The 69,320-nt window shown below is 54.5% G+C and overlaps 3 protein-coding genes and 1 pseudogene across 4 annotated transcripts; all 4 read left to right on the top strand.

Moving 5' to 3' along the window:
* The first annotated feature begins 10,564 nt into the window (after window positions 1-10,564).
* LOC144370805 (cell adhesion molecule CEACAM4-like) lies at window positions 10,565-20,626 on the top strand. The gene is made up of 7 exons (XM_078032002.1): window positions 10,565-10,714; window positions 11,708-12,067; window positions 17,939-18,059; window positions 19,007-19,059; window positions 19,392-19,423; window positions 19,937-19,978; window positions 20,246-20,626. The coding sequence occupies exons 1-7, from the start codon at window positions 10,651-10,653 to the stop codon at window positions 20,309-20,311; spliced, it is 738 nt and encodes a 245-aa protein (XP_077888128.1). The 5' UTR covers window positions 10,565-10,650; the 3' UTR covers window positions 20,312-20,626.
* LOC144371073 (cell adhesion molecule CEACAM1-like) lies at window positions 15,267-17,366 on the top strand (annotated as a pseudogene). The gene is made up of 5 exons (XR_013431233.1): window positions 15,267-15,299; window positions 15,635-15,698; window positions 15,745-16,047; window positions 16,550-16,804; window positions 17,179-17,366. The product of XR_013431233.1 is annotated as a cell adhesion molecule CEACAM1-like (transcript).
* A 13,229-nt stretch (window positions 20,627-33,855) lies between the features above and the next one.
* Window positions 33,856-46,823, top strand: LOC144371128 (cell adhesion molecule CEACAM6-like). Its single transcript, XM_078033343.1, has 10 exons — window positions 33,856-34,001; window positions 34,837-35,193; window positions 38,953-39,231; window positions 39,733-39,987; window positions 41,308-41,583; window positions 44,494-44,614; window positions 45,547-45,599; window positions 45,940-45,971; window positions 46,463-46,504; window positions 46,758-46,823. The coding sequence occupies exons 1-10, from the start codon at window positions 33,938-33,940 to the stop codon at window positions 46,821-46,823; spliced, it is 1,545 nt and encodes a 514-aa protein (XP_077889469.1). The 5' UTR covers window positions 33,856-33,937.
* Window positions 46,824-53,505: 6,682 nt separating this feature from the next.
* On the top strand, window positions 53,506-66,288 carry LOC144371127 (cell adhesion molecule CEACAM21-like). The gene is made up of 8 exons (XM_078033342.1): window positions 53,506-53,569; window positions 54,528-54,773; window positions 62,850-63,116; window positions 63,756-63,876; window positions 64,822-64,874; window positions 65,207-65,238; window positions 65,752-65,793; window positions 66,060-66,288. Exons 1-8 carry the CDS (start codon window positions 53,506-53,508, stop codon window positions 66,123-66,125), a joined length of 891 nt encoding a protein of 296 aa, XP_077889468.1. The 3' UTR covers window positions 66,126-66,288.
* The last annotated feature ends 3,032 nt before the right edge of the window (window positions 66,289-69,320 follow it).

The following is a 69,320-nucleotide window of genomic DNA, read 5'->3' as shown; positions in this document are numbered from 1 at the left end:
ACACCTGTGAGAGGGACAGACACCTACAACACACCTGGCCTCACCATCCAGCATGAAGGCCACTCCCAGGCTACTTACCACCCCAGGCCAGCTGCAGCCTGAAGAGCGACCTCCTTGCTGCTCTCTCCCTGTGACAGCAGGTGCTGCTTTTGCCTGGGGTGCCCTCCACCCCCGTTAGGGGACCCAAACCTGCTTGTGCCCCACCTCAGCCAAAATCCCCAGCCACTTGGTCCCTCCATCTTTGCTGAATCTCACAGAGAGGGACAGCCCTCCTAGCTCTCTCCCTGCTCACTGCCAGCCTTAGGTGCTCATTATGGGGTCTGCAGAGGTCACCTGTGCTCAGGTTGGTCACATGTGGGACCAGGCACACAGGAAGAGCCTCCCACATGCCTTTGACTCTCAGAAGGGAAAATAAACAGAAAATCACTCTATCCAAATGTCAGAAGGCAAGGGCGTCCCAGGGATTCCTAACAGTGCACCCTCTGGGTCATGATCTTCAGGAGACACCACCCTTTGAAACCTTGAGACAGATGGACCCTCCTGAGGCTGCCCATCCCCAGGTGCAAAGTTCTCCCGACTCTGAGCAGGAGTCCTCAGAACAGCTCCTCACCTCTCCCTGACTCACCATGCACCGGTGTCAGGCACCCTGGGGACCCGCACTGAACAGGACCCACCCTGCAGCCTGTAGGTCAGAGCCACCTGTGCCCAGGGTCAGGGCCAGCTCTCACCATTGGGACCCTGGGCAGCATCACTGCTACAGTCCCTGACACTGGCCACAAGTCTCCTCATGACCTCCAGGGGGCGACAAGGGACTCACTGCCAACACTCAGAGTGGTGATTCTTGGTGACAAGAGCATGGCATTGGCTGGAGGTGGAGGTGGAGATGCTGCCTGATTGCCACCTGGGCACCAATGGCCCCGTGGGCTCCCTCCCACAAGCTTCTGTTCCCACCGCTCCTTCCTGATCCTGGGAGAACCCTGCTAGGCCAGGCGTCCCTGTGTAGTCCCCTCCTTCCTGGCGTCACCCATGGGGAAAGGCAGGTGACCACATGAGAACAATGCAGGCAGAGGACAGAGGCCCCCACAGGGACACGGGAAGGCCTGAGCTAGGGCTCCAACAAATGGAGAGAAGAGCTCCCCTCAGACCTTTCCCCAGGGGCAGAGAGCCCATGGTCACTGGCCTCCCCCTGCCCCATCCTCCCTTCCCAGGAAATAGGTCCCATGCCCCTACACCACGGGCCCTGGAGCTCTCCCTGAGACACTAGGGTCTGGGTCCCTGAGGCTTGGGGGGTGACACTAGAGATAGAGGGTGGGTCCCTGTACCTGTCATACTTCAGTGGGACCCATTCCAGTTTCCAGAGTCACGCTGTCACCGTCCTGCTGGGAGGAAATCTACCTCCCAGAGCACTTGAGAACATGGGGAAGATTTGGCACCAAACTGGGCTCTGGATCATAGAAGGAAATCATCTCACAGGTATGGGGACCCCCAGGGTTGCCTGTGGGGTGCTGAAAGCCCTAATCTAGGACACAGCTGAGGCACATGCTGGGCTGAGCCAGTTCTCTCAGGGGACAGGGTCCCCATCAGCCTGGCTCTCCAGGTGTGGCGTGGGGCACTGAAAGGGAACTGGGAGGGGCTGAGCTGGGAGAGGAGCTGGGCAGCAGCACTGACTGGCCTGGCCCCGCTGTTTCCCAGCAGGTCTGAAGCTGAAGCCCCTTCCACAGAGGAGGACAGAGCAGAGACCAGGGAACCCTCCAGCCAAGCCGCCACCACCACCCCGCTCTCTGTGATCACGACCTGCCTCTCGGATGACGCTGGAATCTCCATCAGGTGGATCTTAAATACCAGACTCTGCAGTTCACAGAGATTGCAGCTGTCCCAGGACCACAGCACCCTCAGCATAGACCCCAGCAGACAGGAGGATGGCGGGGAGTAAAATGGGAGGTCCTCAACATGGTCAGTTCCAGCAAGAGTGACACCCTCAGTTGGCAGCGAATTATAACCCCCTTTTGGCCTCACCTATTTATTATTCATCTCTGTTGAATATTTTTTGCTGTAATGCGGCAGTTATCAGGGACTTATGTTTATACAGTTGCTAAAGGTGGAATTTCCTGAGAACTTGAATTGAGTCAGTAAATGCTCAGAACCATGACCTGACACACCTTATTCTTGACTTAAATACCTGTGCAACCCCAGATCCCACCCTTTGCAGGTCTCACAGGTGTCCTCTCCACTGTGGATTGAGATGGTGTTCTGCAGGGACAGGGGCACCTGGGCTGAGACCCAGTGAGAGACGGGGCTGAGAGGACAAGATCTCTCTCCCAATGTGGCTTCACCATCCCCCTGGAAGATGCTCCCTGGCACACCTGCTAGGGGACTCAAGCCCAGGCTGAGTCCTGCTAAGGATGAACCCCAAAGCCCCGAGCACCCACCACCAGGCCTGCACCAGCCCCTACAGGCCTCACCCTCCTGGGCCAGCAAACACCAGCCCCTACCCAGGGAGTAGCCTTCATCCACCACATCACAGGCCTGGCCTCTGTCCTCCCAAGGCCCAGGCCTCTCTCTATGGGTTCTCTCTCTCCCTAAGAGTTTTGGGAACTGTGTACCTCTGAGGCCAGTTTGGAGTAAGCTGCTCTAATGTGCCAGTGACCCTGTGGGGGACAGCTGGGGACAGATGGGCACCATCATGGACAACTGCAGAGGTCCCCCATGCCCTGGAGCTATAGAGGGTCCCTGGAGGAGCTGGCTGGTGGGTTGACCCTCTCCTCACTGTAGGCTTCAGATCCTCAAGCACAGAGCTGATATGGTGACCTACATCCACACCTGTTCCCAGGGAACAAATGGCCCCTCAGGTCCCTGTCCTGAGCACAGTGCTGGGTACTGCCCCATAGAGCCTGCTAAGGGGGAGTTTTTCCAGAGAAGTTACAGGACTGGGGTTGGGGATTTAGCTCAGTGGAAAAGCACTTACCTAACATGTGCAGTGCCCTGAGTTTGGTGCTTGGCTCTGAATTAAAAGAAAAAGTAAAAAGCAAGAAGTAACAGGACAAGGGACACTCAGGACAGAGGCATCCCAGTGTTCCCACTCAGGTGGGTGACTAGTGAATGAGCAGGCAGCCCCTCCAGCTGAGCTCTCACTGTGTCCCTTAGGCTCCCCCTCCCCCAGCACCCAGGACTGACCACATCACCAGAGAAGGCCTGAGACAGAGAGCTCAGAGAGAAGTGGACACACGGAAGCCCTGGGCCCTGCTGCTTGCCTTCCAAGGACAAGTCCCTAGGTCACTGTCCAAGAGCAGGTGCCTCTGCCCAGCCTGGCTCTGTGGACAGTGCCTGGGCCCTCCTGCCCTGCCCAGCCCACTCCCTGGGTCCTTCTCCAGGTGCCTCTAGACAAACCTGGTGTGGCTGTGTCCCTGTGAGGTGTGTGGAGGGGCTGAGTCTCTGGGGCATGTGTCTCAGAGCCACGTCACAAACATCTCTGGTGTCCAGGACTGGAGAGGAGGGACGGGGCTCCAACTCCTCCAGGTGAGACAGGAAGTGCCAATCCTGGGTTCCTATAAGTGCTGCATGGGTCCTTCTGCAGATACAGGCCTGGTCACCCTGCAGCAAGACCTGGGCCAGGCCCTCCTGTGTCAGTGCATCCTGGAGTCTGTGTCTGGGGAGGCCGATGCTCAGTTCCTGGGACACCAGCCCCGATGGGACACTTCCTGCCTGACCTTCAGGATGCAGGCCACTCAGACCTCGGTTCTGCATGCACAGAATAAAGTGTTCTGCCCATAAATAAAGTGTGTCTTTGCCCTGCTATGACCCCTCCTCCTCCCAGTCTCAATCACTAGATGGATGTCACTAACCACAGACATCCCAGAGGAAAGGAGGCCCCATCTCCCCCTCCTCCTGTCTCAGAGCCCTTCCAAAGCCTTCTTTGACAGACTCACAAGGTACTTTGGGGAGCTCTAGACTGGGTGCTCTTCTGTAATCCCCATGGCTCATGAGGCTGAGGCATTAGGATCAAGTTCAAGGCCAGCCTCAGCAACTTAGCAAGACTGTAAGCAATCTAATGAGACCCTGTCTCAAAATAAAAAGAGCTGGAGATGTTGCTCAGTGGTTAAGCACCCACGGATTCAACACCTGGTACCAAAAACAAAACAAAACAAACAAACCTCTTAAATAAAACCTTCTGGAAGCCATTGTATAGGACTTGGCTCCCATAATGAGCCCAAAAGAACAAACACAGATGGAGTCATTTGTACTCACTGAAACTGATCAACAAAGCGGTCTACTCGTGTAACAATGCCCGAGTGACTGTTGGTTACAGCCACGGAGCTTCAGTGGGTCACAGTGTCAATCAGTCTGTCCTGGGCAGCCAACTGATTCAAACACAGCAAACCAGCCAGGCTCTGAACCTCTCTGCGGTATCCACACCTCACTTCCATTTTCCACTATAAACCACGCTGGGCCACGTGGCAGCCCTGGGGTTCTTTGAAGCTGCTGGTTCTGAGCACGGCCTGATTCCAGAAACAGGTTCAGAAGCCAGTTACTCTCTCTAACCAAATTTGTTGTAATTGTGTCTTTGGACAAACCTTAGAGCCAGCACCAGACTCACTGATCACCATGAAGACTGGGCCTCAGTGCAGAGGTCAAGGACAGGGGCAGAGCCACCCGTCAGAGAAGGACAGCAGAGGACAAGGCCAGAGTCACAGGAGGACTGGTGAGGGGCAACAGGGCGGGTGGCAGAACTTCCTGAGGAGACCTGGGCCTCGGAGAGGGCAGCTCCAGGGACCCGGAGAGCCAGGCTCACATCCCTGACCACAGCCCACACAGGGGAAGCCAGTGCTGTGGGCCTTTTCTGGGGTGACTCTGAGGTGACCTCAGGAATGTGGCACTCAGCAGGTTCCCTGCATACACTGTAGACAGAGGGGCCTCCAGAGGACACTCTTCTTGTGGCAGATCTGGACACAATAGGACAACATGCTGAGCCCTCTCTGGTGAGGCAGAGCTAACTCAGGTCACTCCCTTGCAGTCCACCCCCTGCTCCTGTCTAGTGGGTGGAACTCCAAGGTCAGTGGCCAAGAGCGTGGATGTGCCATCTAACATGGACAGTGTTCCCAACAGGAAATGAACATCGAACAAGAGTGGACCAATCCACAACAGGAAACACCATTTACTACAAGTCCTGCTCTTTCTATTCTTGCTTTAAGTAGACATCTATTTAATGATGTTTAATCATAGCATTGAGGTTGACAGGGACATTCAAGGGGAACCTGTAGCTCCAAACCCCAAAATCTCAAAATCCCTTATTAGCCTGAGGCTGCACATGTATGCAGGTGTGCTTGCTCTCTCTGTCACGCTCTCTCTCTTTCTCCCCCCCCCCCAGGATACCTGGAGAATCAGCACCAGGAGACATCAGGAGCACACACAGCCAATGACAGGCACGATGCCCCTGGGCAGTCAGCTCACGGACTTCTGTGAGGACTGAGATGGGGGGTGAGTGATTGGTCTGCCAGGAGGCTGGGGCATCAGGGAGCTGGGATCAGGAGGACCAGGGAGGAAGGAGCACTACTCCCAACAAAGAGCACAGCTGTCTGCAGCAGCTGCACATGCAGAGGGTCCCCTGGGCCAGGCTGATGGTGCTCCCAGTACCAACCTGCATCAGAGTGTGGAACCTGAAGTCTTGCCATGCATGGATAGCACTGAGGTTGACAGGGACATTCAGGGGAACCTGTAGCTCCAAACCCCAAAATCTAAGAAATAAGAAAAACCTCACATTTCCCATTAAATTCCTGTTCCCACAGCACAAGCCACCTGCCATCTGCACTAGCAAGTTTAATCATTCCTGGGTCCCACCCACCCAGTCCCTGGCTCCCCAGCTCTGCTCCGCTGCTGCCACCTCCTGGGAACTCCTAATAATCAGGACTCAGGGGCCTCCATTGCTGGTCCCTCAGTCCACCAGGAAGGACTCTGCCTTCAGCTGGCCTTTTACCCTGGAGTGGACAGGGGTGTAAGGCAGCCACTCAGAAGACCTGGGGTAGGAGAGAGGTGGGCAGCCACACAGAGCTGCTCAGTGAGATGGGGACAAAGTGCTGGTGTAGGACCCAGGGCCTCAGCTGTGAGGGTGGCTGTGGCTAGGAGCTCAGGAAGGGAACTGAGGAGCACAGAGGTGGGGAGTTCATGAACATTTGCAGGGACAAGGCTGGATTCCCAGAGGACCACTCTGACCACTGTCGGCTGCAGCACTCAGAGCCTGGGTGCCTCCTGGCTGCCCATCAACCAAGAGCTCCCACCTCCATCTCCTAACTCACCTGCTTCCTCCCCTGTCTGACTCTAGGGGAAGGTTCCAGACCCTCCTCTGCCCTGCAAGGGGGTGGTGGGAAGCCCAGTCCCCTACAGACAACCAGCAATGGCCCCTGCTGAGGTGAGTGGGCAGGGCCACCACGCCCAACTTCCTGGTCCCCACTCAGGGGTGACAGTGAGGCCCAGGTACCTCCTGCTCCCTCAGGCCCTGATATGCATCTGTGCCTGATGACTGTCACATCCCTCCTGATTCTTCCAGTGAGGATTCCTGGGAGGACCCGTATCCCATTGTAGAAGGTCCACTCTGGATTGTTCCACAGCAGCCCTGCTGACACCTATTTACAAAAAGCCCAGGTGACACAGTCTTTAGGGACACATGCTTGCAGACATTTCCCCCAGTGGTCACATGGGCAGAGGCATCAGGGTCCTGAGTGTCCAGCCACTGAGTCTAGGTCATTCCCCCTCCAAATGACCTAGGCTCTGACGTTGGTTCTGGGTTACCAGTCCAGGTGCACAAACCTCCTACCTGAGGTTCTTCCCTGGGTCCCAGGTGCCTGTCACAGGAGCTCCCTCTAGAGCAAATCTGCAGCTCCACCCAGGACCAGGACTGGGACAGTAAAGCTCACCTAGGCTCAGGGAAGAGCGAGTAGGCCCTCTAGTTGACATTTCCTGCCAGGTGCCAACATAGGCCCCCCATAGAGGGCAGGTGAGGGCTGACCTTAGGCAAAGGGCACCTTCAAAGAATGAAACTGAAGATGCAATGGGAGAAAGCGGTGGTGGGGGAGGGGTGGTGAGGGATGGGAAGAAGCAGGGGGAGGGGAGGCACTGGGCAGGTTGGGGAAGGGCACACAGCAGGGCTCCCATCTCCTCTCCACTGACCCTGGGGCTGGTCATCCTGTGGGGCTGTGTGCTGTGGGGTGTCGAGCACCATCTGGGATTCTTTTACTAAGTCCAGTGGGACCCCCTCCCCCAGCTGTGACAATCAGCAGTGTCTACACCAACCTCCAGTAACAACTCGGCATTTGAAATCCTCCCCCTCTTGGCAGAAGAACTGAGTGTAAGAGGGCAGAGACTTGCACTGGGGATGTGGCTCAAGTGGTAGCGCGCTTGCCTGGCACACGTGCGGCCTGGGTTCGATCCTCAGCACCACATACCAACAAAGATGTTGTGTCTGCCGAGAACTAAAAAATAAATATTAAAGATTCTCTCTCTCTCTCTCTCTCTCTCTCTCTCTCTCTCTCTCTCTCCCCCCCTCCTCTCTCTCTCTCTTTAAAAAAAAAAAAAAAAAGAGGGCAGAGACTGATGTTTGTCACTACCAATCACTTGAAGTCCCTGGAGAAGATATGTGTCAAGGTATAACCACACGGCTGCCTGAACCTCTACAGCACTGAGGGCTTCCCGGGTCTGTAGCTACACATCAGTGACACCTGCTGGGTCCATGACATCATGGACGTGGGGACCTCTGTGCACACTGGGAAGAGGAAGCCTGTGATCTGATCCTAGGCAGTACCTTCCAACAAGCAGGATGCAGGAGAATGAATCCTTCCTTGTAAAGACGTTCAAATGTGAAAATGAATTTTTTCATTTATTTTCTAAAAACTGAAAAGAATTTACCATAAAAGACTGAACTTGTTTTTCTAAATGAGTATCGACCCTTATGTTTTTATCAAAATTACTTATAAGCAAATAAGCGGCATGAGTTTAAGAGCAAGTGAAATGCCAGAAGAAAATATTTGCAAATATACTTGTGATATGGATTTCATGTCTAGATTATATAACAAATGGGTATAAACCTGCAACCAAAGAATAACCTAAACTTAGAATAGGTCAAGGACCCTGGCACAGTCCTGGGCATCTGTAATCACAGGAGTCAGATGCAAGATTCCCAAGTTTGCAGCCAGCCTGGGCAACTGTCCCAAAACAAAAATAAATCAATACATGTAGGCTGGGGGTGTAGCTCAGAGGTACAGCGCCCCTCAGATCAATCCCCAGGGGTGAAAGAGAAAAGGGAGGGCAAAGGGCTTGCAAGGCCTGTCTCCAGAGATGTTCCAGTGGCCAATAAGCAAATGACAAGATGCTCAGTGTCATTAGTCACTAAGAAACCAAATCAAAATCACAATGACACCTCACCCCACACCTTCCTACATTCCCCAGGGACTCTGAAGAGCTGCAGTCACAGTGGAGAACTCCCGGGCACTTCCTGCCAGAGCCAGGCAGAAGCCCATCTACTCAGCACGTGCCCACAGGATGAGAAACAGGGACTCCAATAGCTCCCGAGGCTAAGGCTTGCCACACCATTCTTCACAACAGGCAGGTGTGGAAACAACCCGTGTCCATCAACAGAGGAACACATAAAAAACGTGGCTTATAAATATGTTGGATTATTGATTGGCCATAAAAAATAAAGTTCTGATGCACATTACAACCTAGGTCAACCTGAAAACATGATTAAATAAGAAGCAAATTGTATGTGGTTGTATAATTTCATTTATATGAAGTATCTAGAATAGGCAAATTCATAGAAACAGAAAATAGATTCAAGGTTATCCAAGGCTAGAGAGTCCTGAGATGTGATAGCTTAATGGTTAGAGTTTTAGTGCAGGTGATGAAGAAAATCCTGGAAATAATAGTGGTCGTTGTACATTTGAATGGAATCCTGGCATGTATTTGCACATTTACAAGGGTTAATATAGCACATTTTTGTTATAAGTATTGCACAATTAAAAGTTTTTAAGAAAGATGTATAAAATACACCCACTCTGCTTAGATAGTGTGTGTGTGTGGGGGGGTGAGGGACCAGGGATTGGCCCCAGGGGCACTCTATCACCAATATACATTTCATTTTTTATTTTGAGACAAGATCTCACTAAGTTGCCTGGGCTGGCCTCAAACTAGCAATACTCCTGTCTCAGCCTCCTGAACAGCTGGGATGAGAGGCTGTGTCATGTGTCTGGCCAGATAATCTTTATAATACTCACATGATGCTCCAATAGGCCCTTTGAGACGAAGATCCAAGGATTTAAAGACAAGAAACAAGCAGCCAACTGCAGACCCAGCTCACAAAGCTAGTGCTTCCACCATAAAGCCTCAAGAGACACCCCCTGAGGTCCTTCCTTTGAACCTTCAGACACAGATGGCCCCTCCTGAGGCTGCCCATCCTCTGGGTGCACCCCAGGACAGCTCCCGTTCTCTCACTTCACTGGACAGAATCAGGAGACCTGGGGACCCTTAGTAAGCAGGACCGATTCTGCAGCCTGTAAGTCAGGGCCACCTGTGTCCAAGGTCAGGACCAGCCTTCATCATTTGGACACTGGGCCGCATCCCTGCTACAGACCCTGACACTGGCCACAGTTCTCCTCATGACCACCAGGGGGCGACATGAGATGCACAGTCAACACTTGGCAAATGGATTCTGAGGCTTGGACTAGGCTTTGTCTCAGGAGGTGGAATTGTGGCCTGATTTCCATCCCCTATAGACTGCAGGGTATCTCCCACCCCCACTCCTTACTGGTTCTGTGAGGACCCTGCACAGCCAGGGGGCTCTGAGCAGGCCCTGCCTCCTGGCATCACCCATGAAAAAAGTCAGGGTGACCACAGGAGAATCACTAGGTAGAGGACAGAGGCCACCCAAGGAAGGCATGGGCAGGCCTGAGCCTCAGCTGCACCAAAAAATGGAGAGAGAGAGGGTCTCCCTAAAATCTCTCCCTAAGGACCAAGGAGCCCATGGTCACCACCTCCACTTCCAGTCCTCCCCTCCCAGGACACAAAGGGTGTGATGTCCTGAGATAGCCACTCAGAGGCCAAGCTGGAGACACCAGGACAGAGAGAAGGTCCCCTCACCAGCCATCACTCAGTGGCCTCCTTTCTAAACCCTAGACTTGTTTCTGTCCCCTTCCTAGTGGAAGGAAAGCCACCTTCCTAGAGCATTTGAGAACATGGGGAAGATGTGTGGCTAACCTGGGATTCTCTGTTATAATGTAAATATGCCAAGGGTCAGGGGACCCCAGGGGCTACCTGGGTGGTGCTGAAAGCCCTGAGGCCAGGACACAGCTGAGGCCAGTGCTGGGTGAGCCACTTCTCTAAGGGGTCACTGTCCCCACCTGCCTTGCTCCTCAGGGTGTGGCATGCAGTAGTGAAACCCAACAGGGAAAGCAGAAGGGACAGGAGTCAGGACTGAGAGGGAGGGGACAGAGAGCTTCCTCCACCGAGACCCCGCCCCCAGCCCTGTGACCCAGGAAAGTGCTCCTGCCCTGGGAGGAGGCTGAGCTCAGAGAGGAGCAGGGCAGCAGAGCTGACTGGCCTGGACCTCGGCTCCCCAGCAGGTCTGTAGTGAGCTCCTTCCACAGAGGGGACAGAGCAGCAGGGACCATGCAGCCCGCCTCAGCCTGTCCCTCCAGAGGGGGCATCCCCTGGCAGGGGATCCTGCTGGCAGGTAAGAGGGGACAGTTCCCTGAAAGAGGGTGCAGGAGCCACAGTCTTGCTGGTGCCACCCCTGGGGAGAATATGATCCTCACAGGGGACACAGGGCTTCATTGGGAACCCAATGGGAACAGAACACAGACAGAAGCTCACCAACAGGAAACGCTCAGTGACCAGAAACTGTTGAAGGTAGACGGAAAGCTCAGGGGTTCTCTTTTCCAAGTTAATCACCAGAGGACTTTATATTTTGATTATCAATGTTGGCATCTGTGTAAGGGCAACTCTCCAAATAGAAAGGGCAACAGAGGGCTGGTGCTGCAGCTCAGTAGTAGAGCACCTGCCTCGCACAAGTGAGGCACTGGGTTTGATCCTCAGACCCACATAAAAATAAATAAAGATATTGTGTCCATCTATAACTAGAAAAAATGTTTTAAAAATAGAAAGACTATTGAACATTGTCTGCAGCCACCAGCCTCAGACATTGGCACACAGACACCTGCACCCTGAGTGTGGGGACCCTGCTTCACTCATCCACAGGAGGCTGAGCCTCGTTCAGGCCCTGGGCTACAACAAGGGTCAGACTAGTCTCTGCCTCCTGGAGCTTCCTCTCTAGAGGGCAGGAGGCCAGGCCAGAGGGAGATCTGCAGGTGAGGCCAGGTCCTGTGTAGATCTAGGAGGGCAGAGAGCAGGGAAATGTCCACAGGGAAGACCTGGGGTCTGTAAGGAGGTGGTCAGGGGAGGGGGGTGCCCAGGTGCCCTGGGTGTGAGCAGGGATCTGTGGGCTCTGAGGGGCCAGCCTTGTAGATACCGGGAGACGATTGTTCCAGAGGAATGACAGGCTTAGGGTCCTGAAGGAATGCATATGCTGGCTTTGACCCAGGGACTTACCCACTCACCACACACCAAAAGGTTGAGGAATGAGGACTCCTGCTGAGGACCTGGGCCCCATCTTTCCACCCAATACAAAGGGCCCAGTATTGATGGATTTCTCTCTCTTCCCTCCTAGTCTCACTGTTAACATTGTGGAACCCACACCCCACTGCCCAGCTCACTATTGAACCAGTGCCTTTTGATGCTGCTGAAGGGACAGACGTTCTTCTCCTCATCCACAATGCATCACAGAATACCATAGGCTACTACTGGTTCAAAGGAAAAACAGCAGAAGACAGCCATGAAATTATATCATACTCGATACTGACACAGAACATTAACACAGGCCCTGCATTCAGTGGTCGAGAGACATTATACACCAATGGGTCCCTGCTGTTCATGAATGTGACAAAGGAGGACACAGGATTCTACACGCTACGAATCTTAAATAACGATCTCAGGCCTGAATTAGCAACTGGAGAGTTCCGCGTACACGGTGAGTGATGCCCCAGGCCCTAGGGTGTTGGAGGGGTCAACTCCACTGCACACACAGGACCCTGAGACCTGGGTCTGCCTACCTCCTCCTGTGAGTTACGTCCCCACAATGGAGTTTGAGCATTTAGTGCAGGACACACGCAGTGCAGACAGACTTCAGAAGAGCCGAGTCCTCTGCCTGAATCCACTGGCAGAGAGCAGGGTGGTCTGGTGGGAGGCTCGGCCCAGGCAGAGCAGTCTCAGCCCAGCCCCTGTGTCCTTCCCAGGAGCATGGCCCTGAGAAAGACCCTGCAGGACTGAGTCAGGCCTGGCCTGAGGGCCCTGGAGTCCTCACAGAGAAGGTCAGCCCAGGAAGCTCCTGTGCCAGACCTCTGCCCAGGCTCTTGGCTCCAGGTGACCCTGAGGACGTGTGGCCAGGGTTGGACTTTGGCTTCCTGTTGAGGGCCGCTGGGGAGCAATGATTTACTGGCCACCTGATCTGGGAGCTCCTGGAGGTGGTCACCAGCCAGGACACAGTCCCAGGAGCCACATCTGGGCAAGGGCACCTGGGCATCTCCTTCTCCTGGGACGAGGTGTGGTGAGCGCAGAGGGACAGGTGCCTCAGGCCAATCAGATGCCCTGATGGACTTCTATGAGGCTCCCCAGGAAGGTCCATGTCCCCAAGGGGAGGAACAGAGGAAAGAGATGCCCCTGGAGCTCCTGGTCCTCCCGGGACCAGCCCAGGGCGCTCTCACTGGGAGGCAGATCAGAGTAGGGGCTTTCTCTTTGGGGGCAGCTCCTCTAAACCAAGGTCAGTTACTGTGAGTATTTCAAGGTTAACTTAGAGACAACATGGTGAACCAGACACCACTTCCCATGTGTCCAATAAAGGGAAACTGAGGCACAGGGAACACAGCTGCTGAATCAGGTCACACAGACCATGGGTGGCAGATCAGTGGTGCATGTCATTCTGCAGCCAGAGCCCGGTGCTCTGCATGCTGAGGGCCTATTAGGCATCTGTGCACCAGAGAGGTAGGCTCAGGGCACTGGCAGCCTGGAGGGGACAGTGTGGTCTCGGAGTTGAGAGCAAATGGAGGATAATCAATTTTTACTTCGGAACCAAATCACCTGCCTCAACAGAATGTCCAGGCCTCCCCTTCACACAGCTGGTCCACACATTCCCTTGCTGGACTTGAAGCCACATGTGTCCTGGTGTATTGGGTGTCACTCCGTCTGAAGCATAAAGGACAAGACTTTCCTTTCTCACTCCCCACTGGACCTTGCAACCAGCACAGGGCCCAAGGTGTGGCCAACTCTCAATGATTTTGTGATAAGGGGGGGAAGGATTGTGAATGAATGACCCTGAACCTCTTCAGAGCCTGGAACCTGCTTGTGCAATCCCAGGGGTTTCTGCCACCTGCTCCCTGTCCATCCTGGAGGCTGAGGCTCTTTTTTTTTTTTTTTTTTTTTTTTTAAGAGAGAGAGAGAGAAAGAAAGAAAGAGATTTTTAATATTTATTTTTTTTAGTTTTCGGCGGACACAACATATTGATTTGTATGTGGTGCTGAGGATGGAACCCGGGCCGCATGCATGCCAGGCAAGCGCGCTACCGCTTGAACCACATCCCCAGCCCCGAGGCTGAGGCTCTTGCTCCATCCCACCAACCACCTCTCATTAAGCCACTCAAGAGCCACATCACAGGACGCCCTAGGGGTGGCTGGGCATAGAGGGCCTTCAGGGTGGCCCTGGGTCAGTTCTGAGGCAGCCATGAGGCTCGTGGACCTGGGGCTTTAAGTCACTGTACCCCCACTGCTCCCTGCCATGGCGATTCTGGCTGTCTTGCTCCTGCCTGTCCGTCCTCTCCCTCCTTCTCATTCAGGCAGGACTGGCCCTGCCCTGCACAATGAGCCATGCCCTTCCCTCCTGCACTAATGGCCATCTGTCCTGTCCACTTCCTGCTAACACCTGGGGCCAGACCCCTCCTGGCTGTAGTAAAGGGCACAGAAACAGTGGAGGCAGGTGCCCCTGTCAGGCTGCATAAGTGACAATGTCACCCACTGTGAAGGAGGCCCCATTGTGTCCATTCCAGGGCTCTTTCCTTCCATGACAATGACATGTGAAATAGGCCAGGACACAGGCCTGAGCATCTCCCCCATCTGCTCTCTGCACTGACTCAGCGAGGGGGGCAGAGGCAGGGCAGGGCGGCAAGCCCCTAGGTCCCAGGCTCCTTACACCCAGATGACTGGTGGCTGCATCCTGGTCCCTAAGTGGGGCTCAGGCTCCTCCAGTGACTCCCAGGACCTTCCCCAAGGGGGAGCTGGACTGAACGGTGCTGTCTCAGGGGCTGTCTATTCCATATGTGCCTGTGTCCCCGTGAGGACACCATCACCACAAGGGAGGTCTGTCCCCACATGGTGTGATGCTCCAGCCACGGTCACTTACATTAGGCTCTAGGCTCTGATTTGGATCAATTTGATGATCTCACTGCACTTCCTGGGGTGAAAAGAACAGGAAGAAGGCATTCCACAGGCCTGTGTCAGGTGCTTCCCTACTTTGCTGAGTCTCCACAGCAATTGGGAACATAGACTTCTAGATTGATTAACATGATCAATAATACTTCTCTGAGTTTGGTGTTGTGCCCCATTTTACATAAAATAGACCCTCAGATGTCCCCTCTGACCATTCAGTCCTCCACCAGGACCCACAGGTCTCTCCTTACTCAGGAGGTTGCTGGTTTCAAAGTGACCTTAGCAGCTGCCTTGGGTCATAATGTGACCCCTCAGGACTTCAGAGCTCAGTCTAAGACACTGTGCTCCTGAGAGCAATATTTCTTTCAGAAAGGAGTCTTAGATCCTGGGTATTAAAACTATTTTCCCATATGGAAAACTTTACCATCCCCCATTTCTACCCCAGGTCTGCCACACACAAGCCCACGAGGCCGTATTTTCAGCAAGGTCCTGGGCCCCTCTTCCACCTCTTAGTGCTGATGTGTTTGGAACCATCCACTGGTCTCTCAGGACCATTCCACCTGCCTCAGCTGCTCTCTGCAGGGAGAGAGGGATGTAAAGTCCAAGGTCAGGAACATGATTCTACTCCAAACCTTGTCTGGTCCCCCTCACCCTAGAGCATTCTTTGGACTCATGCTTTGCCTTTCAGGTGTCACTGGCTCCTGTCAGTCACCAGGAAACACCTGAGCAGAACTGTCCCCTTGTGGCCCCAGGATGACCACCAAACTGAATGCCAAGCTTGCCCCTGTATCCTGGTTTCTGTTCACACACCACACTCACAGATGAGGTTGTGGGGTTTTCTTGAGGTTTAGGCACAATGGGGTGTCCCACCATGACCCACATCTAGGAGAACCAATGACTCAAGGACAAACACGTGGGCCGAGCCCTGGAGTCCATGCAGCTGGAGGGACTCTGCGTCTCAAGGCCAGCCAGGGCCAGCAAGGACCAGGAGAGACACAGGGTTGCTAACTCCCAGTCCTGGGTCTGTCCAGGACCAAACTCTGCAATTAAGTGCACCTGTGAGAAACTCTGGGCTTCTCCCAGACACAGCCCAGGGGGCCCCACGTCCTCTGATCCCTCAGATCCTCCTGTATCTGCCCAGGATACCCACTCTGCCTGGTTCTTCAGTACTCAGGTTGGTGGAAGGTGAGAGGCCAGCCCAGGTAGAAAGACACATTTGTGGGGATCACAGGGCAATCCTCTGTTGTCTGCACAGAGAAATTACCCAAACCCAACATCACATTCAACAACTCCCAACCCACGGAGGGTGAGGACTCTCTAGCATTAACGTGTGAACCTGAGGTTAATTATGCGACCTACCTGTGGAAGATAAAAAATCAGATGATCCCAGATAGTGACAGGCTGAAGCTGTCCAACAACAACAGGACTCTCACTTTATTCAATGTCACAAGGAATGACACAGGACCCTATGAGTGTGAAACCCAGAACCCAGTGAGTGCCAGCCACAGTGACCCACTCACCCTGAATATTTCCTGTGAGTAACTTCTATTCCTCCATTACCCTGGCTGTGAACTCAAACACACAGGGCCAGAGGCTGGGCCACTTAGTCCCTCTCGGGTCCAAGTACACAGACCCTCTCTCCTGGGCACCTGGACTGGCGGTGACAATAGCTCCAGGCACATCCAGGCAGGTCCAGCCTTGGGCCATGAATAGGAGGGGAGGGCTTGTGGTTCCCTGGAGAGGCCTGGGGTCAGCCACCTGGGACAGAGAAGCAGGGGAATGTCACAGACTAATTTCAGTGAACAAAGGGGTTTGGTTGAGACTTTCTGTGAGTGTGTATGGTGCTGGGATTTGAACCCAGGGCCTCATGCATGCTGGGCAGGTGCTGTACCACTCTACTCCCCAGCCTACTTGCGACATTTAAAAAATAAACAAGGCTGTGACATGGATCAGTAGTTATATTGTGGTCTTCTACAGTCTAGGAACTTCCCCTTCCCTCTGATGACATTACATGTGGCTTTATTCTGTTTGTCCAGATGGCCCGGATGCCCCCATCATAAACCCCCCAGACTCACATTTCCGTCCAGGGACAAATCTCCACCTCTTCTGCCACGCAGACTCTAACCTGCCTGCTCAGTTCTCTTGGTCTCTCAATGGGAGGCCCCTGGAATCCACACAGGAGCTCTAAGTCCCCAACCTCTCTACAAATAATAGCGGATCCTATGTGTGTGTCGCCCATAACTCTGTCACTACCCTCAATAGGACCACAACCAAGAATATTACCGTCTCTGGTAAGTGGACCCTGGAGCACAGTATCAAGTGCTGGGGTCTCCCTGAGGTCATCTAGGGTCAGAGGGAGGTTGAGCAAGTCCCTATTTTAAGATGAGGAACCTGAGGAGGTTGCTGGGTCATCCAAGGACAAAGTATTGCAGTATATTTTGTAGTTTCCCAGAACAGACTTAAACCATTTCAGAACCAAGAGCATAACAAGGGCATCTTATTTCTGGGTCCTCAACCACTGTCCATGGCCTCAACCATCCAGCTCATCCTCTGGACCCCTCACCCACATCACGATGGCCCTGAGAACAGACAGACCTCTCTGAGGACAGACAGGGTCCCCGGCCTCAGGCCCACTGTCAGTCAGCCCCCTGCTGTTTTTCCACAGGGCTTGTGGCCCAGCCCTTCCTCAGAGCCACCAACACAGAACCACACTCTGTGGCCATGACCTGCCTCTCAGGTGACCCTGGAATCTCCATCACATGGATCTTCAATAGCCAGACTCTGCAGCTCACAGACAGGATGCAGCTGTCCCCGGACCACAGGACCCTCAGCATAGACCCCGTCAGACAGTAGGATGCTGGGGAGTATCAGTGTGAGGCCTCCAACCCCGCCAGTTCCACCAGGAGTGACCGCTACAGACTGGCTGTGATCTGTGAGTGGCCCCCGTCCCACCCAGGGCTTCTGTCACACATTACACTGTCAAGGGCCATCATATGGCACCAGCCATGAGCATGGGGTAGATGCCAGAGCTTGGAGAGAATGTGGTTGACTACCCAGAAATTAGGGACCTTGATGTCACCTTGGTTCTGATCTGTACCCGAGGCTAGGCCTGGGCTAGACAGTCTGTGAGGGCTGCCCGCTGACACTGTCCTGAGATGGGAAGGAAGAAAAGAGGAAGAGACCTTAACAGGAGCAGGAGCAGGATGTGGCCCAGCTGTGTGTGGAGAGGGTCAGGCTAGAGCACATGCAGGTTTCACAACCAAACGTGAGGAAATTGCCAGAAGCAGAGTCGGGAGGACATGGTGACGACATGACAAACTGCACTGGGACCTTGGTGCCATTTCCTTCCACCCTGTGTGGCCCCCTGCAGGGCCCAGTTGGTTCCCCTGTAGACCTGACCTTCAGCCCTTTCTCTTCTCTTGCAGCAGAAGAGAGGACCCCAGGCCTCCCTGTGGGGGCCGTCGCTGGCATCGTGACTGGGGTCCTGGTCGGGGTGGCTCTGGTGGCCGCTCTGGGGTGTTTCCTGCTCCACACAAGAACTGGAAGGTACCCAGGCTTCCCCCACCTGATCCCACCCAGGTGACCCCAGGCCTGAGGGAAGGAGGCCCGTCCTCAGACTCTGGCCTGACTCCCACCTCCCCACTTCCCCAGGACCCTCCCCTCTCATTCTCCAGGCTCCTCCCTCACCCTCTGCTGGCCCTGGGCTGTTGCCTCAACAGCTCCCTCCTCTGTGCGCTGGTCACTAGGGACCTGTCCCCACAGCACTGTCCTCCTTCCTTCACACAGAAAACCGGCCACACTTCCTGTGACAGAGTTAGTGTCAAACCCGGCACCTCTTACAGTCTATCATCTCCACCACCCGAAATGAGGGGTGAGGCTGTGTATCTCAGGGGTGTCCTGGCCCAGGTCACTCAGTCACATGGAGAGGTCTTGAGAGGCTGGAGGGGTCAGCTCCCATAGCTTTATGGTCACCCACACCCCTGATATGTGAGGTGGCAGTCCTGGGGCCCAGCCAGGATAGTGTGTCTTGGAATGTCCTTGCCTCCTGGCCACATGGGTGGAGACAGGACAAGGCCACTGTCATGTTTCATCAACTCCTGGCCCCACCAGGGTCACTGAGGTTAGCTATTGTCAAGATGCAAGAGGCTGCTGCAGTGTCCTGCCCACATGGTGACCCTGCTTCCCCTGCCCACACGGCTCGGACCCTTCCACTCAGTCAAACCCTCCTGCTTTAATTCATCCTAATTCCGCAGTCCCTTTCTGGAGTCAGTCAGCCAAATCCTCTTGAGTCTGCATCTGGAAGGGACATTCACCTCTGTCCCTGGGCAGAAGAGGCCACTTAAGGCCTTTCCTCAGCTCCCTTCTGGGCCCCCTGGGACACAGACCTGATGGAGTAAGAAAGGATTCACACCCTCCTTGGAAATGGGGTGCCCTCCTCATCCCCTATCTGACCCCAGTCCATGACCCTCATGAATAAGCCTGACCTTCCCTAGGGCTGGTGTCCAGCAAGGCCTCAGAGACCACCGCACCCCAGCATCAACAGCCAGTGAGTGCCCCTTCAGCCTGCGGGTGGCTGGGAGCCCTAGGCCTGCCCCACAGTGTCACTCTTGCAGTCAACACTCCTTAGGTCAAGTCCTTCCCCTGGGCCTCAGGAGCCCTGTCATCAAACACTCAGGTCAGGGGACCCACCTGGCCTCACTTTTGGCATCTAGTCACCTCCTTAGGCTCCCTGGCTCCCTGGACCACTAACAGGGACACAGGGTCTCTCCCAGGACATGTTGTCTCCTCTGACCCTCTGAAAGCTGAGGACCCCCATCTCCTCCTGCTGCAGGGGCCCAGGCCTCACCACACCCTCCTTTAACTCTGTCTCTGTTCCAGGCCAAGGTCCCTCTGACAGCTCCACCTCCCTGGTAAGACCCCCAGCTCCCTACACACAGGGACCTGGCTGTGAAGGCTCAGGGCAAGGGCACTGTCAACCCCAGTACAGCACAGACGGCCCCTCTCATGTTGGACCAGGGCAAGGTTTGCCTGGACCTGGACAGAGGCTTGGCCTCTCTCAGGGACAGGACCACCATCACTCTGTCCTCAGTCCACCCTGCTTCCTTCCATTTGTCTCACGGAACCGCTGGAGGCCAGCAGGTGCAGAGTGGGTGCTGGGAGCTTCTATTAGTGGCCCTTGGTTAATGATGGGGGACCATAGTCTGGACAGAAACTGGGGTGACTGTGCAGAAGTGGAGGCTGGTGCTCAGGACCCAGAGCTGGTAACTCCTGGGAAGAAAGGGCTAAAGCAGACACAGGGAGTAAGCTCTGGCCTGTCAGAGACCAGAACCTTCCAGGCACCGCCCAGCACCTGCTCCCTGGAGTCCCAGCCTTGATGAGCCTCCCTCACTGACCCTGGTGTCCACTCTTTCTCCCCTGCCCAGGCTCCTGTTTCTGGCCACAAAACTGCCGTTCCCATCTACCAGGTGAGTGTGGGGGATGAATATTCTGGTCCACTGTCCACAGGCCCGACCATGGAGCTGCCACTAGCTGAACCTTCTTGAGTTTTCGGGAAAGAATAGTCAAAACAGGATCAGGGGGTGGTGAGCACAGGAGGAAGGGACCTGAAAACAGGAGCCACTGAGCCCACCCAGGCACAGGACGGAGCAGTCCCAGGTGGACCAGGGCCTAGGAGTCCTTGAATCTAGTTCTCAGAAGGACACAGGATCAGAGGACTCTTTGTTCTTTTTCAGGAATTACTAAACCCTGACCTGGACATCTACTGCCGGGTCGACCACACAGCCATTGGAGGTTCCTAGTTCCCACCAGACAAGGCTCCATATTGATGGAGGGAGGGTCCCACTAGGACCCCACACCATGGGCAATGGAGAAAAGAGCTGGGAGACTCTGGCACCTGGAGGGGAGGTGTCCCATGGGCTTTGGAGACCCAGAAAGGCTGCTTGAATGCTGAATGGCCAGAACCAGGCTGCCTGTGCCCAGGACAGGGGCTTCCAGAGAGAGGGAAGGGCCACTACTGGTCACCTGGAAAGGCGCTGAATAAAGACCCCCTTCCCTCCTTCGCTCTTTTGGTTCCTGTGGGAACGTCTCTTGGCAGACACTCCCCTCAGGGTCCAGGTCAGCTCTCTCCTGTGTCACGCAGGGGAATCGTGGTCTCTAAGTGGTTCCCACAGGGTTTCTCTTCCTGGGAGACAGGAGCTGGGAGGTGGGACCAGGGCAAAGGTGGGGTCTGTCCACAGGGAAAGGTGAGGGTCCCAAGGCCCTGCAGCCAGCAGAGCACTCAGTGGCCCACACGCTCCAGGGACCCATGGTGGCTGGCTGTGGCCATTGATTTCTTCTCTTCCCAAAGCCCAGTACTCAGGACATCTTCACCTCTGCTGGGACAGGGACAGTGACTGTCAGAGTAATCAGGGGACAGGACCAGTCCCAGACTCAGGCCCTGAACAAGGGCCTCAGGCCCTGCCCGAGGCTCCAGCTCTGCCCTCCCATCACCTTCCACTCTGCCCTGCCTGGTCTCTCTGGAACCAGCCTCCTCTGCACACTCCAGCACCCAGGGCAGAGGCTCAGGACTCCCCACATGGGGCTCCATGGTGATGAGGCAGAGGATCTCCTCCCTGACCTGGGGCCCAGGATGTCCACTGCAGCCTCCTCCACACACCTGGGCCACTGCTCTAACTCCGGTAAGGGCTGGGTAGGGTGATGTTCTCAGGTAGGTCACGTGGATCAGGCCACTACATTCCTGGAAATCAGAGGTCCATGTACTGAAGCTCAGGGACGCTCTGCTGATGCCTGAGAGTTGTCTGTCCTGAGATGAGAAGTCGGAAGAGACCCTGGGAGATTCCCCCATGACTCAGCTCTAGTGAGGCTCATCCTGCGTGAACATAGCATCAGGTCACACACGGTGACTTGCCTTGGTTTCCTGGGGCAGCTGCCACAGACTGGCTCCAGCACAGTGGCTCCAACAGCAATATCAGGTGTCCTTGCAGCTGCATTCTTTATGGAGGCTCCAGGGGCTGTGCCCACAGTCAAAGGAACCTTAAGACTCAGTCGCTGTTGCAACTTCAAACCTGGTGGGAACTTTCCCTGACTCTTGGCCCAGGTCCTGTCCTGGAAACCACACCACCTGGAGCACCTTTGCGCACAGCATCCTGCTCCCTGAGCCACACATGAGCCCCTGGGAACCTGGGTCAAGCTGAGCCCCTCCAAGCCAAGCATGGCACCCATCTTCCTCCTTCCCATCTCATCCCATCCAAGAAGATACCCTGCTCCTGTAGAGCCACCCTGGCCCTCCAGGGACTCAGGTCCAGTCCCTGCAGTGTCCCTGCAGGTCACACTCACACCACCCAGGCTGCCCAGGGGAAGGGTCTCCTGTGAGCTCAGGGGAGCCTCCCTGACTAGGATGGGGTGGAGTCCTCCTCTCCTTCTGCATCTGAGCAGTCCCCAGGGTCCTCTGTACCCTGTCCTTGCAGCCACTGTTTCTCCCTGGACACAACCTCAGATCCCGCCAGGCAGAGTTAAGGTGCTGTCTCTCCAGCAGTCCTTCCCAATCCTACCTCGTGACGATGCTCAGGCCCTTGTGACTCTTCTCTCTACAGATGCCTTGTGCTCTGGGCTCCTGAACACCTGCCCCCACACATGCCAGCTTCAGATCAGTGACAACCACCAGCTCTGACATCCTCACCCACGGCAGGTGTCTGAGCAGACTCACCAGGTGGGACAGCTGAGGCTCCAGCAGGCAGGAGCACCCTAGTCCCTCTCCTCCCTCCCTGAGGGCAGCAGGCCCCACAGGCTGCCTCTGACAACCAGCCTTTGTCCAGACCACAGCTTCAGGTCCCTACTGCTCCTCCCCAGGGAGATGCACTGTGGCTGCAGCAGCCAAGAGGAAATCCCACTGTCAAGGAAACACTGGGCCCCATCCCTCCTCAAACTCTGAAAGGGACAGACACATGCAACACACCTGGCCTCACCATCCGTCCAAAGGCCACTCCCAGCTACTTTCCACCCAGGCCACCTGCAGCCTGAAGAGCGACCTCCTTTCTGCTCTCTCCCTGTGACAGCAGGTGCTGCTTTTGCATTGTGGCCTGGGGTCCCCTCCACCCCCCCCCAGGGAACCCAAACCTGCCTGTGCCCCGCCTCAGCCATACTCCTCAGCCTCCTGCTCCCCTCCACCTCCCTGACCTGCACAGAGAGGGGACAGCCCTCCTAGCCCCTCCCTGCTCACTGCCAGCCTTGGGTGCTCATCACGGGGCCTGCAGTGGTCATTTGTGCTCAGGTTGGTCATTTGTGGGACTAGGCACACAGGAGAAGCCTCCCACATGCCTTCGACTCTCAGAAGGGAAAGTAAACAGAGAACAACTCCAACCAAAAGTCAGAAGGCAAGGGCGTCCCAGGGATTCCTAACAGTGCACCATCTTGTTCATGATCTTCTTCAAGAGATACTGTCAGATCAGACAAGGCAGGCAGCAGCCAAAGGAGGCAGATTTAAAAGGGCCGCTGAACAGGCTTTATTGAGATATCACTTCCGGGCAGAACTCGATCAGACCCACAGAGGGGACTGGGGAAGGGCCTGAGGAGAAACTGCGTGGAAGCTCGACCTGACTGGACCTTTATGGGGCTTACAGCAGGAAGGGAAGGGCTTGGGATTGGAAAAGGTGTCTCTAGGGTCCCTTGCCCCCTTGGAGTTGGTCAGGGGAGTTGGCTGAACTCCAGGATTGGCCAGGGGGTCCTGCTGATTGACAGGAGTTAGTCAGGAGATCTGGCCGATTGACAGGCGTTTCTGCCAGCATCTGATTGATGTTCTTTTCAGTCGTGGGCTGCTTTGTTCTAAGTTGCCACTAAGTCGCCACCAAGTCACTGCCACCAACCTAACAGATACCTCCCATGTCCTTCCTTTGAGACCTTGGGACAGATGGCCTCTTCTAAGGCTGACCATCCCTGGGTGCAAAAATCTCCCCACTCTGAGCAGCAGTCCCCAGGTCAACTCCCGTCCTCTCCCTAGACTCACCCAGGCAGCCTGGGACCAGCAGTGAACAGGACCCACCCTGCAGGCTGAGGTCAGGGCCACCTGGGCCCAGGTTTCAGGGCCAGCTCTCACCATTTGGACCCTGGTCAGCTTCCCCACTACAGTCCTGACACTGGCCATGGGTCTCCTCATGACTTCCTGAAGTGACATTGGGACTCACAGCCAACACTCAACATAGTGTGATTCTGTGTGACAGGAGCGTGGCTTTGGCTGGAGATGGAGGTGGAGATGTCGCCTGAGTGCCACCTCAGCCCCGGGGGCTCCCTCCCACATGCCCACTGTCCCCACACTCCTTCCTGGTCCTGGAGAACCCTGCTTGGCCATGCGTCCCTGTGTAGTCCCCTCCTTCCTGGCATCACCCACAGGAAAAGGCAGGGTGACCTCAAGAGAACCGCCCAGGCAGAGGACAGAGGCCACCCACAGAGGACATGGGCAGGCCTGAGCCTCAGCTGCACCAACAAATGGAGAGAAAAGCTCTTCCTGAAATCTCTCCCCAAGGGCAGCAGAGCCCAGGGTCACCTGATTCTCACTGCCACAACCTCCCTTCCCAGGACACGTCACCTGCCCCTGCACACCCAGGCCCTGAAGCTTCCTCTGGGACACTAGAGTCTGGGTCTCTGAGGCTGGGCTGGTGACACCAGTGATGGAGGGAAGTCCCTGCACCTGTCATACTCAGTGGAGCCTATTCTAGTCTCCAGAGCCAAGCTGTCCTCATCCTCCTGAGAGGAAATCCACTTTCCCAGAGCTTTGGAGAACATGGGGAAGACATGGGCCAAACCGGGATTCTCTGTCATAAAGGAAATATGCCCAGGGGTATGGGGACCCCAGGGGTTTCCCGGGTGGTGCTGAGAGCCCTGAGGCCAGGACACAGCCGAGGCCAGTGCTGGGTGAGCCACTTTTCTCAGGGGACAGCGTCCCCACCTGCCTTGCTCTTGAGGTATGGCATGGGGTCCAAAAAGGGAACAGAGGGAAAGAGGAAGAGGAACTAGAGGCAGGACTGAGAGGGAGGGGACAGAGAGCCTAACTGGAAAGAGACCCTCCCCCCACCCACATGATCCAGGAAAGTGCTCCTGCCCTGGGAGGGGGCTGAGCTCAGAGGAGCAGGGCAGCAGGGCTGACTGGCCTGGGCCTCTGCCTCCCAGTGGGTCTGCAGTGAGCTCCTTCCACAGAGGGGAACAGAGCGGCAGGAAATCAAGGGAAACCTCCATCCAAGCCACCAACACCAAACTGCTCTCTGTGGTCAGACCTGCATCTCAGATGACACTGGAATTTTCAAGAGCCAGAGTCTGCAGGTCACAGAGGGCAGGCAGCTATCCCAGGACCACATCACCCTCAGCATAGATGCCGAGAGACAGGAGGATGCAGGCAACAGCAGTGTGAGCCCCCCAGCCTGGTCAGTTCCACCCAGAGAGACGCCCTCAGCTGCAGTGTATGATAGCCCACCTTTGGCCCACCCAGCAGTTATTCAACTCTGATTTTATGTTTCTTGCTGTATCGTGGTAGTTATCAGGCACTTATGTTATTACAGCTGGTGAGAATCGCCAAACAAGTGGACAGTCCTCAGAACTTGAACTGAGTCAGTAATGCTCAAAACCAGGAACTGACAGGCCCGTTATTCTTGACCTAAGGTCCTAGGCAACACCAGGTCCCACCCTTTGCAGGTCTCACAGGCACCGTCTCCAAGGCAAGGTGGTATTCTGTAAGGACAGGGGCACCTGGGCTGAGACCCAGTGAGAGATGGCGCTGAGAGGACAAGCCCTCTCCCCTGATATGGGGTTTTTTAAAAATATTTTTTTCATGGTAGATGGACACAATATCTTTATTTATTTATTTTTATGTGGTGCTGAGGCTCGAACCCAGGGCCTCACGCATGTAAAGCAAGTGCTCTACCACTGAGCTACAGCCCCAGCCCTCGACCCATGAGGTTTCACCATCCCCCTGGAAGATGCTCCCAGGCACACCTGCTCCAGGGGACCCAAGTCTAGACTGAGTCCTGCTAAGGATGAACCCCAAAGCCCCGAGCACCCACCACCAGGCCTGACCAGCCCCTGGAGGCCTCACACTCCTTGGCCAGCAAACACCAGCCCCTACCTAGGGAGTGGCCTTCATCCACCACGACACAGAGGATTTCTGGACACATGTAATGTCATTGGTGTGAGGATCACAGGACAGGCCTGCCTCTGTCCTCCCCAAGGCCCAGGGCTCTCTCCTTGTCCTGAAGTGTTCTGAAAACTGTGTACCTCTGAGCCCCAGTTTGAAGAATGGTGCCTCATGACCCCTTATCCTATGATGGACAGTTGGGCACCATCATGGACAACCGCAGAGGTGCCCCATGCCCTGGAGTTATAGAGGGTCCCTGGTGGAACTGCTGGTGGGTGAGCCTCTGCACACTGTAGGCTTTAATTTTTTTTAATATTTATTTTTTTAGTTGTAGATGGACACAATACCTTTATTCCATTCACTTATTTATTTATTTTTTAATGTGGTGTTGAGGATCGAACCCAGGGCCCCGCGCATGCTAGGCGAGCGCTCTACCGCTAAGCCACAATCCCAGCCCACACACTGTAGGCTTTAGATCCTCAACCACAGAGCTGATGCGGTGACCTCCATCCAGACCTGTCCCCCAGGAGCACATGACCCCTCAGGTCCCTGCCCAGAGCATAGTGGTGGGTCCTGCACCATAGAGCCTGCTAAGGGGGAGTTTTCCAGTGAAGTGACAAGAAGGGGATTTACCTCAGTGTCAGAGCACTTGCCTAGCCTTTGTAACGCCCCGAGTTTGGTCCTCGGTCCTGGGGGGAAGAAAAAGGCAAGAAGTGACAGAGCAAGGGACCCATCAGGACAGAAGCATCTCCTAGCTCCCACCAAGGGGGGTGATAATGAATGAGCAGGCAGGTGTCTCTAGCTGAGCTCTCACTGTGTCCCTCAGGCTCCTCCCCACCCCCAGCACCCAGGACTGACCACATCACCAGAGAAGGCCTGAGACAGAGAGCTCAGAGAGAAATGGACACACGGAAGCCCTGGGCCCTGCTCCTTGCCTGCCAAGGACATGTTCTGAAGTCACTGTCCAAGAGGGGGTGCCTCTGCCCAACCTGTCTCTGTGGACAGTGTGTGCCCTCCTGCCCTGCCCTGCCCACTCCCTGGGTCCTTCTCCAGGTGCTTCTAGACAAACCTGGTGTGGCTGTGCCCCTGTGAGGTGTGTGGAGAGGCTGAGTCTCTGGGCATGTGTCTCAGAGCCTCGTCATGAACATCTCTGGTGTCCAGGACTGGAGAGGAAGGACGGGGCTCCAGCTCCTCCATGTGAGACAGGAAGTGCCAATCCTGGGTTCCCATAAGTGCTACATGGGTCCTTCTGCAGAGAGTCAGGCCTGGTCACCCTGCAGCAAGACCTGGGCCAGGCCCTCCTGTGTCAGTGCACCCTGGAGTCTGTCTGGGGAGGCCGATGCTCTGTTCCTGGGACACCAGGCTCCGATGGGACACTTCCTGCCTGACCTTCAGGATGCAGGCCCCTCAGGCCTCAGTTCTGCATGCACAGCAAGGGTCTTTCTACCTATAAATGAAGTGTGTCTTCACCCTGCTCTGACCCCTCCTCCTCCCAGTCTCAATCACTGGATGGATGTCACACATCACAGTCATCCCAGAAGCAAGGAGACCTCATCTCCCCCTCCTCCTGTCTCACAGAGCCCTTCCAGATCCTTCTCTGATAGACTCACTGGGCCCTTGGGGGAGATCTGGGCCTGACCACAGGAAGGGTCGTGTCTGCTGGACCATCCAGGGAATGCAGATGGTGGCTACTGTACCAATATGAAGGTGCTGAGGGGAACCACCTGTGGCCAGGCATCTAGCTTCCCTGCTGGGAGGACAGCAGAGCTCCAGACATGGAGGTGACCTGGGGGGGATGGACAGATTCCACTCAGGGAGACCCCCCACAGAGGATCTCTCCAAGCTGACAATCAGGGTGTGCCCCACCTGCTTTAGGACCTGCCCTAAAGGGGATTTGGCCCCAACAGGTGGAGTCACACTGAGGGCCACATGCAGCCCAAGGTTCTAACCTTGCCAGCTAGCAGGACAGAAGCCTCAGATTGTCCCTTCAGTGCAAATCACTAGGTTTAATTCTACAAATCCCAGCACATTTGGCCTCCTTGGGGCCTGTGCAGTCTCCAGAGGATGCCAGGGCACCGGGAAGTCACATGTTCCTCACAGATCCATCATTTTCCCCCTGACCCACATCATCAGCCATAAACACACAGGGGAGAGCAAACCCTCAGCACCTGCTGCTCTGTCACTGGAAATTTCCAAGGCTGAGAGCCCACACCTCCTCCTGAAGACTCACTTTCCTTCCCACAAAGGCACCCTCCCCTTGTATTTGAGGGAGACCCTAAATGCACTCTCCAGCTTCACTTCCTTACAGTTGACTTTAAATGGCACTAATTTTGGAATCACACCCTGGAGCAATACATTATTAGCCTCCCAGTAGCTCTGCTCTAGAGGACAAGGATAACCAAAATACCCTGGGGTTAAAAGTGTTCTCCAGCAAAAGTTGAGGTTCTTTTTAAAATTGTTTTTGGCTTTTGCTCTTCTCCCTTGTTCTGCTATTATTTTTTAAGGGGTTCTTTCAGGATCCAACTCAGGGGTGCAAAACTGCTGAACCACATCCTCAGCCCTTTTTATTTTGAGACAGGATCTTACTATGTTTTGGAGGCTTGCTAAATTGTTCAAACCTAGGCTCCTCCTGCCTCAGCCTCCAGAGTCTGGGATTACAGGTATGCACCACTGTGCCCAGCTCTTGTTCTGTTATATTAAACACTGAGGTCAGCTATTCCTGAAAAACGACAGTGGCTAATTAGTAACTTTTCTCTAGAGTTACGGACCCTAGAACATTTGGTGACTTTCAGGTAACAATAGCACATGCACCAGAAAAGCACATACCGCCCCCTTACTGGGCCCAGTGGCAGGTTCCTGGAATCCCAATGACTCAGGAGGCTGAGGCAGGAGGATACAAGTTCAAGGCCAGCCTCAGCAACTTAGGAAGACCCTGTTTCAAAAGAAAAAAAAAAAAGACTGGGGATGTAGTTTGGTGGTAAAGCACCCAGGGCTTCAGTCCTGGTACAACATAAAAAGGAAGAAGAAACAGAGAGAGAGGAAGAAAACAGACCACATAGGATTTATGAGCCCCTAGCACTCAAACTGTCTGAGTCTAAAGAAATTGTTCACTAAAGTCCCCACCCAGGCCCTGGGCCTGTGACCCCCTGGCAATGGAATTCCCCATCTCCTAATTTCAAGTTTGTCCTCAAAAATGCTCCCCCCATCACTCCCATGAGCATGGGTGTGTCATCTACATGAACAATGTTCCAAACAGAAAATGAACTGTGAAGAAGAGAGGCCAATCCACAACATTTATTATCAGTATAGGTCCTACTGTTTGGATCCTTGAATTTAAATAAATATTTGTTAAATGACTCTCAAAATCCCCTAGCCTGAGGTTGCACGACTATTCTGGTCTCTGTCTCTCTCTCCCTTCTCAGGGTACCTGCAGGATTTGGACAGCACCAGGAGACATCAGGAGCACACACAGCCAATGACCAGCACGATGACCCTGGGCAGTCAGTTGTCTGACTCTAGGGGAAGGTTCCAGATCCTCCTCAGCCCTGCAAGGGGTGGTGGGAAACCCCATTCCCTCCTGATTCTTCCATGTGAGCATACCTGGGAGGACCTGTCTCCCATTGTAGAAGGTCCAGTTTGGAATTCCACAGCAGCCCTGCTGACACCTATTTACACAAATCCCAGGTGACACAGCCTTTAGGGACACAGACTCACAGCCATTTCCTCCAGTGGCCATAAGGCAGGGGCATCAGGGCCTTGAGTGTCCAGCCACTGAGTCTTGGACTTACTCCCTCCCCACTGACCAAGGCCCTGGAGTTGGTTACATGTGCCCACGCCTCCTATGACAGGTTCTTCCCTGGGGTCCCAGGTGCCTTCCCAGGACTTGGGGATGGGACAGGAAAAGCAGCTGCACTGGTCTCAGAGGACTGGGAGGCTCCCCTGAACTTGGGGAAGAGAGCACACGCCCTCTAGTGGACATGCTAAGAATCCCATAGAGGGCAGGTGAGGGCTGACCTTGGGCAAAGGGCAACTTTGGAGGATGGAACTGAAGATGCAAAGGGAGGAGGTGGAGATTGGGAAGGGGTGAGGAGGGGTGGGAAGGAACAGGTGAGGGGAGGCTCTGGGGAGGCCAGAAAAGGGCGCAGAGCAGGGCTCCCTCTCCTCTCCACTGACACTGGGGCTGGCCATCCTTGGGGGCTGTGTGCTGTGGGGTGTTGAGCACCATCTGGGATTCACCTACTAAGTCCAGTAGGACCCCCTCCCCCCAGTTCAGACAATCAGAAGTGTCTCCAGACACTGCCAGATGTCCCCTGGATGGCAACATTGTCTCTGGCTGAGACTCACTGGTCTACACAAACCTGCAGTAAACAACTCCACAGATGAAATCCACCCCATTTTGGTAGAAGAAATGAGTGTAAAAGGGCAGAGACTGACTGGTTCTGGTCACAAGTCAATCACTTGTCCCTGGAGAAGACATGTTTCAAGATGATGGCCGCATGGCATCCTGAACCTGCACAGCACTGTGGGCTTCCAAGGGTCAGTAGCCACACATCAGTGACACCTGCTGGGTCCATGACATCGTGGATGTAGGGAGCTCTGTCACACTGGGAAGAGGAAGCCTGCGATCTGAGCCCACACCCAGCACCTGGACAGTCCCTGGGCCACTCTCACCACCTCAGGAGGCCTCTGAGCAAAGACGGCAAAGTCAGTTCTGGGTTAGGAAGAAAGGTCTTAGTAAGAGGAAAGGACAGCACAGGAATTTCTCTTCATGTTCCACGTCGTAGAATGTGGATTGTTCATTAAGTTGACTCAACCCCACACAGATCAGGTGGCTGGACAGAGCTGGGGTCTCACCAGCCCCTGGGCCTGCAGCACTCTGCTACCCAACTCTGGCCCACTCAGAGCCACAGGGGCCTTCGCTGATTATTCTTCAGGGGGCAGGTGAGAGGGAGCTTTTAGGGTCCTCACTGTTTACCCACCACCTCTCAGTCTCTGGGCAACTCTGTTGTCCACTCTTGGATTCAGTGTCCTTATCCCTGACCTCTGCTTCTCTCACTTATCTTAACATCACCACAGGTCCAAAATGCCCTCTGCAGGTGATCTGGAGGGACATGTTCTCAGAGACGGTTTCCTTCACATCACCCTGAACAGACCTCCACCTGGGGTCCCAACACTGTGACCAGCAGAATTTGGACCATTCTGAATGGAGGGATGAAGAGGAACCAAGACACTTTCCAGCACTTAGGGGGAGCATGAGCCTCCTCCTGCTGTGTGCAGGGGTGACCAGTGGACAGAGACACAGAGCACCTTGTTGCTGTGCAGAGAGGGTGAGCCACACGAATGTATGGCAGCTACATGGACAGCAAAGTCCACTTAAGTCCACATTGTGTGGACAGCTCTCCCAGGTCCTTAAGAGAGAAATTAAAAATGTGGCATTCACAGGCTAATGAAGAACAGAACACGCATCACAATTTCTGGTACTATTTTCTATACAAGTGTGTTCTGCTCATTTTTTTAGGTGTTGAAAAGGAGGCCCTTCTGCTCATGCACCATCTCCAGCATTGTGTTCTGGTGGAAATTACAATGTTTCTCCTCCTTGAATTTGTTGCATTACTAAAAGCAGCTCCTAACATCCTCCAGGGCCAACAGTGCCACCCACTGCATCTGGGCACTCCCCAGTGCGGTCCTTGAGCCTGGGATATCCCATGTCCACAGGAGCCCTGGCTGGTGGCTGAGGAGTTGGACATGAAAAGTCTCAGACTCTTTTTTTTTTCCCCTACAATTCCAGTTCTCCCTGGAGTCCTGCCTTCTCTGCCTCTGCCTCTGCTCACAGGTACTGGGAACTTCTGGAAGCTGAACCCCCATTGGAAAGCAGCCACCTATGCTCAGGTCTGTTGGGCACTGCCTGGTCCCAGTGAGCTCCTTGGGCCACATCCAGTTATGGGAGCAGATGCCTCACTCTCTTATAGGGGAGATGTAGCTGGGTCCCCCCAGATGGGTGCCAGCAAAAAGACATGGGGAAAGACTTCCATGGAGCAAAACTGATGGCACAGGAAAACCAACTCTGACATTGTCCTCATCCCAAGAATGCCATGAGTGGATCAGAATGTCCTCTTTCATGTTTGGACAGGGCGATCCGCATCATGATTTTGTGGCAAAATGGGGTCAGAATCTGTCTTTGAAGGTAAAGAAGTGGCTGGCGCTCCTCTCAGGCTTAGTATTCAGAACTCTAAAGGTTTTGCACAAACTCTGCCAACACAACTGCTTTATGACCGTGACCAGCTTGTTCACGTGCTCGAGGGACAGAGTAGCAGCAACTCCAAGAAGAGCAGGTTTAGCAGAAACTCTGCACAGAGAAGAACAACTGCAGGAAGATAAGCTGCCCCAGTCCTCTGAGCTGTTGGGAGAGAAAGAAAAATGCCCAGGACACAAAATCCTCTGCTTCTGGAAGAGAGAGAGGGAGAGGCCGAGCAGGAGGAGAAGAATCCCGAACAGACCCACCTCAACAGCATCTCCCAGGAAGCAGGAGGCAGAGAAACAAGGGATCCTCACTTGTAAAGACTTTCAGATGTGACAATGAATTTAATATTTAAAACCATAAAGTATTTACCATAAAAGACTGAACTTGTTTTTGTAAATGAACATTGATTCGTGGGCTTTTAACAAAATTACTAATAAAATAAAGAGTGGATGAGTTAAAAAAATAAATTGAAGTGACAGAATAGAAGAAAATATTTGCAAATCATACATGGGATATAGGTTTCATGCTAGGATAAATAAAGAATAGGTACAAATATGCAACTACAGAATAACCTATGTTTAAAAGAGGCCAAGGAGCCGAGTACAGTCCTGGGCATCTGTAACCTCAGGCATCTAAGACTTGAGATTCACAAGTTTGAAGCCAGCCTGGGGAACTGTCCCAAAACAAAAATAAATTAAAAAATGTAAATGGCTGGGAGTATAGCTCAGAGGTATAGCACCCCTCAGATCAAACCCCAGCACTGAAAGAGGGCAAAGGGCTTGGATAGCCACATCTTCGGAGATGTTGCATGGCCAACAAGCACATGACAAGATGCTCCGTGTCATCAGTCACTATGGAAACAACCAAAATCACAATGACACCTCACTCCACACTATCCTACATTCCTGAGGGACTATGAGCCCTGAGGACTTCAGCACTTCTAACAGAGCCAGGCAGAAGCTCATCTACCCAGCACTCCCACAGCTGGGGATGGGCCCAGAGGATGGAAACAGGGACTCCAATAGTTTCCCACAGGCTAAGGCTCGCCACACCACTTTTAACCATAGGCAGAGTGTGAAACCACCCAAGTGTCCATCAACAGAGGAATACATAAATAAACATGACTTACAAATAAATATGTTGGAGTATTAATCCCCAATAGACTGCAGGGTGCCTCCCACGAACCTGATTGGCACCCACTACTGCTCCTTCCTGGATCTGCGAGGACCAGGCACTGCCAGAGGTCTCTGAGCAGGCCCTGCACCCAGGCATCACCCATGGGGAAAGTCAGGGTGACCACAGGAGAATCACTAGGTAGAGGACAAGGCCACCCAAGGAAGGCATGGGCAGGCCTGAGACACAGCTCTGCCAAAAATTGGAGAGGGAGGGTCTCCCTAAAATCTCTCCCTGAGGAACAAGGAGCCCACGGTCACCTACCTCCACTACCACAGTCCTCCCCTCCCAGGACACAAAGGGTGTGAAGTCCTGAGATAGCCACTCAGAGGCCAGGCTGGAGACACCAGATATAGAGAGCAGGTCCCCTCACCAGCCATCACTCAGAGGGCCCCTTTCCTGACCCCAGAGCTCTCTCTGTCCCCTTCCTGCTGGGAGGAGATCCACCTTCTTAGAGCTTTGGGGAAGACACAGGGCTAAACTGGGACTCTCATCATAAAGGAAACATGCCCAGGGTAAGGGGACCCCAGGGGCTCCCTGGGTGGTGCTGAAAGCCCTGAGGCCAGGACACAGCTGAGGCCAGTGCTGGGTGAGCCACTTCTCTCAGGGGACAGCGTCCCCACCTGCCTTGCTCCTCAGGGTGTGGCATGCAGTAGTGAAACCCAACAGGGAAAGCAGAAGGGACAGGAGGCAGGACTGAGAGGGAGGGGACAGAGAGGTTCCTCCACAGAGACCCCGCCCCCAGCCCTGTGACCCAGGAAAGTGCTCCTGCCCTGGGAGGAGGCTGAGCTCAGAGAGGAGCAGGGCAGCAGGGCTGACTGGCCTGGGCCTTGGCTCCCCAGCGGGTCTGCAGTGAGCTCCTTCCACAGAGGGGACAGAGCAGCAGGGACCATGCAGCCCCCCTCAGCCTGTCCCTGCAGAGGGGGCATCCCCTGGCAGGGGGTCCTGCTGGCAGGTATGAGGGGACAGTTCCCTGAGGAGGGTGGGAGGTAGAGCAGAGTCTTGCTGCTGCTCCCGGGGAGGACAGGACCCTCACAGGGGTCACAGGGCTTCACTATGTCCCATTGGGAACAGAATACAGAAGACAGAAGCTCACCAACAGGAACAGATGAAGTGGATCAGAAAGCTCAGGGGTGCTCTTCCCCAAGTTACTCACCAGAGGCCATTATATTTTGAAAATTGACATTAACAGCTCTGTCAGGGCCACCCTCCAAATAGAAAGGCAACTTGAGCAGTGGACACTGTCTGCAGCCACCAGCCTCAGACATTGGCACACAGACACCTGGACCCTCAGGGCGGGGACCTGCTTCACTCATCCACAGGAGGCTGAGCCTGGTCCAGGCCCTGGGCTACAACAAGGGACAGACTAGTCTCTGAGCTTCCTCTCTAGAGGGCAGGAGGCCAGGCCAGAGGGAGATCTGCAGGTGAGGCCAGGTGCCATGTAGATCTAGGAGGGCAGAGAGCAGGGAAATGTCCACAGGGAAGACCTGGGGTCTGTAAGGAGGTGGTCAGGGGAGGCGGGTGCCCAGGTGCCCTGGGTGTGAGCAGGGATCTGAGGGCACTGAGGGGCCAGCCTTGCAGACACCTGGGAAAGGTGTTCCTAGGAGAGGATGACAGGTACAGGGGTCCTGAAGGAATGGAGGTCATGCTGCTGGCCTTGACCAGGGACACACACACACACACACCACACACCCCAAGGCTGAGGAATGAGGATTCCTGCTGAGGACCTGGGTCCCAACCACCGGTTACAAGGTCCCAGTGTTGATGGATTTCTCTCTCTTCCCTCCTAGTCTCACTGTTAACCTTCTGGAACCCGCATCCCACTGCCTCGCTCACTATTGTACCAGTGCCTTTCGATGCTGCTGAAGGGACTGACGTTCTTCTACTTGTCCACAATGTGTCAGAGAACACTGTAGGCTACCAGTGGTACAGAGGGGAAACAGACAGAAGCCCTCTAATTGTATCCTACTCGAATATCACACACTCAGCTACTGAAGGCCATGCATTCAGTGGTCGTGAGACAATATACCCAAATGGGTCCCTGCTGTTCATGAATGTGACAAAGGGGGACACAGGATTCTACACCCTACAAGCCACAACTGCTGATTTTGTTAGTGAGGCAGCAACTGGAGAGTTCCGTGTACATGGTGAGTGATGCCCCAGCCCTCTGGGTGTTGGAGGGGTCAACTCCACTGCACACACAGGACCCCAAGACCTGGTCTGCCTCCCTCCTCCTGTGCATTACATCCCCACAGTGTAGTTGGAGCATTTAGTGCAGGACACACGCAGTGCAGACAGACTTCAGAAGATCCGAGTCCTCTGCCTGAATCCACTGGCAGAGAGCAGGGTGCTCTGGTGGGAGACTCGGCCCAGGCAGAGCAGTCTCAGCCCAGTCCCTGTGTCCTTCCCAGGAGCATGGCCCTGAGAAAGACCCTGCAGGACTGAGTCAGGCCTGGCCTGAGGTCCCTGGAGTCCTCACAGAGAAGGTCAGCCCAGGAAGCTCCTGCCCCTGATCTCTGTCCCAGGGTCCTGGCTCCAGGTGACCCTGAGGACATGTGGCCAGGGTTGGAGTTTGGCTTCCTGTTGAGGGCTGCTGGGGAGCAATGATTTACTGGCCACCTGATCTGGTAGCTCCTGGAGGTGGTCACCAGCCAGGACACAGTCCCAGGAGCCACATCTGGGCAAGGGCACCTGGGCATCTCCTTCTCCCAGGACTAGGTGTGGTGAGCACAGAGGGACAGGTGCCTCAGGCCAATCAGGTGCCCTGATGGACCTCTATGAGGCTCCACAGGAAGGTCCATGTCCCCAAGGGGAGGAACAGAGGATAGAGATGCTCCTGGAGCTCCTGGTCCTCCCGGGACCAGCCCAGGGCCTCTCACTGGGAGGCAGATCAGAGTAGGGGCTTTTTCTTTGGGGGCAGCTCCTCTAAACCAAGGTCAGGTTACTGTGAGGATTTCAAGGTTAACTTAGAGACAACATGGTGAACCAGACACCACTTCCCATGTGTCCAATAAAGGGAAACTGAGGCACAGGGAACACAGTTGCTGAATCAGGTCACACAGACCATGGGTGGCAGGTCAGTGGTGCATGTCACTGTGTAGCCAGAGCCCTGTGCTCTGCATACTGAGGGCCTATTAGGCATCTGTGGACCAGAGAACAGCCATTGGCTCAGGGCACTGGCAGCTGGAGGGGACAGTCTGCTCTGGGAGTGGGAGCAAATGGAGGATAATCAATTTTTACTCTGGAACCAAATTACCTGCCTCAACAGAATGTCCAGGCCTCCCCCTCCCACAGCTGGTCCACACCTTCCCTCACTGAACTTGAAGTCTCGTGTTTCCTGGTGTGTTGGGTGTCACTCCCTCTGTAGCATAAGGTGTTTCTTTTTTTTCTTTTCAGGAGGAGTAAGGGGATTGGGGGTACCAGGGATTGAACTCAGAGGCACTCGACCACTGAGCCACATCCCAGCCCTGTTTTGTATTTTATTTGGAGACAGGGTCTCACTGAGCTGCTTTAGCCTGACCATTGCTGAGGCTGGCTTTGAACTCACAATCCTCTTGTCTCAACCTCCTGAGCCCCTGAGATTACAGATGTGCGCCACCAGCCCAGCCCTCTGGAGCATAAGGAACAGGACTTTTCTTTCTCACTCCCCACCAGAGCCTGCAGCCAGGACAGGGCCCAATGTGTGGCCAACTCTCAGTGGTTTTATGACAAGGGAGGGAAGATCATGAATGAATGACCCTGGAGCTCTTCAGAGCCTGGACCCTGCATGTGCAATCCCAGGGGGTTCTGCCACCTGCTCCCTGTCCCTCCTGGAGGCTGAGGCTCTTGCTCCATCCCAACAACCACCTCTCCGGAGGCCACCCAGAGTGGCCAGGCTGTGGAGGGTCTTCAGGGTGACTCTGGGTCATTTCTGAGGCAGCCATGAGTCTCTTGGACCTGGGGCTTTAAGTCACTGTACCCCCACTGCTCCCTGCCATGGCGATTCTGGCTGTCTTTCTCCTGCCTGTCTGTCCTCTCCCCCCTTCTCATTCAGACAGGACTGGCCCTGCCCTCCACGGTGAGCCATGCCCTTCCCTCCCTACATTAATGGCCATCTGTCCTGTCCACTTCCTGCTAACACCTGGGGCCTGGCCCCCTGTTGGGCGGTAGTAAAAGGCACAGAAACAATGGAGGCAGGTGCCCCTGTCAGGATGCATTAGGGACAATGTCACCTACTGTGAAGGAGGCCCCACTGTGTCCCTTCCAGGGCTCTTTCCCTCCATGACAATGACATGTGAAATAGGCCAGGACACAGGCCTGAGCATCTCCCCCATCTACTCTCTGCACTGACTCAGCGAGGGGGGCAGAGGCAGGACAGGGCGGCAAGCCCCTAGGTCCCAGGCTCCTCACACCCAGATGACTGGTGGCTCCATCCTGGTCCCTAAGTGGGGCTCAGGCTCCTCCAGTGACTCCCAGGACCTTCCCCAAGGGGGAGCTGGACTGAACGGTGCTGTCTCAGGGGCTAACTGTCTATTCCATATGTGCCTGTGTCCCCATGAGGACACCAACACCAAAAGGGAGGTCTGTCCCCACATTGTGTGATGCTCCAGCCACGGTCACTTACATTGGGCTCTAGGCCCTGATTTGGATCAATTTGATGATCTCACTGCACTTCCTGGGGTGAAAAGAACAGGAAGAAGGCATTCCACAGGCCTGTGTCAGGTGCTTCCCCACGTTGCTGAGTCTCCACAGCAACTGGGAACATAGACTTCTAGATTGATTAACATGATCAATAATACTTCTCTGAGTTTGGTGTTGTGCCTCATTTTACATAACAGAGACCCTCAGATGTCCCCTCTGACCATTCAGTCCTCCACCAGGACCCACAGGTCTCTCCTTACTCAGGAGGCTGCTGGTTTCAAACTGACCTTAGTATCTGCCTTGGGTCATAATGTGACCCCTCAGGACTTCAGAGCTCAGTCTAAGACACTGTGCTCCGTAGAGAAATACTTCTTTCAGAAAGGAGTCTTAGATCCTGGGTATCAAAAACTATTTTCCCATATGGAAAACTTTAACATCCCCCATTTCTACCCCAGGTCTGCCACACACAAGCCCACGAGGCCGTATTTTCAGCAAGGTCCTGGTCCCCTCTTCCACCTCTTAGTGCTGATGTGTTTGGAACCATCCACTGGTCTCTCAGGACCATTCCACATGCCTCACCTGCTCTCTGCAGGGGGAGAGGGGTGTAAAGATCAAGGTCAGGGACATGATTCTGCTATAAACCTTGTCTGTCCCCTCACCCTAGAGCATTCTTTGGACTCATGCTTTGCCTTTCAGGTGTCACTGGCTCCTGTCAGTCACCAGGAAACACCTGAGCAGAACTGCCCCCTTGTGGCCCCAGCCTGACCACCAAACTGAATGCCCCCTGGCCTCCTAGTGTGGGATTTCTGTTCACACACCCTATTCTCACATCAGGCTGTGGGATTTTCTTGGGGGTTAAGCACAATGGGGTGTCCCATCATGACCCATGTCTAGGATGGTCTTGAGAACCAAAGGCTCGGAGGACACACACATGGGCCGAGCCCTGGAGTCCATGCAGCTGGAGGGACTCTGCATCTCAAGGCCAGCCAGGGCCAGCGAGGACCAGGAGAGACACAGGGTTGCTAACTCCCAGTCCTGGGTCTGTCCAGGACCAAACTCTGCAATTAAGTGCACCTGTGAGAAACTCTGTGCTTCTCCCAGACACAGCCCAGGGGGCCCCACCTCCTCTGATCCCTCAGTACCTCCTGCATCTGCCCAGGATACCCACTCCTGCCTGGTTCTTCAGGACTCAGGTTATGGGAGGTTAGAGGCCAGCCCAGGTGGAAAGACACTTTTGAGGGGATCACAGGTACCACAGGGCAATCCTCTCTTTGTTGTCTGCACAGAGAAATTACCCAAACCCAACATCACAATCAACAACTCCCAACCCATGGAGGGTGAGGACTCTCTAGCATTAACGTGTGAACCTGAGGTTAATTATGCGACCTACCTGTGGAAGATAAACAGTCAGAAGATCTCAGATGGTGACAGGCTGAAGCTGTCCAACAACAACAGGATTCTCACTTTATTCAATGTCACAAGGAATGACACAGGACCCTATGAGTGTGAAATCCAGAACCCAGTGAGTGCCAGCCACAGTGACCCACTAACCCTGAATATTTCCTGTGAGTAACTTCTATTCCTCCATTACCCTGGCTGTGAACCCAAACACACAGGGCCAGAGGCTGGGCCACTTAGTCCCTCTCGGGTCCAAGTACACAGACCCTCTCTCCTGAGCACCTGGACTGGCTGTGACAATAGTCCCAGGCACATCCAAGCAGGCCCAGCCTTGGGCCATGAATAGGAGGGGTGGGCTTGTGGTTCCCTAGAGAGGCCTGGGGTCAGCCACCTGGGACAGAGAAGCAGGGGAATGTCACAGACTAATTTCAGTGAACAAAGGGGGTTTGGTTGAGACTTTCTGTGAGTGTGTATGATGCTGGGATTTGAACCAAGGGACTCATGTATGCTTGGCAGGTGCTGTACCACTGTACTCCCCAGCCTAGTTGTGACATTAAAAAAAAAAAAAAGTTGTGACATGGATCAGTAGTTATATTGTGGTCTTCTACAGTCTAGGAACTTCCCCTTCCCTCTGATGACATTACATGTGGCTTTATCTGTTTGTCCAGATGGCCCAGATGCCCCCATCATAAACCCCCCAGACTCACATTTCCATCCAGGGACAAATCTCCACCTCTCCTGCCACGCAGACTCTAACCCGCCTGCTCAGTACTCTTGGTCTCTCAATGGGAGGCCCCTGGAATCCACACAAGAGCTGTCAATCCCCAACCTCTCTACAAATAATAGCGGATCCTATGTGTGTGTCGCCCATAACTCTGTCACTACCCTCAATAGGACCACAACCAAGAATATTACCGTCTCTGGTAAGTGGACCCTGGAGCACAGTATCAAGTGCTGGGTGGAGTCTTGATTTTTCTGGAACCAACATGGAAGAAGTTCCTTCCTAGCCTGGCACAAGCAAATCCTATCTTTGCCTGAGCCTCCTGCTCCATCCCAGAGACTCTCCTCTTGCTTCTGACTTCTCATGACCAATCTAGGGTCCAGCCTGGATGTGGGGAGGGGCTTCTCACAGACCCAGAAAGTCTTAGGTAGTGAAAGGAGCTTCCTAGAGAGGGGGAGTGTCCTTGAAGTCAAGTCTCTTCTTTCTGTCACTTACTTGTCCCTTTCTGTCACCTCTCTGCTTTCTGTTACCTCCTCCGTGAGCATCAAGGAACCTGCATGGCTTTGCAATACGTTCATCCTCTTTTTCCCCAAATGACAGGAGGAAAGCCCCCTCAGATGGGGGACGAGCAGCTCTGCTCCTGTCCTGCTCCGACTCCATCTGGGGTGGGAGGGGTGGGTGGAAAAGAGGCCTGGGAGGCCCATCTGGAATCTGGATCAATCCTGTGGTCAGTTAGTGCCTCCCAAGTCAGGAGCAGGGGAGGGAAAGAGCCAGCCTGGGGGCAGATGCTTCTGAGTTGTGTCCTGGCTCTGAAGTCCCCAGGTGCCTAGGGTTGGGAACACAAGCCCATGTCATGCACCACGGAGAATAGCAGAGATGCACACCTCGAGGGACCGGAGCCTCACCTGAAGAGTCCCTGGGAGGCCGGGCAGGGCGGTGCCAAGAGCATGTGTTTGCAGAGAGGACAAGGTGCCGGGGTTGGTCAACACTGTGACCCTCATCTCCACAGGTTTCTTTCACTGGGATATTTAATCCACAGGCCAGGAAATAAAAGTCCTCTTCAAACTGACAAATCCTGTAGATTGGAATTTCTCCAGACACTAAGGTCATGAAGACGGGCTGGACCATCTTAATTCCCTGACAAATTATTTAATGAAAACTATACACTTTGCCTCTGAATGTAAAGCTACTTCCTGCCTGAGAGCCTGACCTCTAGAGGCACAGAAAGTACTAGAAAGAGGTTGCTCGATAGTGGATGGAAAAATTGTTCCACCTGAGGATGAGCTTGCTGGACAGATCCTATAGAGATGTCCAGGGACCCTCAGGGGTCACCTGGGTGATCTGAGGTCGGAAGGAGAGGCAGCACTTCCTTTACATTGTTATCTGAACGATGACACCCAAACTCTGCAGAGGGTCAGGGCCACCTTCTGGGCCACCTTACACAACTCACTGTGGGCCCTGAGCACTGGCTAAGGTCTCTGAGGAAGGACCACCTCAGTTTTCCCCTCCTTTTTGTCCACAGAACCATTGACACCGCCCCACCTCACAGCCAGCAACACCAGGGTGGCAGAAGGGGACTCTGTGCAGCTGACCTGCGTCCCAACTGACACTGAAATCTCCATCCAGTGGCTCTTCAATAACAAGATCCTGCAACTCACAGACAGCATGCAGCTGTCATCAAACAAGAGCATCCTGACCATACACCTGGTCCTAAAGATGGACGAAGGAGAGTATCAGTGTCAAGTCTCCAACCCAATCTCTTCCCCAAAGAGCAACCCCATCACGCTGACTGTGATCGGTGAGTGACCCTCTGGCCCCCTACATCTTACTGAGGGGATTTCTTTATCAATGGTTATACAAAATGGATAAAAGTCACAGGGGAGAGAATATCAATTAAGACACTAAAGCAGTAAGCAGAATTGCAAAGTGGTTTGGAGTTTAGGCTGTCAGTGAAATGTGTAGTCAACTTCTGCATTCATGAGGAACTGCTTCCAGAAGCCCTGCATATACCAAAGGATGCTCTAGAGCCTTATAAAGAATGGCATACTTCACAGCAGCTTGGGAAGCTGCCACAGGAGGATCACAAGTTCAAGGCCAGTCTCGGCAACTTAGCGAGCCTCTAAGCAACTTAGTGAGACCTTGTCTCAAAAGAAAAAAATAAAAATAAAAGGTCTGGGGACTTAGCTCAGTGGTAAAGTGGCCCTGAGTTCAATCCCCAGTACAAAAAAATAAACAAGAATGGCATAGTGTTTGTGTATAACCAACATTCTCCCTATTCTCTGTACTTTATTTTGAAGTACTAGGAATGGAACCTGGCAAGAGCTCTATCACTGAACTATATCCAAGCCCTTTTTATTTTTATGTTACTTTTCAGTGCTGGGGCTAGAACCCAGGGCTTCACACATACTAGGCAAGTGCACTACAGCTGAGCTGTTATTTTTATCCACAGACCTTTTATTTTTGATTCAGACTCTCACTAAATTTCCCAGGATGGCCTCAAACTTTTGATCCTCCTGCTTCAGCCTCCCAAGTAGCTGGAATTCCAGGCATATACCACCATGCCCAGTAACTTCCATACACCTTAAATCATCTCTAGATTTTTTTAATATCTCCTACAATGTAAATGTTGTATAAATTGTTGTTATATGGTATCATTTAAGGAATAATAACAGAAAAAACCTCTGTACATTTTCATTGAGAACCCAATTTTTGTCGGACTGTTTTCCTTCTGCAGTTGGTTGAATCCACTGGTATCAAGTCCATGGATGCAGAGGGCCAGCTGCACTGAGCTTCTTGAGTCTGGCATTTATTCTGTGACCTCGCACCAGATTCTTCTCTTTTATTCTTTTTTTTTTTTTTTTTGACAGTACTGAGGGTTGGACTCAGGCTAGGCAAGTGCTCTACCACCAAGTTAAATCCCCATCCCTTTTTATTTTATTTTGAGACAGGGTCTGGCTACGTTGCCCATGCTGACCTCAACTTGCAATCCTCCTGCCTCAGCCTCTCAAGTATCAAAACTACAGGTGTGCACCATGGTTCAAGATTCTTTTCTGTCTGCTTTTCTGTTCACTTTTTTTTTTTTTTTTTTTTTGGTGTGTGGTAAAATACACACAACCTAAGATTTGTCATCTTGGCCCCCTTGAAGCATACGATTCAGCAGCATTAACCAAGTTCTTGTGCAGCCATCACCACTGTCCGTTTCCAGAACTTTCCCATCCTGCTGAGCAGTAGATCTCAAAACATATTCCTCTTGTCTGTCTGAAACTTCAAACCCTCTGACCTCCTTGACCACGCAGTCTCTGGTAACCCCCATTCTGCTTTCTACTTGTAGAAATTCAACATTTGTAGATTCCACATACAGGTGAGATCCTGCAGGGTCCCACTTCCTGTTCCCAGTTTATTTCACTTCCTGTGTTGTACAGTGATAGAATGCCCTTTTTTTGAAAGGCTGGCCAGCATTCCAGTGTGAACATATGCCACCTTTTCTTTATCTGTTCATCCATTGACGGACACTGGCTATTGGCAATGCTGCATGAACGTGGGGGTTTGGCTCTCTCTGACAGACTATTTCAACTCCTTCTGTGCCTATATTGGGAAGTGGAATTGCTGGATTATGTGGTTGATAATGCCCTTGGACGCATAGAATGTTTCAGCTCTCATGAGGTCCAATTTATCTGGTTTTTGTTATTATGAATACTTTTGTTATCATAGCTAAGAAAACACTGTCAAAGCCAACGTTATGAAGCATTCATACTACATTTTCTTCTAAGATTTTTATAACTTTAGCTCTTACATTTAGATCTTTGATCCATTAGGAGTTAATTTTTGAAGATGATATTAGACAAAGACTCAGATTCATTTTTTTAAAAAAATATATATTTCTTTGTTTTAATAAATGCTTGTTTTTTAGTTTTACTTATGTGGTGCTGGGGATGGAACCCAGTGCATGCTAGGCAAGCGCTCTACAACTTAGTCACAACCTCAGCCCTTCAGATTCATTCTTTTGTATGGATATCCATCTTCTCAACATCATTTATTGAAAAGATCCTTTTCCCCATTGGACAGTATTAGCACCCTCATCAAAATCATCTGGCCACAGGGGTGTAGTTAGATGGGAGGAATAACTTCTAATGTTCTAATGCACAGTAGGATGTCTGTGTTTGACTACAATTAATTCTAAATTTCAAAATATCTAGCAAAGATGATTTCAAATGTTCCCAACACATAAAAAATGATATTAATCTAGGCCTGGGCTAGACAGTCTGTGAGGGCTGCCCGCTGACACTGTCCTGAGATGGAAGGAAGAAAAGAGGAAGAGGGGGTGGGGTGTGGCTCAGTGGTAGAGCACTGGCCCGGCCTGTGTGAGAACCTGGGTTCAATTCTCAACATCAAACAAACAAATGAATATAATAAAGGTCCTTCAACATCTAAAAAATATATTAACATAAAAGAGAAGAGGAAGAGGCCTTAACAGGAGCAGGAGCAGGATGTGGCCCAGCTGCGTGTGGAGAGGGTCAGGCTAGAGCACATGCAGGTTTCACAACCAAACGTGAGGAAATCGCCAGAAGCAGAGTCAGGAGGACATGGTGACGACATGACAAACTGCACTGGGATGTGGCGCCATTTCCTTCCACCCTGTGTGGCCCCCTACAGGGCCCAGCTGGTTCCCCTGAAGACCTGCCCTTCAGCCCTTTCTCTTCTCTTTCAGCAGAAGAGAGGACCCCAGGCCTCCCTGTGGTGGCCGTCGCTGGCATCGTGACTGGGGTCCTGGTCGGGGTGGCTCTGGTGGCCGCTCTGGGGTGTTTCCTGCTCCACACAAGAACTGGAAGGTACCCAGGCTTCCCCCACCTGATCCCACCCAGGTGACCCCAGGCCTGAGGGAAGGAGGCCCATCCTCAGACTCTGGCCTGACCCCGACCTCCCCACTTCCCAGGGACCCTCCCCTCTCACCCAGCCGCCCCCTGTCCCTCACCAGCTGCTGGCCCTGGGCTGATTGCTCAACAGCTCCCTCCTCTGCACATTGGTCACCAGGACCTGTCCCCACAGCACTGCTGTCCCTCCCTAGAGGAGTGTTCAACAGGGCACCTCCTGCAGTATTTGCCCCACACCAAGAGAGGGCTGAAGCTGTGTGTATGAGGGGTCCTGTCCCAGGTCACTCAGGGCAAGGGCTGGGGCCTGGAGAGGAAGGAGGGTCCACTCTGCACACCTCCTGTGTGGCCCAAGGCCCCTGATGTGTGAGGTGGGATCCCAGGGCCCAGCCAGATAGTGTGTCCTGGAAAGTTCTTTGCCTCCTGGTCACATGGGTGAAGAGCACAAAAGGCCACTGTCACATTCCCTCATCTCCTGGCCTGAGCAGAGGGTCCTCCACAGCAGGGTCACCAATGGGGGTCGGGGAGTTTCAAGATACACGTGGTTCCCAATGTCTTGCCTACGTGGTCACCCTGCTTCCCTGTCCTCCCCCATGGCATGCATCCTTCCACTTAGTCAAACTCTCCTGCTCTAATTCTTCCTCAATTTCAGTCCATTTTCTGGGTCCTTCAGCCAAAGCTCTCCTGGGTCTGCACCTGGGAGGGCCCTTCACCTTGGCCCAGGGCAGCAGTGTCTTCTTAAGGCCTTTCCTCCCCTCCCCTCCCTGGGCCCCCTGGTACACAGACCTGATGGGGAGAGGAAGGTTCACACCCTCCTTGGAAATGGGGTGCCCTCCTCATCCCCTATCTGACCCCAGCCCATGACCCTCATGAATAAGCCTGACCTTTCCTAGGGCCAGTGACCACCATGGCCTCAGAGACCACTGCACCCCAGCATCAAGACCCGGTAAGTGCCCCCTCAGCCTGAGGGTGGCTGGGAGCCCCAAGGCCTGCCTCACAGTGTCCACCCTTGCCCACAACCACACGTCCAGGGTTGAATGTTTACACTGGGGGTTCAAGGATCCCTGTCATCAAACACAACAGGGGACCCACCTGGCCAAGCCAGCCCAGACTTGTGGCATCTGGTCTCCTCAGTTTCCTTGGCTCCTTGGGCCACTACAAGGGCTACAGGGTCTCTCCCAGGACATGCTGCCTCCCTGACACTCTGAATGTTGAGGATCCATAACCCCTCCTGCAGAAGGGGTCCAGCCCTCCTCATGTCTGCTAACTCTTGTCTCTGTCCCCAGGCCAAGGTCCCTCTGACACCTCCACCTCCCTGGTAAGTCCCCCTGCTATCTCTACACAGGGGACTAGCTCTGCAGTCTCAGGGGCACTGTCAACCCCCACACAGCACAGATGCCCCCACTCATGTTGCTCCAAGACAAGGTTAGCCTGGCCCTGGCCGTAGACTTGGCCACTCTCAGGGACAGGTTCACCATCGCTCTGTCCTCAGCCCACCCTACTTCCTGCCATCTCAGGAGAGTCCTGGTGCAGAGTGGATGCTGGGAGCTTCTATCAATGGTCCTGGGTTAATGATGGGGACCACAGTCTGGACAGAAACTGGGGTGACTGTGCAGAAGTGGAGGCTGGTGCTCAGGACCGAGAGCTGGTAACTCCTGAGAAGAAAGGGCTAAAGCAGACACAGGGAGTAAGCTCTGGCCTGTCAGAGACCAGAACCTTCCAGGCACCACCCAGTACCTGCTCCCTGGAGTCTCACCCTTGATGATCCTCCCTTTGCTGACCCTGATTTCCAATCTCCCTTCTTGCCAGGCCCCACCCCCTGGCCATGGAGCTGCTGTCCCCATCTACCAGGTGAGTGTGGGTGATGACCCTTGCCCACAGTCCAGGGCGACCCAAGAGATGCCCCTCCCCACACCTTCCTGATCTTGCCAGGAAACAGCAGCCAAAATGGGATCAGGGGGTGGTGAGCAGGGGATGGGGGGCCTGGGAACAGGAGCCTCTGAGCACAGACAGACACAGGGACAGACAGTCCCAGGTGGGCCAGGGCCTAGGAGTTCATGGTCCCCTGGTTCAGAAGGGTCAGAGCCTCTTTGTTCTTTTCCAGGAATTACTAAACCCTGACCTGGACATCTACTGCCAGGTCGACCACAAGGCTGATGTGGATTCTTAGTTTCCACCACACGATGCTCCATGTGGGCTGAGGGAGGGTCCTGCTAGACCCCAGATGCTGGGTGATGGGACAGAGGTGGAGCCTGAGCCTTACTGGATGCTGGAACCTGGAGGGGGAGGGGTCCTTGGGGATTCTAGAGACACAGGCTGCCCTGGGCTCTCAATGGCCAGAACCAGGCTGCCTGTGCCCAGGAGCAGGGGCTCCAGGGAGAGGGAAGAGCCCCTGTGGGTCACCTGGAAAGGCGCTGAATAAAGACCCCCTTCCCTCCTTCGCTCTTGGTTCCTGTGGGAACGTCTCTTGGCAGACACTCCCCTCAGGGTCCAGGTCAGCTCTCTCCTGTGTCACGCAGGGGCATCGTGGTCTCTAAGTTGTTCCCACAGGGTTTCTCTTCCTGGGAGACAGGAGCTGGGAGGTGGGACCAGGGCAAAGGTCGGGTCTGTCCACAGGGAAGGGTGAGGGTCCCCAGGCCCTGCAGTCAGCAGAGCACTCGGTGGCCCTCACGCTCCAGGACCCAGGGTGGCTAGCTGTGGCCAAGATTTCTTCTCCACCCAAAGGTCAGTACTCAGCACATCTTCACCTCTGCTGGGACACGGGACAGAGACTGTCAGAGTAATGAGGGGACAGGGCCAGACCCAGACTCAGGCCCTGAATAAGGGCCTCAGGCCCTGCCCGAGGCTCCAGCCCTGCCCTCCCATCACCTTCCACTCTGCCCTGCCTGATCTCTCTGGGACCAGCCTCCTCTCCACCCTCCAGCACCCAGGGCAGAGGCTCAGGGCTCCCCACAAGGGGCTCTGCAGGCTCCATGGTGATGGGACAGAGGGTCTCCTCCCTGAGCTGAGGCCCAGAATGTCCACTGCAGCCTCTGCACATACCTGGAGCACTGCCCAGCTCATTCCCTAAGGCTTGCCAGGGTGACATTCTCAGGTAGGTTCACGTGGATCAGGCCACTACATTCCTGGAGATAAACGGTTCATGTACTAAAGCTCAGGGACGCTCTCCTGATGCCTCACAGTGGTCTGTGCTGAGGTGAGAAGTAGGAAGAGACCCTCGAGTGTCCAGCATGACTCGGCTCTAGTGAGGCTCCTCTGCATGAACACAGCATCACATCACACACGGTGACTGCTCTCGCCTTGGTGTCCTGGTGCTCTTGGTACAGACTGGCTCCCACACAGTGGCTCCAACAGCAGATACCAAGGTGTCCTGAGCTGCATTCTTCTGGAGAATCCACGGGAGTCAGTTTCCTCACCTTTTCCAGCTTCTAGCTGCTGCCTCCTTCCCTGGCCTGTGGGCCCGGCTCCCCTTTGAAGCCAGCAGCGTCACCCTGCATCCTCTCTGCTCTGCTCCCCCCACCCCTCCCACCCCTCTGCAGTCCTGCCTCCCTCTCTAACTTGCAAGGGAAGGACCTTGTGATACCTGGACCCACCAGATGGACACAAGAACCTCTCAATCTCATGACACTTAATGTCATCTGTAAGGCATTTTCTACCTTGAGGCACATTCTGATTCTGTGAGTGAGGATGGGGACATCTCTGCAGGGACATTTCTCTGTCCACCACACTTCTCAAGGACATTTTTTATTCTTCTTTCACTGAAAAGTGCACATGGGTAGCTGAACTGGGTCACCTGTCATCTGAAGTGACAGCTCCAGTACCTCTAGCTCCTGAAAGGGAGACAGGGGACAGGCCACATCCCAGCCCCTCCCCACCTTTCCCTGCTGCTGATGCTCAGATCTTAGGAACAACAGAACTGTGAGATCCAGGCTCTGCAGCCTTCAGCAGTTGCTGGTCCTCAGCACCAAGGACAGAGTCCCAGGCTGCTGGTTCCCAGGTGATGCAGCAGGCAGGGCCCAGAAGAAAAGGGTCTGATGGGGAATCCGCCCATTTCCATTCTGCACAAGAGAGTTGTTCCAGGCATGATCCCAGTGGCCTCTACTATACTGTGAGGCCTCTGCACATGTCGGGGCGTGAGGGTTGTTGACTCGTCCACTAGCAGATTGCTGCACCACAGTGGACCTCAGGAGGCTGAGAGCCTGCTGCAGGCTCCTGGTGACTGAGACTCAGGGGCTGGGTTCAAGCTCAGTGGGAGGCAGTTGCCTTGCCTACATGAGGCCCTGGGGATGACTCCAGCGTGATACATGCATGTGTGTGTGCACACACCAACACAAGTCCCCTGAAACTCAAGTCCCTGATGTGGCCTAAAACCTGGTGGGAACTTTTCCCTAACTTCTGTGTCCAGTGCCTGTCCTGAGAACCACAGCAGCCTGGAGCAACCCCTGAGCACAGCATCCCGCTCCCTGAGCCACACATGAGCCCCTGGGAAACTGGCTCCAGTCCATCCAGTGTCCCTGCAGGTCACACTCACAGCAACTGGTTGCCCAGAGGACGGGTCATCTATGCGCTCAGGGGAGCCTCCCTGACTACAATGGGGTGATTCCTCCTCACCTTCGGCATCTGAGCAGTCACCAGGGTCCTCTGTACCCTGTCCCTCTGCTCACTGATTCTCCCCGGTCACAGCCTCAGATCCCGACAGAGGCATTTGAAGTGCTTTCTCTCCAGGATCCTTCCCATTCTTACCACAGGAAGCTGCTCAGCCCTTGTGACCCTCCTCTCTACAGGTGCCTTGTACTCTGGGCTCCTGAACACCTGCCCCCACATCATGCCAGCTTCGGGTCAATGACAACCACCAGCTCTGACAATCTCACCCAAGGCAGGTGTCTGAGCAGACTCACCAGCGGGGACAGCTGAGGCTTCAGCATGCAGCAGCACCCTAGTCCCTCTCCTCCCTCCCTGAGGGCAACAGGCCACACAAGCTGCCCCCAACTTCCAGCCCCAGAAACCCAAACCTGCCTGTGCACCTGCCTCCATCAAACTCCTCAGCCACCTGCTCCCCTCCATCTTCCCTAATCCTGCACAGAGAGGGGACAGCCTCCTAGCGCTCTCCCTGCTCACTGCCAGCCTTCAGTGTCATACGGGTTCTTCAAAGTCACCTGTGCTCAGGCCAGGTAATCTGTGGGACCAGGAAGAAAGAAAAAGCCTCCCACATGCCTTTGAAGGTGAACAATCTCTAACCAGAAATCAGAAGGCAAAAGAGTCCCCTCAATTCCTAATAGTGCACCACCTTGGCCTTGAACTTCCCAGCCTAATGCTCCCTAGGGAAAAATAACTTAGATCTTGGGAACTTTTACCTCCTCCTCTTTTTGCAGATGAGGAAGCTCCTCAAAACACAGGAATGAGCAGGATGTTGAGCCAGGTGACGCGTAGACACAGGCTCAGGTGGATGAACTGGATGGCCTTAGCCACCCTGTCATCACCACCCAGGAAGGCTGATGGCACCTTGTGAGGGAGAAATGGCAGGTTCCTGGGACCCCTTCCTTCCCCATCCCACACAGCCTCCTGAGACACTCCCTGGGTCATACTGCATGGAGATGCAGCGTGATCCTCTCCAATCACATCCAGACCTTCATGTGATTGGCTGGAAGAAACCTCCAAATGATCTTGGACAAATTCTGTGGCTCTGGGAGAAACTGAAGAGCCAAAGACCGTGATTCCAAGCCGAGCCTCTGCAGCCTGACTTTTGAGGAGGATTGGGGATCATGAGGTGTGACAGGGTCTCTGATCCTGAAGCCTGATTCTCTGCCTAAGGTGTCTCCAGGTGGGGTCTGGAAGCATCCTCCAGCTTTCCTGACGGTGCAGCCCAGACTCCCTGAGGACAGAGGGGATGGGGAAGTCCCTGAGGAGGGAAGAGGAGTCCCAGAGACCCTCACCACCCCGGGGAGTGATTTGATTAGGCTCTCAGGTCTTCAAGGGTGGGGAATGGGATGGCACCGGTCCTCCTGAACACTCTGGCTCATGTGAGGGTCATGGATATTGAACCTCCGTTGTGCCGACATAGGCTCCAGCCTGGACTGAGGGTAGTGACATGGGGCTGGATCCCCAGTACTACAGACAAAACTAGACGTGACATTAGACCACAAATATGAGGTCACAGAAGGGCTTCGTTGAGTTGTATTGAAAATTTAAGACTAAAAGTTTTTTTTTTTTTAATTAAACGCACATTTCATACAGGCTTAAAGATGATATGAGAAAACATTTCCTAGACTCCCATTTGTGCTCTCCTCACTGTCCACCAGAGGGCAGCAGAGCCCAACCTGGCTGCTCTGCTTACCAGGGCTCCCAGCTCTGCCCTCTGCCTCAGCCCACAGTCCTCCTGCTTCTCTAAGCTGCCCCAGATGGCCTCTGCCAGCTCCATGCTGAAGGCCATCCTCTGCAGCCAGCTCCTGCCCCTATTCCTTCAGGTCTTCCCAGGGGCAGGTCCTCGGGCTTCAAGTCCTGGTCCGAAAGGCCCTTTCCCAGGGGAGCCTTCTGAGCTCCCACTCCAGCGCAGGCCCTGGCTGCCTCCACTCTGTCACTAGTGGCCCTTCTCTCTGTTTCACCTAGCTCCTCAGTTCCAGGTGCTCCCCGAGTGTCTGTCTGCCCTGAACAAGAGAGACTCCATGAATGCAGGGACCACATCTGTCCTGCCCTCCATGGGACTCCCAGCCCAGTGCCCGACATGTAACAGATGCTCCATGAATACTCATGAAATGTATGGAGAACCAATCAATCAAAGCACATGACCTCCATGTGGCCGCCAAAGTCAGACTATGTTCCATGAGGACAAAGGAACACTGGCCTCAGCTCTCAAGATGGCCAGCAAGTGCCTGAGGCTGCCCAGAGATGAGGCCTCCATGCTGGTGGTGTTGGGGGAAGACAGAGGCCTCCTAAGAGTGAGGGGTCATTCCTGATTCTTTCCACAGCCCTGACAACCTCTCCCCATCTCTACCCAGTGAGTGACATCCCTTTTCCCAGGAGGTCTGGGCAGCTGCCTGTCCTTCCTCCACTCACTGATGCCTGATCTGGAACTAACTCCAGATTCCCCATCCCAGATGGAATTTCTACCAGGGAAAGCCAGAGCCCCATGTGACCACAGAGGAAGGTGACTCTCAGCCTCAAGGGCACCAGGTCTGAGGATTCCTGTGCCCATGGTCCCTGCAGACATCTCAGCAGCCCAAGGAGTCTGGGGCATGAGGGGGGCTCAGCACACAGGACCTGACTTTGTTTCCATCTCAGAGGGGCTGGGGGTTCACGGGGCTTTCTGTTCCCAACAGAGGAACCAGGGAACCCTGGTGGAGATGCAGGTGGGAGCATCTCCAGTTCCTGGACCCTGTGAGCAGGTCTACACATAAGCCAGACAGGGACAGTGATGACTTTGGAGCCAAGCCCCTGTGTGCCATGATGGAGAAACCTGGTATTCTGGGACCAGCCCCATGCTGGTTCCCTCTCCCCAAAGCTCCAAGAGACACCACCCCTGTCCTTCCTTTGAAACCTGGGGACAGATGGCTCCTCCTGAGGCTGCCCATCCCCGGGTGCCCATCTCCCACCTCTGAGCAGCAGTCCTCAGGACAACTCCTGTCCTCTCCCTAGACTCACCCTGCACTGGGTGTCAGGCAGCCTGGACCCAAGGTGAACAGGACTGACCCTGCAGTTTGTAGGTCAGGGCCACCTGTGCCTGGGTGTCAGGGCCAGCTCTCAGCATTTAGACCCTGGGCAGCATCCCTGCTACAGTCCCTGACCCTGACCATGGGTCTCCTCAGGAGCTCAACTGGTGATCACTTGGACCCACAGCCAACCCTCCGCATGCTGATTCTTTGAGACAGGACATTGGTTTTGGCTAGAGATGGAGGTGGACACATAGCCTGATGTCCACCTTGGAACCAATGGCCACATGGGCTCCCTCGCTCATACCTGTGGTCCCCACCAATCCTTTTTGGTCCTGGAGAACCCTGTTCTACCAAGTGTAGTTCCCTCCTTCCTGGCAACACACCTGGGGAAAGGCAGGTGACCACAAAAGAACAATCCAGAGAGGACAGAGGCCACCCACAGAGGCCATGGCAGATCTGAGCCACAGCAATGCCAAGAAACAAAAAGAAAATCTCCCCCTGAAATCCTTCACCAAGGGCAGCACAGCCAAGGTCACCTGCCTCCCACTGCCACATCCTCCTTTCCAAGGACACAGGTCGCCTGCCCCTGCACCCCAAGGCCCTGAAGCTCCCTCTGAGACATGTGGATGTGGGACTCTGAGCTAGGCTGGTGACACAGAGATAGAGGACAGGTCCCCCCACCAGTCATTCCTCAGTGGGACCCATTCTAGCTTCAGAGCCAAGTAGGACCCCTTCCTGCCGGGAGCAATCCACCTTCCAGAGGGGGGAGAACAAGGGGAGACGTGGGACAAACTGGGATTCTCCGTCATGAAGGAAACATGCCCAGGGTGAGGGGACCCCAGGGGCTCCCTGGGTGGTGCTGAGAGCCCTGAGGCCAGGACACAGCTGAGGCCAGTGCTGGGTGAGCCACTTCTCTCAGGGGACAGCGTCCCCACCTGCCTTGCTCCTCAGGGTGTGGCATGCAGTAGTGAAACCCAACAGGGAAAGCAGAAGGGACAGGAGGCAGGACTGAGAGGGAGGGGACAGAGAGGTTCCTCCACAGAGACCCCGCCCCCAGCCCTGTGACCCAGGAAAGTGCTCCTGCCCTGGGAGGAGGCTGAGCTCAGAGAGGAGCAGGGCAGCAGGGCTGACTGGCCTGGACCTCGGCTTCCCAGCAGCTCTGCAGTGAGCTCCTTCCACAGAGGGGACAGAGCAGCAGGGACCATGCAGTCCCCCTCAGCCTGTCCCTGCAGAGGGGGCATCCCCTGGCAGGGGGTCCTGCTGGCAGGTAAGAGGGGACAGTTCCCTGAGGAGGGCAGGAGGTGGAGCACAGTCTTGCTGGTGACCCCGGGAGGACCCAACCCTCACAGGGGACACAGGGCTTCACTCTGTCCATTGGGAACAGAACACAGAAGACAAAAGTTCACCAACAGGAACAGATGAAGGGGGATGGAAAGCTCAGGGGTTCTCTTCTCCAAATTACTCACCAGATGTCTTTATATTTTGAAAATTGATGTTAACAGCTGTCAGGGCCACTCTCCAAATAGAAAGGCAACTTGAGCAGTGGACATTCGCTCAAGCCACCAGCCTCAGACATTGGCACAGACACCTGGATGCTCAGGGCGGGGACACTGCTTCACTCATCCACAGGAGGCTGAGCCTGGTCCAGGCCCTGGGCTACCACAAGGGTCAGACTAGTCTCTGCCTCCTGGAGCTTCCTCTCTAGAGGGCAGGAGGCCAGGCCAGAGGGAGATCTGCAGGTGAGGCCAGGTGCTGTGTAGATCTAGGAGGGCAGAGAGCAGGGAAATGTCCACAGGGAAGACCTGGGGTCTGTAAGGAGGTGGTCAGGGGAGGGGGGTGCCCAGGTGCCCTGGGTGTGAGCAGGGATCTGAGGGCTCTGAGGGGCCAGCATTGCAGACACCTGGGGAGTGGTGTTCCCAAGAGAGAATGACAGGTACAGGGGTCCTGAAGGAATGGAGGTCATGATGCTGGCCTTGACCCAAGGACAACCATGTATACACCCAACACACCCTCGAGGCTGAAATGAAGCCTCCTGCTGAGGTCCTGGGCCCCATCTTTCCACCCCATTTGAAGGTCCCAGTATTGATGGATTTCTCTCTCTTCCCTCCTAGTCTCACTGTTAACCTTCTGGAACCCGCACCCCACTGCCCAGCTCACTATTGAACCAGTGCCTTCCGACGTTGCTGAAGGGAGAGACGTTCTTCTACTTGTCCACAATGTGTCAGGAAACGCTGTAGGCTACTCCTGGTACAGAGGGCAAATAACAGACCGCATCCGTCTAATCGTATCCTACTCGATTTTCACACACTCAGCTACCCCAGGCCCTGCCTTCAGTGGTCGAGAGACAGTATACCCCAATGGGTCCCTGCTGTTTGTGAATCTGAAAAAGGAGGACACAAGATTCTACACCCTTCAAACCACAACTGACAATTTTGATACTGAAGTTGCAACAGGAGAGTTCCGCGTACATGGTGAGTGATGTCCAGGCCCTCTGGGTGTTGGAGGGTTAACTCCACTGCACACACAGGACCCTGAGACCTGGTCTGCCTCCCTCCTCCTGTGCATTGTGTCCCCACAGTGGAGTTGGAGCACTTACTGCAGGACACACACAGGGAAGACAGACTTCAGAAGATCCGAGTCCTCTGCCTGAATCCATGGGCAGAGAGCAGGGTGGTCTAGTGGGAGACTCAGCCCAGGCAGAGCAGTCCCAGCCCAGCCCCTGTGTCCTTCCCAGGAGCATGGCCCTGAGAAAGACCCTGCAGGACTGAGTCAGGCCTGGCCTGAGGGCCCTGGAGTCATCACAGAGAAGGGTAGTCCTAGGGTGTACCTGCTCCAGACCTCTGTCCCAGGCTCCTGGCTCCAGGTGACCCTGAGGACATGTGGCCAGGGTTGGAGTTTGGCTTCCTGTTGAGAGCCGCTGGGGAGCAATGATTTACTGGCCACCTGATCTGGTAGCTCCTGGAGGTGGTCAGCAGCCAGAGCACAGTCCCAGGAGCCACATCTGGACAAGGGCACCTGGGCATCTCCTTCTCCTGGGACTAGGTGTGGTGAGCACAGAGGGACAGGTGCCTCAGGCCAATCAGGTGCCCTGATGGACCTCTATGAGGCTCCCCAGGAAGGTCCATGTCCCCAAGGGGAGGAACAGAGGAAAGAGATTCTCCTGGAGCTCCTGTTCTCCCGGGACAAATCAAGGGTGCTCTCACTGGGAGGCAGATCAGAGTAGGGGCTTGTTCATTTGGGGGCAGCTCCTCCAAACCAAGGTCAGGTTACTGAGAGTATTTCAAGGTTAATTTATAGACAACATGGTGAACCAGACACTACTTCCCAGGTATCCAATAAAGGGAAACTGAGAAACGGGGAACACAGTTGATGAATCAGGTCACACAGACCAAGGGTGGCAGATCAGTGGTGCATGTCACTCTGCAGCCAGAGCCCAGTGCTCTGCATGCTGAGGGCCTATTAGGCGTCTGTGGTCCAGAGACCAGCCATTGGCTCAGGGCACTGGCAGCTAAAGGGGACAGTGTGGTCTGGGAGTGAGAGCAAATGGAGGATAATCAATTTTTACTCTGGAACCAAAAAACCTGCCTCAACAGAATGTCCAGGCCTCCCCCTCCCACAGCTGGTCCACGCCCTCCCTCACTGAACTTGAAGTCTCCTGTTTCCTGGTGTGTTGGGTGTCACTCCCTCTGTGGCATAAGGTGTTTCTTTTTTTCTTTTCTGGGGGTAGCAAGGAGAATAAGGGTACCAGGAATTGAACCCAGGGGCAGTCAATCACTGACCACATCCCAGGCCTGTTTTGTATTTTATTTGGAGACAGGGTCTCACTGAGCTGCTTTAGCCTGACCATTGCTGAGGCTGGCTTTGAACTCACCATCCTCCTGTCTCAGCCTCCTGAGCCCCTGAGATTACAGGTGTGCGCCACCAGCCCAGCCCTCTGAGCATAAGGAACAGGACTTCTCTTTCTCACTCCCCACCAGAGCCTGCAGCCAGCCCAGGGCCCAGTGTGTGGCCAACTCTCAATGGTTTTGGGATAAGGGGGGGAAGATCATGAATGAATGACCCTGAACCTCTTCAGAGCCTGGACCCTGCATGTGCAATCCCAGGGGTTCTGCCACCTGCTCCCTGTCCCTCCTGGAGGCTGAGGATCTTGCTCCATCCCAACAACCAACTCTCCTGAGTCCACCCAGGAGCCACATCACAGGATGTCCTTGGTTGGCCAGGCTGTGGAGGGTCTTCAGGGTGGCCCTGGGTCAGTTCTGAGGCAGCCATGAGGCTCGTGGACCTGGGGCTTTAAGTCACTGTACCCCCACTGCTCCCTGCCATGGCGATTCTGGCTGCCTTGCTCCTGCCTGTCCGTCCTCTCCCTCCTTCTCATTCAGGCAGGACTGGCCCTGCCCTGCACAATGAGCCATGCCCTTCCCTCCTGCACTAATGGCCATCTGTCCTGTCCACCTCCTGCTAACACCTGGCGCCAGACCCCTCCTGGCTGTAGTAAAGGGCACAGAAACAGTTGAGGCAGGTGCCCCTGTCAGGCTGCATGAGTGACAATGTCACCCACTGTGAAGGAGGCCCCACTGTGTCCCTTCCAGGGCTCTTTCCTTCCATGACAATGACATGTGAAATAGGCCAGGACACAGGCCTGAGCATCTCCCCCATCTGCTCTCTGCACTGACTCAGCGAGGGGGGCAGAGGCAGGGCAGGGCAGCAAGGCCCTAGGTCCCAGGCTCCTCACACCCAGATGACTGGTGGCTCCATCCTGGTCCCTAAGTGGGGCTCAGGCTCCTCCAGTGACTCCCAGGACCTTCCCCAAGGGGGAGCTGGACTGAACGGTGCTGTCTCAGGGGCTGTCTATTCCATATGTGCCTGTGTCCCCATGAGGACACCATCACCACAAGGGAGGTCTGTCCCCACATGGTGTGATGCTCCAGCCACGGTCACGTACATTAGGCTCTAGGCTCTGATTTGGATCAATTTGATGATCTCACTGCACTTCCTGGGGTGAAAAGAACAGGAAGAAGGCATTCCACAGGCCTGTGTCAGGTGCTTCCCCACGTTGCTGAGTCTCCATAGCAATTGGGAACATAGACTTCTAGATTGATTAACATGATCAATAATACTTCTCTGAGTTTGGTGTTGTGCCTCATTTTACATAACAGAGACCCTCAGATGTCCCCTCTGACCATTCAGTCCTCCACCAGGACCCACAGGTCTCTCCTTACTCAGGAGGTTGCTGGTTTCAAAGTGACCTTAGCAACTGCCTTGGGTTATAATGTGACCCCTCAGGACTTCAGAGCTCAGTCTAAGACACTGTGCTCCTTAGAGAAATATTTCTTTCAGAAAGGAGTCTTAGATCCTGGGTATTAAAACTATTTTCCCATATGGGAAAACTTTACCATCCCCCATTTCTACCCCAGGTCTGCCACACACAAGCAGACGAGAGCCTTATTTTCAGCAAGGTCCTGGCCCCCTCTTCCACCTCTTAGTGCTAATGTGTTAGGAACCATCCACTGGTCTCTCAGGACCATTCCACCTGCCTCACCTGCTCTCTGCAGGGGGAGAGGGATGTAAAGTCCAAGGTCAGGAACATGATTCTACTCCAAACCTTGTCTGTCCCCTCAACCTAGAGCATTCTTTGGACTCATGCTTTGCCTTTCAGGTGCCACTGGCTCCTGTCAGTCACCAGGAAACACCTGAGCAGAACTGTCCCCTTGTGGCCCCAGGATCACCACCAAACTGAATGCCAAGCTTGCCCCTGTATCCTGGTTTCTGTTCACACACCCCACTCTCAGATGAGGTTGTGGGGTTTTCTTGAGGTTTAGGCACAGTGGGGTGTCCCATCATGACCCACATCTAGGATGGCCTTGAGAACCAATGGCTCAAGGACAAACACGTGGGCCGAGCCCTGGAGTCCATGCAGCTGGAGGGACTCTGTGTCTCAAGGCCAGCCAGGGCCAGTGAGGACCAGGAGAGACACAGGGTTGCTAACTCCCAGTCCTGGGTCTGTCCAGGACCAAACTCTGCAATTAAGTGCACCTGTGAGAAACTCTGTGCTTCTCCCACACACAGCCCAGGGGGCCCCACATCCTCTGATCCCTCAGATCCTCCTGTATCTGCCAGGATACCCACTCTGCCTGGTTCTTCAGGACTCAGGTTGGTGGGAGGTGAGAGGCCAGCTCAGGTGGAAAGACACATTTGTGGGGATCACAGGGCAATCCTCTGTTGTCTGCACAGAGAAATTACCCAAACCCAACATCACAATCAACAACTCCCAACCCATGGAGGGTGAGGACTCTCTAGCATTAACGTGTGAACCTGAGATTCATTATGCGACCTACCTGTGGAAGATAAAAAATCAGATGATACCAGATGGTGACAGGCTGAAGCTATCCAACAACAACAGGACTCTCACTTTATTCAATGTCACAAGGAATGACACAGGACCCTATGAGTGTGAAACCCAGAACCCAGTGAGTGCCAGCCACAGTGACCCACTCACCCTGAATATTTCCTGTGAGTAACTTCTATTCCTCCATTACCCTGGCTGTGAACTCAAACACACAGGGCCAGAGGCTGGGCCACTTAGTCCCTCTCGGGTCCAAGTACACAGACCCTCTCTCCTGGGCACCTGGACTGGCTGTGACAATAGCCCCAGGCACATCCAGGCAGGCCCAGCCTTGGGCCATGAATAGGAGGGGAGGGCTTGTGGTTCCCTAGAGAGGTCTGGGGTCAGCCACCTGGGACAGAGAAGCAGGGGAATGTCACAGACTAATTTCAGTGAACAAAGGGTGTTTGGTTCAGAATTTCTGTGAGTGTGTATGGTGCTGGGATTTGAACCCAGGGCCTCATGCATGCTGGGCAGGTGCTGTACCACTGTACTCCCCAGCCTAGTTTCGACTTTTAAAAAATAAACAAGGTTGTGACATGGATCAGTAGTTATATTGTGGTCTTCTACAGTCTAGGAACTTCCCCTTCTCTCTGACATTACATGTGGCTTTATTCTGTTTGTCCAGATGGCCCAGAAGCCCCCATCATAAACCCCCCAGACTCACATTTCCGTCCAGGGACAAATCTCCACCTCTCCTGCCACACAGACTCTAACCCGCCTGCTCAGTACTCTTGGTCTTTCAATGGGAGGCCCCTGGAATCCACACAAGAGCTCTAAGTCCGCGACCTCTCTACAAATAATAGCGGATCCTATGTGTGTGTCGCCCATAACTCTGTCACTACCCTCAATAGGACCACAACCAAGAATATTACCATCTCTGGTAAGTGGACCCTGGAGCACAGTATCAAGTGCTGGGTGGAGTCTTGATTTTTCCGGAAAAAAACATGGAAGAAGTTCCTTCCTAGCCTGGCACAAGCAAATCCTGTCCTTGCCTGAGCCTCCTGCTCCATCCCAGAGACTCTCCTCTTGCTCTGACTTCTCATGACCAATCTAGGGTCCAGCTTGGATGTGGGTTGGGCTTCTCGCAGACCCAGGAAGTCCTAGGTAGTGGAAGGAGCTTCCCAGACAGGGGGAGGGTCCTTGAAGTCAAGTCACTTCTTTCTGTCACTAACTTGTCCCTTTCTGTCACCTCTCTGCTTTCTTTTACCTCCTCAGTGAGCTACAAGGAACCTGCATGGCTTTGCCATATGTTCATCCTCTTTTCCCCCAAATGACAGGAGCAAAGTCCCCTCAGATGGGGGATGAGCAGCTCTGCTCCTGTCCTGCTCCGACTCCATCTGGGGTGGGAGGCGTGGGTGGGAAAGAGGCCTGGGAGGCCCGTCTGGAATCTGGATCAATCCTGTGGTCAGTTGGTGCCTTCCAAGTCAGGAGCAGGGGAGGGAAAGAGCCAGCCTGGGGGCAGATGCTTCTGAGTTGTGTCCTGGCTCTGAAGTCCCCAGGTGCATAGGGTTGGGAACACAAGCCCATGTCATGCACCACGGAGAATAGCAGAGATGCACACTTGAAGGTTGGGAGCCTCACCTGCAGAGTCCCTGCGAGGCCGGGCAGGGCAGTGCCGAGAGCATGTGTTTGCAGAGAGGACAAGGTGCCGGGGTTGGTCAACACTGTGACCTTCATCTCCACAGTTTCCTTTCACTGGGATATTTAATCCACAGGCCAGGAAATAAAAGTCCTCTTCAAACTGACAAATCCTGTACATTGGGATTTCTCCAGTCACTAAGGTCATGAAGACGGGCTGGACCATCTTAATTCCCTGACAAATTATTTAATGAAAACTATTTAATGAAAATTATTTAATGCCCCTGGATGTAAAGCTAATTCCTGCCTGAGAGCCTGATCTTCTACAGGCACAGATAGTACCAGAAAAAATGTTGCTCGATAGTGGATGGAAAAATTGTTCCACCTGAGGATGAGCTTGCTGGACAGGTCCTATAGAGATGTCCAGGGACCCTCAAGGGTCACCGTAGGTGATTTGAGGTCAGAAGGAGGGGCAGCACTTTCTTTAAATTGTGATCTGAATGATGACATCCAAACTCTGCAGAGGGTCAGGGCCATCCTGTGGGGCACCTTACACAACTCACTGGGGCCCTGAGCACTGGCTGAGGTCTCTGGGGAAGGAGCACCTCAGGTCTGCAGCTGAAGCTCCTTCCACAGAGGGGGACAGGGCAGCAGCAGGGACCATGCAGCCCCCTCAGCCTGTCCCTGCAGAGGGGCATCTCCTGGCAGGGGATCTGCTGGCAGGTAAGAGGGGACAGTTCCCTGAAAGAAGGTGGGAGGTAGAGGGGGAGCACAGTCTTGCTGGTGCCCCCTGGGGAGGACACAACCCTCACAGGGGACACAGGCTTCACATGGAACCTGATGGGAACAGAACCCAGAAGAGAAGCTCACCAACAGGAAACTCTCAGTGACCTGGAGCTGATGAAGGGGGACGGAAAGCTCAGGGGTATCTTTTCTTGGGCATCTCCTTCTCCTGGGACTGGCTGTGAGGAGCACAGAGGGACAGGTGCCTCAGACCAAGTCAGGTGCCCTGATGGACCTCTATGAGGCTCCACAGGAAGGTCCATGTCCCCAAGGGGAGGAACAGAGGAAAGAGATGCCCCTGGAGCTCCTGGTCCTCCCGGGACCAGCCCAGGGCCTCTCACTGGGAGGCAGATCAGAGTAGGGGCTTTTTCTTTGGGGGCAGCTCCTCTAAACCAAGGTCAGGTTACTGTGAGTATTTCAAGGTTAACTTAGAGACAACATGGTGAACCAGACACCACTTCCCATGTATCCAATAAAGGGAAACTGAGGCACACGGAACATAGTTGCTGAATCAAGTCACACAGACCATGGGTGGGAGGTCAGTGCATGTCACTGTAGCCAGATTCCCATGCTCTGCATGCTGAGGGCCTATTAGGCATCTGTGCACCCGAGACCAGCCATTGGCTCAGGGCACTGGCAGCCTGGAGGGGACAGTCTGGTCTGGGAGTGAGAGCAAATGGAGAATAATCAACTTTTACTTTACAATCAAATACCTTCCCTCAACAGAGTGCCCAGGCCTTCCCTCACAGCCGCCCAGGACAGAGTGTCAATCCTGCGTTAACTGAGAAATCCTTTACATCTGAATCCAACCATCTAAGTCATGAGGACTGGGCTGGCGGTCCCCACTCCCTAGTGGTCACTGAACTGCCCTACTCCATGCAAATCCCACCTGGGTCCAAGGTGGACAGGCTGATAATCCCTCCTTCCCCAACATACATGGCACAGGTTCCAGAAATCACCAACCAAACTTATATAGAGTCACTGCTGTGGTGTGAATGTGCCCCCAAAAGCATGTAGTGGTGACTGAACTCCCAGGAATCTGAGGTATGGCCTCAGGGAAGGACATAGGTCCCTGTGAAAGGAACAAGGCTGCTGTCACAGAAGGGGACCAGGTCCTGCAGAGGTGGCTTTCTGAAAAGGGGTGAGTGTGGCCCCTTCTGATCTCTCCCCATGGGGAGCCCCCACTGCTAAGATGCAGCAAGCAGCCCTCCTCACATGGGGCCCCTAGATCTTGCACTTCCTCACTCCAGAACAGTGAGCAGGAGTCTCTCTTCTTTACACACCACCCACTCTCAGGTGCTCTGTTAGAGCAGCACAAGATGCACCAAGACCAGCACAGAAGTTCTGGAAGATAAGACACAAGGGTCCACGGGAAAACCCGCTTGATAATGAGGTGGCTGGACCTGGGGCCTGAGAGGAGTTTCCCACCTGGATCCCAGTGAGATGTCAAGGGACCAGTTTGGGGTCTCCCTGAGGTCATCTAGGGTCAGAGGGAGGTTGAGCAAGTTCCTATTTTAAGATGAGGAACCTGAGGAGGTTGCTGGGTCGTCCAAGGACAACGTATTGCAGTATATTTTGTAGTTTCCCAGAACAGACTTGAACCATTTCAGAACCAAGAGCATAACAAGGGCATCTTATTTCTGGGTCCTCAACCACTGTCCATGGCCTCAACCATCCAGCTCATCCTCTGGACCCCTCACCCACATCACGATGGCCCTGAGAACAGGCAGACGTCTCTGAGGACGACAGGGACCCAGGCCTCAGGCCTGCTGTCAGTCAGCCCCCTGCTGTTTTTCCACAGGGCTTGTGGCCCAGCCCTCCCTCAGAGCCACCAACACAGAACCACACTCTGTGGCCATGACCTGCCTCTCAGGTGACCCTGGAATCTCCATCACGTGGATCTTCAATAGCCAGACTCTGCAGCTCACAGACAGGATGCAGCTGTCCCCGGACCACAGGACCCTCAGCATAGACCCCGTCAGACAGGAGGATGCCGGGGAGTATCAGTGTGAGGCCTCCAACCCCGCCAGTTCCACCAGGAGTGACCGCTACAGACTGGCTGTGATCTGTGAGTGGCCCCCGTCCCACCCAGTGCTTCTGTCATATATTTCCACTGTCAAGGGCCATCATATGGCACCAGCCATGAGCTTGGGGTAGAAGCCAGAGCCTGGAGAGAATGTGCTTGACTACGCAGAAATTAGGTGCCTTGATGTCACCTTGGTTCTGATCTGACCCGAGGCTAGGCCTGGGCTAGACAGTCTGTGAGGGCTGCCCGCTGACACTGTCCTGAGATGGGAAGGAAGAAAAGAGGAAGAGGGGGTGGGGTGTGGCTCAGTGGTAGAGCACTGGCCCGGCCTGTGTGAGAACCTGGGTTCAATTCTCAACATCAAACAAACAAATGAATATAATAAAGGTCCTTCAACATCTAAAAAATATATTAACATAAAAGAGAAGAGGAAGAGACCTTAACAGGAGCAGGAGCAGGATGTGGGCCAGCTGCGTGTGGAGAGGGTCAGGCTAGAGCACATGCAGGTTTCACAACCAAACGTGAAGAAATGGCCAGAAGCAGAGTCGGGAGGACATGGTGACGACATGACAAACTGCACTGGGACCTTGGTGCCATTTCCTTCCACCCTGTGTGGCCCCCTGCAGGGCCCAGCTGGTTCCCCTGAAGACCTGACCTTCAGCCCTTTCTCTTCTCTTTCAGCAGAAGAGAGGACCCCAGGCCTCCCTGTGGGGGCCGTCGCTGGCATCGTGACTGGGGTCCTGGTCGGGGTGGCTCTGGTGGCCGCTCTGGGGTGTTTCCTGCTCCACACAAGAACTGGAAGGTACCCAGGCTTCCCCCACCTGATCCCACCCAGGTGACCCCAGGCCTGAGGGAAGGAGGCCCATCCTCAGACTCTGGCCTGACTCCCACATCCCCAATTCCCAGGGACCATCCCCTCTCACCCAGCCGCCCCCCGTCCCTCACCAGCTGCTGGCCCTGGGCTGCTGCCTCAACAGCTCCCTCCTCTGTGCGCTGGTCACTAGGGACCTGTCCCCACAGCACTGTCCTCCTTCCTTCACTCAGAAAACCGACGACACTTCCTGTGACAGAGTTAGTGTCAAACCCGGCACCTCCTACACTCTATCTCCACCAACCGAAATCAGGGGTGATACTATGTATATCAGGGGTGTCCTGGCCCAGGTCACTCAGTCACATGGAGAGGTCTTGAGAGGCTGGAGGGGTCAGCTCCCATAGCTTTATGGTCACCCACACCCCTGATATGTGAGGTGGCAGTCCTGGGGCCAGCCAGGATAGTGTGTCTTGGAATGTCCTTTGCCTCCTGGCCACATGGGTGGAGAGAGGACAAGGCCACTGTCATGTTTCATCAACTCCTGGCCCCACCAGGGTCACTGAGGTTAGCTATTTTCAAGATGCAAGAGGCTGCTGCAGTGTCCTGCCCACATGGTGACCCTGCTTCCCCTGCCCACACGGCTGGACCCTTCCACTCAGTCAAACCCTCCTGCTTTAATTCACCCTAATTCCGCAGTCCCTTTCTAGGGTCAGTCAGCCAAATCCTCTTGAGTCTGCATCTGGAAGGGACATTCACCTCTGTCCCTGGGCAGAAGAGGCCACTTAAGGCCTTTCCTCAGCTCCCTTCTGGGCCCCCTGGGACACAGACCTGATGGAGTAAGAAAGGTTTCACACCCTCCTTGGAAATGGGGTGCCCTCCTCATCCCCTATCTGACCACAGTCCATGACCCTCATGAATAAGCCTGACCTTCCCTAGGGCTGGTGTCCAGCAAGGCCTCAGAGACCACCGCACCCCAGCATCAACAGCCAGTGAGTGCCCCTTCAGCCTGCGGGTGGCTGGGAGCCCTAGGCCTGCCCCACAGTGTCACTCTTGCAGTCAACCACTCCTTAGGTCAAGTCCTTCCCCTGGGCCTCAGGAGCCCTGTCATCAAACACTCAGGTCAGGGGACCCACCTGGCCTCACTTTTGGCATCTAGTCACCTCCTTAGGCTCCCTGGCTCCCTGGACCGCTAACAGGGACACAGGGTCTCTCCCAGGACATGTTGTGTCCTCTGACCCTCTGAAAGCTGAGGACCCCATCTCCTCCTGCTGCAGGGGCCCAGGCCTCACCACACCCTCCTTTAACTCTGTCTCTGTTCCAGGCCAAGGTCCCTCTGACAGCTCCACCTACCTGGTAAGTCCCCCCAGCTCCCTACACACAGGGACCTGGCTGTGAAGGCTCAGGTCAAGGGCACTGTCAACCCCAGTACAGCACAGACGGCCCCTCTCATGTTGGACCAGGACAAGGTTTGCCTGGACCTGGACAGAGGCTTGGCCTCTCTCAGGGACAGGACCACCATCACTCTGTCCTCAGTCCACCCTGCTTCCTTCCATTTGTCTCAGCAAGCTGCTGGAGGCCAGCAGGTGCAGAGTGGGTGCTGGGAGCTTCTATCAGTGGCCCTGGGTTAATGATGGGGACCACAGTCTGGACAGAAACTGGGGTGTCTGTCCTGAAGTGGAGGCTGGTGCTCAGGACCCAGAGCTGGTAACTCCTGGGAAGAAAGGGCTAAAGCAGACACAGGGAGTAAGCTCTGGCCTGTCAGAGACCAGAACCTTCCAGGCACCACCCAGCACCTGCTCCCTGGAGTCTCAGCCTTGATGAGCCTCCCTCACTGACCCTGGTGTCCACTCTTTCTCCCCTGCCCAGGCTCCTGTTTCTGGCCACAAAACTGCCGTTCCCATCTACCAGGTGAGTGTGGGAGATGAATATTCTGGTCCACTGTCCACAGGCCAGACCATGTAACTGACACTAGCTGAAACTTCTTGAGTTTTCAGGAAAGAGTAGTCAAAACAGGATCAGGGGTGGTGAGCACAGGAGGAAGGGACCTGGAAACAGGAGCCACTGAGCCCAGCCAGGCACAGGACGGAGCAGTCCCAGGTGGACCAGGGCCTAGGAGTCCCTGAATTCAGTTCTCAGAAGGACACAGGGTCAGAGGACTCTTTGTTCTTTTTCAGGAATTACTAAACCCTGACCTGGACATCTACTGCCGGGTCGACCACACAGCCATTGGAGGTTCCTAGTTCCCACCAGACAAGGCTCCATATTGATGGAGGGAGGGTCCCCGTAGGACCCCACACCATGGGCAATGGAGAAAAGAGCTGGGAGACTCTGGCACCTGGAGGGGAGGGGTTCCATGGGCTTTGGAGACCTGGAAAGGCGCTGAATAAAGACCCCCTCCCTCCTTTGCTCTTTTGGTTCCTGTGGGAACGTCTCTTGGCAGACACTCCCCTCAGGGTCCAGGTCAGCTCTCTCCTGTGTCACGCAGGGGAATCGTGGTCTCTAAGTGGTTCCCACAGGGTTTCTCTTCCTGGGAGACAGGAGCTGGGAGGTGGAGCCAGGGCAAAGGTCGTGTCTGTCCACAGGGAAGGGTGAGGGTCCCCAGGCCCTGCAGCCAGCAGAGCACTCAGTGGCCCTCACGCTCCAGGGACCCATGGTGGCTGGCTGTGGCCATTGATTTCTTCTCTGCCCAAAGCCCAGTACTCAGCACATCTTCACCTCTGCTGAGAAAGGGACAGTGACTGTCAGAGTAATCAGGGGACAGGACCAGACCCAGACTCAGGCCCTAAACAAAGGACTCAGCCCCTGCCCGAGGCTCCAGCTCTGCCCTCCCATCACCTTCCACTCTGCCCTGCCTGGTCTCTCTAGGACCAGCCTCCTCTGCACACTCCAGCACCCAGGGCAGAGGCTCAGGGCTCCCCATATGGGGCTCTCCAGGCTCCATGGTGATGAGGCAGAGGATCTCTTCCCTGACCTGGGGCCCAGGATGTCCACTGCAGCCTCCTCCACACACCTGGGCCACTGCTCTGACTCCGGTGAGGGCTGGGTAGGGTGATGTTCTCAGGTAGGTCACGTGGATCAGGCCACTACATTCCTGGAAATCAGAGGACCATGTACTAAAGCTCAGGGACGCTCTGCTGATGCCTGAGAGTTGTCTGTCCTGAGATGAGAAGTCGGAAGAGACCCTGGGAGATTCCCCCACAACTCAGCTCTAGTGAGGCTCGTCCTGCGTGAACATAGCATCAGGTCACTCATGGTGACTTGCCTTGGTTTCCTGGGGCAGCTGCCACAGACTGTCTCCAGCACAGTGGCTCCAACAGCGATCTCAGGTGTCCTTGCAGCTGCATTCTTAATGGAGGCTCCAGAGGCTGTGCCCAAGGTCAAAGGAACCTTAAGACTCAGGTCGCTGTTGCAACTTCAAACCTGGTGGGAACTTTCCCTAACTCTTGGCCCAGGTCCTGTCCTGGAAACCACACCAGCTGGAGCACCTTCTCCCACAGCATCCTGCTCCCTGAGCCACACATGAGCCCCTGGGAACCTGGGTCAAGCTGAGCCCCTCCAAGCCAAGCATGGCACCCATCTTCCTCCTTCCCATCTCATCCCATCCAAGAAGATACCCTGCTCCTGTAGAGCCACCCTGGCCCTCCAAGGACTCAGGTCCTGTCCCTGCAGTGTCCCTGCAGGTCACACTCACACCACCCAGGCTGCCCAGAGGAAGGGTCTCCTGTGCGCTCAGGGGAGCCTCCCTGACTAGGATGGGGTGGAGTCCTCCTCTCCTTCTGCATCTGAGCAGTCCCCAGGGTCCTCTGTACCCTGTCCTTGCCTCCACTGTTTCTCCCTGGACCCAGCCTCAGGTCACAACAGGCAGAGCTGAGGTGCCGACTCTCCAGGAGTCCTTCCCATTCCTACCACATGAACCTGCTCAGCCCTGAGACCCTCCCTCAACAGGTGACTGTGCTCTGGGCTCCTGAACACCTGCCCCCACACATGCCAGCTTCAGGTCAGTGACAATCACTCAGCTCTGACATCCTCACCTTTGGCAGGTGTCTGAGCAGACTCACCAGGTGGGACACCTGAGGCTCCAGCAGGCAGGAGCACCCTGGTCCCTCTCCTCCCTCCCTGAGGGCAGCAGGCCCCACAGGCTGCCTCTGACCACCAGCCTTTGTCCAGAGCACAGCTTCAGGTCCCTACTGCTCCTCCCCAGGGAGATGCACTGTGGCTGCAGCAGCCTCCCACTGTCAAGGAAACACTGGGCCCCATCCCTCCTCAAACTCTGAAAGGGACAGACACATGCAACACACCTGGCCTCACCATCCGTCCAAAGGCCACTCCCAGCTACTTACCACCCAGGCCAGCTGCAGCCTGAAGAGCGACCTCCTTTCTGCTCTCTCCCTGTGACAGCACGTGCTGCTTTTGCATTGTGGCCTGGGGTCCCCTCCACCCCCCCCAGGGAACCCAAACCTGCCTGTGCCCCGCCTCAGCCACACTCCTCAGCCTCCTGCTCCCCTCCACCTCCCTGACCTGCACAGAGAGGGGACAGCCCTCCTAGCCCCTCCCTGCTCACTGCCAGCCTTGGGTGCTCATCACGGGGCCTGCAGGGGTCACCTGTGCTCAGGTTGGTCATTTGTGGGACCAGGCAGACAGGAGAAGCCTCCCACATGCCTTCGACTCTCAGAAGGGAAAGTAAACAGAGAACAACTCCGACCAAAAGTCAGAAGGCAAGGGCGTCCCAGGGATTCCTAACAGTGCACCATCTTGCTCATGATCTTCTTCAAGAGATACTGTCAGATCAGACAAGGCAGGCAGCAGCCAAAGGAGGCAGATTTAAAAGGGCCGCTGAACAGGCTTTATTGAGATATCACTTCCGGGCAGAACTCGATCAGACCCACAGATGGGACTGGGGAAGGGCCTGAGGAGAAACTGCATGGAAGCTCGACCGGACTGGACTTTTATGGGGCTTACAGCAGGAAGGGAAGGGCTTGGGATTGGAAAAGGTGTCTCTAGGGTCCCTTGCCCCCTTGGAGTTGGTCAGGGGATTTGGCTGAACTCCAGGATTGGCCAGGGGGTCCTGCTGATTGACAGGAGTTAGTCAGGAGATCTGGCTGATTGACAGGCGTTTCTGCCAGCATCTGATTGATGTTCTTTTCAGTCGCGGGCTGGTTTGTTCTAAGTTGCCACTAAGTCGCCACCAAGTCACTGCCACCAACCTAACAGATACTTCCCATGTCCTTCCTTTGAGACCTTGGGACAGATGGCCTCTCCTAAGGCTGACCATCCCTGGGTGCAAAAATCTCCCCACTCTGAGCAGCAGTCCTCAGGTCAACTCCCGTCCTCTCCCTAGACTCACCCAGGCAGCCTGGGACCAGCACTGAACAGGACCCACCCTGCAGGCTGAGGTCAGGGCCACCTGGGCCCAGGTTTCAGGGCCAGCTCTCACC

Source organism: Ictidomys tridecemlineatus, chromosome 15, assembly GCF_052094955.1.
Source record: "Ictidomys tridecemlineatus isolate mIctTri1 chromosome 15, mIctTri1.hap1, whole genome shotgun sequence".
NCBI lineage: Eukaryota > Metazoa > Chordata > Mammalia > Rodentia > Sciuridae > Ictidomys > Ictidomys tridecemlineatus.
The sequence above is the reverse complement of the archived record's forward strand: the minus strand, read 5'-3'. Positions and strand labels throughout refer to the sequence as shown.

Coding starts and splice junctions, on each gene's coding strand:
- LOC144370805 (XM_078032002.1), top strand. CDS start 10,651: ATGCAGCCCGCCTCAGCCTGTCCCTCCAGAGGGGGCATCCCCTGGCAG. Junction 12,068..17,938: donor TGGAGAGTTCCGCGTACACG/GTGAGTGATGCC, acceptor CTTCTCTTGCAG/CAGAAGAGAGGACCCCAGGC. Junction 19,979..20,245: donor CTGCCGTTCCCATCTACCAG/GTGAGTGTGGGG, acceptor GTTCTTTTTCAG/GAATTACTAAACCCTGACCT.
- LOC144371127 (XM_078033342.1), top strand. CDS start 53,506: ATGCAGTCCCCCTCAGCCTGTCCCTGCAGAGGGGGCATCCCCTGGCAG. Junction 53,570..54,527: donor GCAGGGGGTCCTGCTGGCAG/GTAAGAGGGGAC, acceptor ACAATGTGTCAG/GAAACGCTGTAGGCTACTCC. Junction 65,239..65,751: donor CTGACAGCTCCACCTACCTG/GTAAGTCCCCCC, acceptor TCCCCTGCCCAG/GCTCCTGTTTCTGGCCACAA.
- LOC144371128 (XM_078033343.1), top strand. CDS start 33,938: ATGCAGCCCCCCTCAGCCTGTCCCTGCAGAGGGGGCATCCCCTGGCAG. Junction 44,615..45,546: donor CTCCACACAAGAACTGGAAG/GTACCCAGGCTT, acceptor GACCTTTCCTAG/GGCCAGTGACCACCATGGCC. Junction 45,600..45,939: donor CACCCCAGCATCAAGACCCG/GTAAGTGCCCCC, acceptor CTCTGTCCCCAG/GCCAAGGTCCCTCTGACACC.